This window comes from Chenopodium album, chromosome 10, assembly GCF_948465745.1.
Source record: "Chenopodium album chromosome 10, dcCheAlbu1.1, whole genome shotgun sequence".
NCBI lineage: Eukaryota > Viridiplantae > Streptophyta > Magnoliopsida > Caryophyllales > Amaranthaceae > Chenopodium > Chenopodium album.
In genome coordinates this window covers 29,492,655-29,564,743 of record NC_137843.1, presented here as the reverse complement: position 1 = coordinate 29,564,743, position 72,089 = coordinate 29,492,655, and the positions used below count along the sequence as shown (strand labels likewise).

General features: G+C 35.8%; 2 protein-coding genes across 2 annotated transcripts; both read left to right on the top strand.

Annotated features, from left to right (window-relative positions):
• The first annotated feature begins 4,526 nt into the window (after positions 1-4,526).
• On the top strand, positions 4,527-5,147 carry LOC145565136 (uncharacterized). The gene has a single exon (XM_081625227.1). The coding sequence runs from the start codon at positions 4,527-4,529 to the stop codon at positions 5,145-5,147; it is 621 nt and encodes a 206-aa protein (XP_081481353.1).
• A 19,300-nt stretch (positions 5,148-24,447) lies between these two features.
• On the top strand, positions 24,448-47,972 carry LOC145563877 (chaperone protein dnaJ C76, chloroplastic-like). Its single transcript, XM_081624283.1, has 7 exons — positions 24,448-24,766; positions 26,887-26,967; positions 27,531-27,568; positions 28,337-28,416; positions 29,380-29,460; positions 29,587-29,701; positions 47,400-47,972. Exons 1-7 carry the CDS (start codon positions 24,461-24,463, stop codon positions 47,539-47,541), a joined length of 843 nt encoding a protein of 280 aa, XP_081480409.1. The 5' UTR covers positions 24,448-24,460; the 3' UTR covers positions 47,542-47,972.
• The last annotated feature ends 24,117 nt before the right edge of the window (positions 47,973-72,089 follow it).

Here is a 72,089-nt window from a genome sequence, read left to right as displayed (position 1 = left end):
AGTAGATCAAATTGGGTATAAGTAAACTTATGATTCGTGCTAAATATCCCTTGAACTCTACTTGGGAGAAAGGCATGAACGAGTTTTATGGGTTTTCCTAAAACTCATTGACGACTCTCTATCAGTTTCTTATAAAAAATTGTAATGATAAAATCAATTCTAACTCAAGGCCCCCCAAACAATCAGGAATTCAAATCCTAACACACCTAAAAAAATTGTAAAATCCTAGGCTTATAAAGGGTTGTGGCCATAGAGGTGTAGACACCAAATTTTGATCTTATTGTTGTGATTAATTATTATTATTATTATTATTATTATTGTTATTATTATTATTATTGTTATTATTATTATTATTATTTATAATACCATTAATATTATTCTTTATTATTTTTATCATTATAATTGTTTTTTTTTTTTTTTTGCAACAATCATCATTATTTTGCTTCTTATTTTTTTTTTATAATTATGTGGTAAGTATATGCTAAAATATTTTTATAACTTAATAACTTCTTTTTAAAAAAAAAATATTTAAAACGTAAAGAAACGAGTAATAATAATGATTTTATTTCATAATTTCAAAAATACGTGTTACAATTTGTACTTCTAAACTACTAACTACAAAACTTTGAAGTACAGCTAACACCACATGTATTTTTACCCTACTCCTCCGAAGTAATTTCGGGCTTCACTAGTGGATTAACAAGTAAATTAATGCAGCCATTAGGAGGATCACTAGCCCCACAATGTACATAAAAGTACACCCGTATCATCCTCATGTCTTCCTCGAAGGAGAAGACAAGCTGATCCTCTTGGTTGTCTTGAAACATGGTGGCCGAAATTAATGGTGGTTTTATTTGGTTTTTCGGGTAAGGAGGGAGATAGAAGAAGATAAGAAACAAGTGGTGAATGGAGATTCGGATAAGGGTAATCTTCTTTTTATAGTAAAAAGTGGGTATTTTATACCGTATTTTTTTGTATACGTATAACAATCGTATAGTATAAAAGTACAATAGTTTTTTGTCTCGCCAAAGAAATATGTCATTTCCTTTATAAACAAGTATTGTTTAACCATTTAGAGTATATAGTAATTATATTGGCATGTTCATTTAGAGTGTTAGAGTACTTTTTTTATTTTATCTAGTGATTTTTACGACTGGTGCAATACTCAATTATTTGATCAACTTACCTGTAAAAAGTCCACTACTCCAAAGACTCATGCCCAACCAAGGTAGGGAAATGACAAATATCCCTTTTCCTGCAATAAAGTTTGTCACACCTATAAAAGTATTACACGTCATAGTACTAAAGGGATCTCCTTTTTTATACACTTGTTTTACCGCAGACCAAAATAACATTGTCTTTTTGTCCCGCAGTTAATACTTGATCCGATAAGTACAAGTTCGAACCAAACACATCGATATTTATCTAAGGATAATTCAGTATTGTATGGACGAGAGTAAAAGAAAAATACTTGTGGGATGTATGAATACACGCGTAGAAGAATAGTAATAAGTATTTGGGAATAGTGAAATCGATGCTAAAATCGGATCTTGCGCCTGATCAGTTATATTTCGATGCTCTTTTATCATTGACTTTTCCTTATCTTTTTTCTTTTATCTTTGGTGGAAACTGTAACAAGAGGTTAGAGCACCAGCAGTGGCAAGGATTGTAATCTTTTTAGAGCCACTTTAGGATACTTTTTGGTATCCTTACCAATGTTGGTTTATCTAGGAGGATCCTTTTACACAAAGGAATACACTGTTTCTTTTCCATGGAAAGGATAACTTCCTCGGCCCAAGCGCAAGATTGAGCAAGTAAAGACAAAAAGTGGGTCCTGTATTTGACAAAAAGTGGAAGAATTTTACATTGCAACGGTAACTTAGCTGACATGCAAGGCATGTTAATTCATTGCATTGCAATGGTAAATTGAATTTGCTTCATGACACTTGTCATGATATTATTGCATTTGAATTTTTTTTGCTTCAATTTTGTATAACGGCTATAATATGTAAGCGGTAACTTATTTGGGAAAACTAAAAACACCAACGGTCATGAAATTTTTTTTTCTATAAAATGAGTATAATTTGTCCATATTTTCACAAACTTTCATTTTCAGTTAGAAATTACTTTCCATATTTCCAATTCATATTTTCAGTTCCATATCTCCAAGTCATTTTTTCTCCATAACACTTCTATTGCTAATTTCTTTTTTTGACCAACATATCACTTCCAATTTCAAATACCCTTCAATATAGATCGTAATAATTCAAATTACGGGAATAATATGAATTTTCCAAATAATCCAAACTATCAATATAATCAAAATAATCCTCCTTTTGACCCAAATTTATTGAGTAATCCTCATTTTCAAGCTGCTTTGCAATGGTTTAATAGTCAATCAAGACCAATAAATGTCAATAATATTCCACAATGTCAACCTTCTTTCCCTTTTCCTCAAAGTAGCTCGTCATCTCAACAATCTCTTGGTAATATGCCGGTTTTCCCATTTCAGAACATTTCACTCAGAACATGGATCAATCACTGGGAGGTTTTGGTGGTAGCAATGCAACTCCAATAGAGGAGAGTGGTGATGAACATGTGGAACAATTAGTGGGGGCGCAACATCTAGAAGACATTAACGATGTTGATGTCGAAATTATTCCCGAACAAAATGTCAACACCACCGGGCAAAGGAAAAACCAATCATGGAGCATAGCTGAAGACAAAGCACTTGTATCGGCCTACATAAACGCAAGGGGTGACGTAGTGAGAGGAACCAAGACAAAGAGAAGTGGGTTATGGGTTGACATCTATAACCGTTACGAACGTTCTAGAATAGCGAACCCTGATGAAATAAAGGTAAGAAACATTAAATCTATGCAAAATCAATGGTATCATATCAATTTACATTGTAGTAAATGGGTAGATGCATATGGGTATCATTATCGAACCAAGGGTAGTGGTGAGTCCGAGCAAAATTTGGAGAAATTTGCTCACAAAGATTATTATGCAACTAATAACAAGATGTTTTGTTTATTGCACTATTTTGAGGAATTGAGAAAATATCTGAAATGGGATTCATCTTTGGCCAAAGATCAATCGAATATGTTACCCGGTGGCCAACAAACGTCAACCGAAAGTGGGGAAAGCAGTAAAAGATCACAACCTGATTCACCATTCGAGGTTAGAGGAAGAGGTAAAAGACCTGCTGGCATAAAACAAACAAAGATGAAAGGTAAAGCATCTACTACTTCATCTTCAAGTATAAATCTTGAAGCATTAAACACAAATTTTAACGAAGTTGGTGATAAGTTGAATGATTTGGGTGGGCGACTTCTGGATCAGTTGAAGGAAAGAGATGAACTTAAAAAAGCACAAGTTGAAGAAAAGAAAAGGAAAAAGGACGAGGCCATGAAGTTTAGAATGTTAATGCAGAAGCCCGTTCTGGATGAAGTTGAATTAGAAATGTATAAGAAACTTAGAGATGAATTTAGTAGTAGATTTTCGATTTGATTTAATTTACCTGATTGTACCGAGTAATCATGATTTGTTATTAAGATTATGAGTTGTATGTTTTATTATTATTGTAACTTTGCAGAATTATTGTCAATGTACCATTTTAATATGAATGTAATTTCTATGTATTAATATGGACTTTATTTTTTCTAAATTGAGTTCAAGTCTGTTAATGTTACTTTATATTATTGTGATAATGTATAAGATTGCTACCCATGACATTTCATCTAACCAAAATCCTATCTTCTGACATCCTTTGTTTTATGACCACATATCATAATCTGAAATCTTATCTTCTGACTAACCTTATTGTTTTTTTGTCTAGATAATTTATTAGATTGCTCCCATGAAATTTCATCTAACCATAATCTTATCTACTGACATCCTTTGTTTTATGACCACATATCCTTATCAGAAATCTTATCTTCTGACTAACCTTATCCTATTTTTATCTATAAAATTCATAATATTACTCCCAATAACATTACATCTATTAATATCAACCTTATATTCCCTTTAGCATTTTAAAATAAAAAATAAAAAAAACCCAAAACCTTCTATTTCAAATATTGTTTGGTAATAAACATAATATGAATTTCGATTCAAACTCTTCAAGTTCTTCTTCGTCTTCAAGTTCAACTGATGAAATCTATGATCAAATGGTCATGAATTTTATCTACAAGATTCATTGATTACAAGTAATGAAAAATGCAGTACTTGTATCTGTAAACAATTTAGTACAGCAAAATGAACAAAAACGTCAAAGAAAACGAAGAATAACTGTGCCGAGAAATCATGAAGCAGCTCACGACAATTTAGTTTCAGATTACTTTAGTGACCAACCAGTATACGATGAAACCACATTTCGAAGGAGGTTTCGTATGCGAAGGCCCCTTTTCCTTCGCATTGTCAACACATTAAGTGCAACTAACCGTTACTTCCAACAACACCCAGATGCTACCATGCGTATTGGTGCTTCACCCCTTTAGAAATGCACAGCAGCCATACGTATGTTAGCTTATGGTTGTTCTGCTGATCAAGTAGATGAGTATCAGAAGCTCGGTGCTGCTAGAGAATGTCTTGCACAGTTTGTCGACGGAGTAATTGCTCAATTTGCAACTAAGTACCTTCGTAAGCCAACATTGGAAGATATCCAACACCTCCTTAGAGAAGGGGAGGATAGAGGTTTTCCTGGCATGTTGGGCAGCATTGATTGCATGCATTGGGTTTGGAAAAATTGTCCAGCTCGATGGAAAGGAATGTATCAAGGAAGATCTAAAATGGCGACTATTATTTTAAAAGCGATTGCTTCCAGGGATTTATGGATTTGGCACGCCTTCTTTGGGACGTCTGAATCCTGCAACGACATTAATGTACTTCAACGTTCTCCGGTGTTTGATGATATAATAAATAATCGTGCTCCACAAGTTCTGTTCACTGTTAACGGAAATAATTACAACAAAGGATATTATCTCACAGATGGGATTTATCCAAAATGGTCGACATTCATAGACGTTATTGCAGCCCCACAAACCTTAAAGGATAAATTGTTCACTACACGTCAAGAGAGTGCTAGAAAGGATGTTGAGCGTGCATTTTGGTGTGTTACAAGCTCGGTTTGCAATAATTAGGAAGTCTGCTTTGGCATGGAGTGTAAAGTTGATGTGGAAAATCATGATGACTTGCATCATCATCCACAACATGATAGTTGAAGACGAGCGTGATACATATTTAAACTATAAATATCCACTTGCATTCGCCCAAGAACAGCCTGAAAATATGCCAGGGTCGTCCTCAACTAGAAATGCAACAACATTTACCGTAACTCCTAGGCAGTATGATCCTGATAATTTAAGTAGATTGATAGCTTCAAGAGGGGAGATTCGCGATAGACAAGTTCATGAGGCATTAAAGAACGACTTGGTTGAGCATTTATGGGCAAGGTCAAGGAGCTCGGTTGAAAATTAGCATTTCAATAATTTTAAATTATGTGTGTTATTTTCGTTGCTTATATTTCATCAGTGCATTTCATATTTTTAATTTACGTCTTTTAATTCATGTATTTCGTATTTTACTTATTTTGTATATTAATGTGAAAATGTATTAGTTGACGTATTTTTGTTCGATTAATAATAATAATAATAATAATAATAATATTTTACAAACTTTAATAATAATTAAGTGAGTAAATAGGAGAGAGAATATAAGGTGGGGTATATGTAAGTAGGAGAGAGAAAATGGGAAAGGATACTCATTGATGTTGGAAATATTTAAGAAAGAGGATAAGTAAAAGGATGGAGATAGTGGGAAGTGATGTGGAACAAAGAGAGTGTGATGTGTCAAGTGGGAGGAAAGGAGAGAGAAATTGGGGCTTTCTCTTGAATGTTGGTGCTTTTATGGGTTCTACCTTCTGGCATTCCTTTTTTTTTCCTTTTTTGTTTTGTTTCGTTTTTCCTTTCCCTTTTCTTTTCCATTTTTTTTATCTTATTTTTTTTTATGTCTTGCTTATTTCGGTTTAGTTTTTGTATCCTTTCGTCAATTTTGATGAACAATTGTCAATAGTGAAATAATGCTACCTTTTTTTTTATCCCCCATGGTTAATATTGTATCCAATTAATTTCAATTTGGACCAACTATATTAAAAATTATCTGACGGTAATTGAAACAGCTGAATTTCGTACGCATCACATATTGCATATTACTATTCAAACACTATTTGACACTATTTAAATTACTATTCACCATTATGATTAGTTATGTCGCTGACATGAACTTAGATCTCTGTTTTATTCGCTTTTCTGTTGTTTTGATCTAGTTTTGTATCTTTTTTATCAATCTTTCGCCAAGTGAAATAATACGACCGTGATAAGTGTAAATTTGTGTTTAAATAAGGTAAGATAGTTTAAAAGTTTATACTTTTATACTTTTCAAGGTTGCCCGGTTAAGGGAATAATTTTTACTCTTAACCATGTCAACTTTATATGGTATAGTTTCACATAGTATGATTTTGCTTTAACCACATCAATTTTATGACTTTATAGAATTTACCTAACTTTTTTTTTAGTAAGGGTCATTGTTTATAATGCTCATGCATATAAGATTTTATCGTATGGTTAGATGTTATTTTGTAAATTTATATGTACTGCTAATGAGGGCAAAGATTAATTTATATTTTTATATATAAGCTCTGAAAATATTTTGTCTGACCCTACAAGTATGTAACCTTATGTCTTTGAGTAACTTTCAGAACTGACATCTTAGGGAGATTTTTATTTTACAAGTCTTGTTTTCGTATCTTGGTGAGTATAATGAATTGAGATATTCATGAATGATCACTTAATAGTTTTAGGTATTCTGTCATGAGTATTTTTTTGAGTTTTGACATCATTTGGCTATATATTTTCCTTTTGTAATACCATGGCATTTTAGAACATTTTTTTTATATCATTATTAGTCTGATTTAGTTACGGTTTTCTTTATTTTATTAGTTTAAGTGTTGTAGAACAGATTAAGTAGTTTGTTACATATAAACCAAAAGAATTTAATATCAAGATTTTCATTATTACCAAAATCTTGATATTTACCATTTGAATCCTTGAATTACCTTTTATTTATTTTATTTTATTTACAAATTAACCCCTTTATTTTCCTATAAATAGCCCACTAATTTTCTCATTTTAACACACCAAAAAAATATTATTAATTCTCTCTCTAAAATTTCTCTCTAAAAAATTTTCCTAATCTTTTGTTTTAGTTAAAATCTCTCAAATCTAGCTTTATTAGCTTATAAAAAGCATCATCTAGTTAAGTGGTTGTTTTTACTTTTATTAAGTATTATTATTTCTCTAATTCCTATAAAAAAAACCACAAAAAAAAATTTAAGTTCAAGTATTATTGTTATTTATCATCTTTGTTAAAAAAAATAGTTTACTTGCTTAAGTGTTCCTAGCCTATATTTAAAAAAAAAATAAATAAAAAAAAGTTTATTTCTCAATATCTAGTTTTATTAAATCAAGTTTATTTTCTTTAATCAAAAATAAAAAAAATAAAAAGGTTTATTAGCTTTATTTTCACTAGCTTCTCTTAATATCTCAAAAATTCCAAAAAAAATATCATTTAGCCTCTCTTATTTCATGTTAATTAAGGAAGACTCATCTTTTATTCCTTGGTAAGCAAAATGGGTCATCTAAAAAATAGTTACATCTAGCTCAAGGTATTATTTTCTACTTTTCTCAATTTCTTTAATTATTATTATGCTAACTAATATGTTTGTTCCCATGTGATGTTACCAATAGGAGTAATGACGATATTAGGTGCTAAATTAGCCTTAAATGTTTCAGTACTCTATATTAGAAAGCCAAATCTACTGGTGAGGTGATAGGTTATAAAAAAAGGGAGTTAATTGCATTTTGCATTTCATTTCTTTTTTTATGTTTGTCTAAGATATATATTAAGAATAATTTTCTTTTTAAGTGAGTCTAAAGACCTAAGGAAGTAAAAGTTTATGTAAAGGATGTTTAAGGATTAAGTGTAACTTACCACATCCTAAAGATGGTCTATGCAACAGCCCTTACGCCCAGAAACTGTTCTATTTCTTTATCTCAAGTGATAGAATTTTATTTTCAAGAGCTTTCCAACCATATCTCACAATAATTTTTTCGATTTTTGTATGATTTTTAATGATTTTTTCTCGTTCAAGATATCTAAAATGAGAAAAAGGCACGTTTTTCTTAATTACCTTTTCAAAAAAAATTGAATTAATTTGTTTTTAAGAAACTAATGGAAGGAAACCTATATTACACTATAGTATGTAATTTTAACTTATGGAACCTTAATTTTTTTATTATTATTATTATTAGGATGTCTTAATTTAATCTAAAGATGACTTCGAAATAAAAGAGTTTTAAGGAACTTTAATCTAGAGATGACTTTAGAAATAAGAGTTTTAATGAACTTTAATTTTTGTTCTTAAATGATTGTTTTTGAGGAAACTTAATCTTATATTAAGACGACTTCGGAAATAAATGATATTTTAAGAAACTTTAACTTTATTTTAAGACAATTTTAGAAATAAAAACTTTTATAATTTTATTAACTTTTTTATCTCAAACCCTTTTCATAACACAAGAATGAATAATAACTTTGCATACTTGTTTTTAATAATTTACTAGTTTCTGGGCCCGAGCGATGTCCCAGATTATTACATGGAACTAATAAGTAATATATGTTGTAATTTATGATTCAATTTTCTTGTAATTAAATTTGTTGTTCAAATTGTCATTTGTTACATATTAGTATTTTGTATTCAAAAGATCACATAAAAAGTTACATAGCTTGGTGGTAAGACAATTAATTCTAGAGTTAGAGGTTGTGAGTTCAAATCTTGTGGTGAAATTTTTTTTTTAACTAGCCTTCTGGCCCGTGCAATGCACGGCTTGTCCATAGAAAATTGCATTGAGTGATGAGTGAGGAAATACCAATAAATAATTATGAGTGTAATATGTAACTGAAAACATAATTAAAGAAATAAAAATTTTGGGACTTTAATTTAAAATGAGACTTAATAGAAAGAAGATGGAGGGACTAAAATCAAAGAGAGAAAAAAAAAAGGTTGAATTAAAGAGGGGAGATGAAGATAAAGTGTTTAATGAAAGAGTTAAGAAGAATTGTATAATTAAAAATATAAAATATAAAACGACATGTGGCACATTGAGTTGAAGAAGATGATAAGGAAGTGTAATAGAAAGATGACATATGTCTTTTTTGGTTTGCTTTTTTAAATACTAAGTATAGATTATTATACATGCATGACATGAAAACAAATGGAAGGGAGAGCCACGTGGCGTTATGAATAGTTGCATGGGTGACGTGGCGTAGTGAGGAGAGTCTACGTGACACGTGGACGTTGTTAGAAACGCCTTTTAATATATTAGTATAGATGATAGTTAATATAAGGTTATGGCCTCATTTCCAAACATGAGGTTAAGATTAATTATTTAGTTGTATAAGATTATAACAATTGTCCATCTCCATAAAAATAAGCCCGGATCCCATTATAATTACCCGATGGATTAATTGACAATCGGATATGATTAAATAGTTTATTGTTTCCTTTTATTTGGAAGTAAGGCCTTGACATGTGTCGTGTTTTATTTGGCCAATTCCATTAAGTCTAAACACATAACCCTTAAAACCTTGCAAAAATTACCCTTGATGAGTGATTTTTAACCCAAAGTGAGATTACATAGTGAACCCTTACAGTTTCACTCCAAAAAATACCTTGACCCACTAAAAAGTCGTCAATTAGGACACATTTGTTGAATTGTCTTGTTTAAAAGACATTTTTGGTAATTACTAATCGAGGTGATTTTCCTCAACCAAGGTGGTTCATTTTACTTTTATCAGTGAATCTGTCAAAGATCACTGAAATCCCACTTACAAAAATGACATTTATGTCAACTGCCCAAATTAAAAACCCAATGGAATTGGTTATTTAAAACACGACATCAGTCCGAACTACGAAGGTTTTGATTCGTGAGTGGATTCAAATCCCGTTATGATCGGTACGTAGTGCAACTTTGGTGCTCAAACCTACCTTATATTAATTATTATATCATTTTATGTGACCAAATGCCTTAAAACTTGACTTTAAACAACGCATTAGTAAGAGCCCGTTCTTTATAACAGAAGAGAAGACGAGTTCCAAACGTTCGATTCTCTTAACCTAAATCCCGAACCCAAGACTGTGCCTTAAATTTTCTTTTTATGGAGTTAGCAGTTAGTTTTAAGTATTATTTCTCAAAATTGTCTGTTTTACAATCCATCCTTATCCGGGTAAAAATAAGGTGGCGACTCTAAATTTTTAATTATAAGTCTTATCAGACATTTAAGTGGAACCTCTATAGACTAATTTGTCCACTAAAAACTAGGTACCGCAAGAGGAAGAGGGATCCCCAACGACGAGCTATCCTCCTCACAATTATAATGTTGTTATTCATTTTTATATCGTTGTTTTATAAGATGTATATTGCAACCCAGCGACACTGTAATACCCCGTATTTCTATATGTATTTTATTTTAAATAAGTATTTTGTGGGGTATTTAAATAATTTGAAATAAATTATTTATGGCATTTTTATTATTTATTTTAAATATGTTTGGAAATATTTTATAAAAGGAAAGTTTTATTTAATTAATTATTTTATTAAGTTGAAATTTAATTTAGGAAAGTTTTATTTTAGTAAAGTTTTATTAGGAAAGATTAAAAAAGGGAAAGTTTAGGTAAGAAGGGTTTCTAGAGAAAAGGGTATAAATATTCAACACTTGGGCAAATTAAACTTTGCCTAGAGTGGAGAATACCCAAGGTAAGCTTTCTCTCCCTTCTCCTTTATTTTCTTTTTCTTTTTCTTTCTTTTTCTCCTTCCCCTTTTTCGGCACTCACCACCGCCGGCCACCAGCAGCAGCAGCCGGCAGCAGAGGCGGCGCCACCAGCAGCACGGCAGCAGCCGGCTGTGGTGTCGTGGCTGTTGTCCGGCCACCCCTTTTCAAAAAAAAAATATTTTTTTATTTTATTTTGTTTAATATTAGATCTAATTATAAATTATTTGTTTTGTGATGGTTTTATGATGATTGATATTAAGGGCCTGTTCTCATTGACTGAACTCAGCTGAACTGAACTAAACTGAACTAAACTGAACTGAACTGAACTGAGCTGAACTGAACTGAATTGACCTGAATTGAACTGAGCTGAGCTGAGCTGAATTGAAGTGAACTGAACTAAACTGAACTGAATTGAACTGAACTGAATTTATTAATTAGTGATTTTTAACTACGGATTAGTGATCTTTGATATATGTGTATATACAAATATACATATTAAAATATTTAAGAAAAATATACTATATAATTAAAATATTTATGGATAATATATTAAAAACATGAAACCCCAAAATATTTTTAAAACATATACTATATAATTAAAAAAAATAAAATATTATTATGACAAAAGAACACAAAACACTTTGTAAAAAATTATCACAGTTAAAAAAATAAATAAAAAGGAAAAAAAGGAAAAAGCTGGAATGAAATTAAACAGAGCCAACCCCCCCAACTGTATACCACTCTCTTTATTATTCTAATTAGTACAATGTTATTATTAATTATTATTATTATTAATTTATTATTATTATTATTATTATTATTATTATTATTATTGTAGTTGTTGTAATAAGAGCTTAAAAGAATGAAATTTGGCTTTATATCTTTAGCAATATCATTAGACATAAACTGAACTGAACTGAACTAAAACTGAACTGATTAGAGCTGAACTGAACTAAACTAAACTGAACTGCACTAAACTGATTAGAGTTGAACCGAACTGAAGTGAACTGAAAATAAACGTATGAGAACAGGCCCTAAGTATGATGTGAATTAATTTACAGATTTTAAATTTAATTAAAAAGCCCCAATTTTTTAAACCCTAGATTTATAAATAATTGATTATTGAAGGAATATGATATAGGGTGGTTTAAACCTTTAATTTAAGGGTTTTAAAGTATAATTATAGCAAGTTTTCATTAATTAATATTACTGGAATTTTTGTTAGTATGCTAAAAATTGAGTTTCTTGAAGGAATTTTGACTACCCATTAATTGGGATTAAAGTATGAGGTTTAAATTAATTTTTAGTTTGTTTTAATTAAATTATGAGTGGTTTAATAAGAGTATATATTGCTGAAAATTTTGTGTGGAGTAGATTTTAATGCCATAATATGATTTTGGTTTGTAGGAAACTTTGAAGTAAGCGATTTCTATTAGCTGTGGTGATTTTAATATCGTATACGAGGTACATTCGCGTAATTAGCATATTTTTGATGATGTAGTAACATGCTAGGCGTGATTATTTAATTCTAAGTAGCATCATGCTAGATTTTGATATTGGTGATTGAATTATGAAGCCTGATTTATTTGTGATGGATTATTGAATGGAAATAATTATTTTGGGCATGTTATATATGAATCACACTTTTATTATTGGTATGATAAAGAGCATGTTTAATTAAACTACATGTTTAATTTGGTTTGGAATATTAAAAAGGAATTTTATTTTGGTTCATATAATTTTTATTGATGCTATAAGCATGAGGAAAGAGCTATTTAAGTGTCCATGTACACGAGAAATAAATTATATGTTAGTGCCTTAGTGCACTTAAGGTGTTTCTAACACCAAGGGATAGGAATTTTGGCGCATTACGCGTTTAAGGTGTCTTTGAACCGAGGTAGATTTAAAAGGGGTTTAACATTAAATATTATGTGGTCACTAATTATTCAAGAATTAAATTGGAATGTTTAATTGTTTGGATGATTGAAATGTTTGATTTTGTTATGGTTTGAGAGTCATTGTCAAGTTTAATAATATGTAAATAACGTAAATTGAAAGAGATTACGCACCAAAACTCTTGGAACGTATATACCTTGAGTATGAACATATGGGGGGAGTTACGGGGTTTTATATTTAACCATAACTTCTACTGGGAGTACAGGACGCTGCATTTTCCTTTTATTATTATGCGCAGGAATTCCGCCACTTACGAGTGGTTATTTTATACTGGCACGGTTAGCTCCCGTGTTAGTACCCCTTTATTGGGGCAAGTTAGGGGGGAAACCCGTGCGATGCGTAATCAATACTAAATAAATTATTTAGTTACTTAGCTGAGAAGTCTTGTTGTATGTTGTGTGCTTGTAAACAGGTGCAACGAGGTAAGTTGTGTGTTGATAGGTGAAAGCATGTTAGTGTGTTTAACTAAGCTTATGTACTCAGCTTTGCTGATTGTGTGTTTGTGTGTTTGTTGGCCTTGTCTTTACCTTGGCCCTATGATGACCCATTTTTAATGGAGAGTAGTGGAAACAAGTAGAGAGAAGCTTTTCACGTGATGAAACATATTCATGATGGGCATGAGTGAAGAGCGAATCATACTAGTTTCCATAAGTCCATGATGTGTTTATTGCTTTCATTATTTTATTATATTATGTTTGTGAGACTAACACAAAGGTTGTGAATTGGTACAGTTTTGTTAAGGGCCTACAATGGTTCCAAGTTGTAGGTTGATTTTGTTTTACTTTGGTTTGACTTTACTTTCGTTGGTTGACTTTTAAGTTGAGTCATTTTGAATGTTTTTAAAGATAGTCTTCCGTTGTGTGTCTTTGATAGTTGCCTTAGCCGTTTTCATGGTGGCAGTAATGTCTTATAGATTTCCTATTTTGAGTTTTAAACAGAGCAAAATAGGTATTTTAAAAGAAAGGAATTTCTAGAGTGTTACAGACACAATGTACTTGATGAAGACGAAGATGATGATGGTGATTTTCTCTCTACTCTTACTTAAAGGTTTTCTAATTGGTTTTTCGGTGAGAATTCCGGTCGAATTACAAACTTTACGACCACTAGAGTTGTCAAAAGCTGACCCGACCGATTAATTTACCTGAATGCGATTATTAACCGACCCGTTTGAACCCAGAAAAATGGTGACCCGAACCCAGTATAACCCAACCTGAAGACAACCCTAGACCCGAGTTAACCCGAGGATTTGAGATCTGAACCCGAACATGAACCGACCTAGGGATGACCCAACTTGAATATAACCAGTAAATTATTAACCTGAACCGAACCTAACCTGGACCGAGATTGACACAAACCCGTTTTAACCCCTTAAAACCCGAATTTAACCCGACCTGTTACTAACCCGACTCGAATTCAACCCGACTTGTCATTAACCCGACCTAAATTTAACCGACCTAGAGATGACCCAACCTGAATATAATCATAAATTATTGACCTGAACCGAACGCGACCTGAACCGAGATTGACCCAAACCCGTTTTAACCCGTCCAAACCCAAATTTAACCCGATCTCTTACTAACCCGACTTGTCAGTAACCGACCCAAATTTAACCCGGCCTGTTACTAACTCGACCCAAAATTCAACCTGATCTGTTCCTAACCTCACCCGAAATCAATACAACTTGTTATTAACCCGAGTAAAATTCAACCTGAATTGTTCCTAACCCATTTCGAACTCAACCTAACTTGTCATTGACCAGACCCGATTTCAAATCACCTTAAATTCAATTTAGACGACCTTATCAATATATAGTTGTATATTTATGTACTCATTTCTAAATTATTTCTCCTAAGAATATGATGTTCGCCACGCAAATAAGAATATTAGATTATATTATATGAAATCAATGACATCTTGTGTGTGTCATTTGTGTAGTTGTGTGCTTGTGCAAACGAGTTACTATGAGAAGTTCAATAGTTCCTTACATAGACTAATTATATCTATTTGCTTATTTCTAAGTGTTAAAATATATTTATCATATATTCTTTAATTATTGTATATATCTTTATTATTGTAGATATTGACAACATAAATAAAGATATATAAAATAATTTGAGAATATATGCTAAATATATTCTAAGTTACTCATGAAGTCTTAACTTCGTATGGCTAAAACTACTCTATGTACCCGAACTCGATATGACCCAACCTGAAATCAACCCAAAGACCCAAATTAACCCAATATTTAAGACCCGAACCCAAACATGACCCAAGTTGGAAATGGCCCGACCTGATTATAACCCACAAATTATTGACTTGAACTGAACCCAACACAAACCCGATAATGACCCGACTTGATTATAACCCGCAAATTATTGACTTGAACCGAACCTGGCTCAAACCCGAAAATGACCCTAACTCGTTGTAACAAACCCGAATTAATCCTTACCCATTATTCACTCAAATTGCATAATTTTGGGATGATTTTAGTTGCTCTAATAGCTTTCTTTATGCTTTTTTCCTTAGTTTTAGTCTTTTATTCTCTAGTTGGTCTCATTCTAGTATTTTCTACCTTTTTCTTGTATTTTCGTGCATTTTATCATCTTTTCCCTTTTACTTGTTCCTTTCTTTATTTTCCAAGACTAAGGTGAAGTCCAAGGCCCTTCATGGTGATTCCTTGGGTTGGAAATGCTCAAAGTGCAAGGTGGAAGCTCTTATATAGCTTACAAAGCAAGGGATTACATACTCCAAGACTTGATGCTTGTGCCCTCATGCTACGCTTACATGAAAATATGGTTTGAACCCATTGTCAACTCATTTGGGGACTGCCATACCCAATGTTGATCAAGAGGAGCACACCACTTGCATTGAAGAATGCACGGAGGAGATCCCCTACTCCAGTGGTGCGGGCGCGCAACCTCCGCGTGCGAGCGCGCCACTTGAGCCTCTTGTTCTGTACCCTGATCTTCGCGGCCACGCATTCTAGAGAGAGGCCGCTGATGAGTCTATTTTATATGTATATTTATTCCTCGTCCCGTGGTCATATTAATGTTTATTTGAGCTCTGCGAAGCTATTTTTACTACTAATATACATTTTCTAGTGTTTTTGTAGAGTTGGTATTATTTTGTAAGAATTTGCAGATTTATGACAATTCCCGACTTATTGAACCACTACAAAGATATTGGATTACATTTTGTATTTTATGGCCATATATTAGAAATCCGAGATAGAGCTAAAGGAATTTAATTCGGTGATTAGTAGCTTGTGTAGTGAAGAAATCCGAACTTTTACAAGTTATTATGGATCAAGTAATGAATATGCAAGTTGGGTCGTCAAAGCTAGAAGCCCAATCACAAATCCACGCCCCAACAATAAGCTGTGACTTTATAACAACTGATCGGGCCCGATCGGGCGCTGATTTTCGCTGATTGAGGTCGTCGGTTGATGGGAAATTATAAATACCCAATTAGTGGGTTGTTAGAGGGGCTAGGCAAGCTTTTATTATTAGTTTTATCATGCTTTTAGCTTAGTTTTTTTAGGAGCAGCTTTCGTTGTTTTGAGTGGACTTAGTTTTAGTTTTAGTTTTAGTTTTAGTTTTAGTTGTTTATGAGCTTTTGGATTTCATTAATTATATACTTCGTATTACGCTACTTCTCATTAGTTAGTTCTTGAGTTCTCTAATTGAAGCTTTTCTTTAATTATGATACTTTTAGATTTTATTAGTTATTAGCTTTATAATTATTTTCCTTCAGCTTCGTAATTTTGTAGTCTCACTGCTATTACTTTTATCAATACCTTTGTTTTTACTTTTGTTAAATTTTATTGTTTCGTTATTAATGTTTTAATTATGTTTAATTTAATTGTTTTGAGTAGTTTAGTTTAATTATGCACGAGTAGTTTATTTCTAAGGTTCTTTGGGATCCATAAATAATATGAAGGGGTAATTGATTAGGCCTGGTTTAATTGTATGAGTTATTCAATATTGATTCGAGATTCGAGAGATGAGAATTAATGTTTAGGCTTAGTTTCAACAGGTAGGTTAATTTATAAATGGTTGAGTTAAGATTCGAGATATGCTATTTAATATCGGTAGATTAATTCTGTGATTGTAATACGTAGCAAAAGCCCTTTATGATCTGATTAATTGATGCATTGATGGTTGATTATTGTGTTCACCCTGGAATATTATTTATTGGTGAACCTATGCCCTAGGTTTTTATTATTTGATTTCTCCCTACTTTAATTTCCTTAGTTTAATTCTTTTTACAAAAACAATTTGGTTACTTAATAATTTAGATTATTTTAATTAATTAAGGAATAAATTGACTTGTTTCCCTATGGTTCGACCCTACTTCCCTATCTGCTTTAGCTAGAGATTTAGGAATTAATTTTGATAAGGTGATACGACTTTAGCCTGTCAGGCGCGCTTGTACGGGTTTCTTTTGGACGTCCATTTTATTTCTACTTAGTTAGTTATACACTTATACTATATATATGTTCTCCTTCTATTTTTAAATGAGAATTTATTTGAGGAATTTTTTAGAAGCTAGAGGGAGAAGTTTTAGAGTTAGTTTTTAGTCCTTAGATTCTAGAGAGAGAAACTTGAGAGAACTTGGGGATTTCTACATTTGATTTCCTTCTACTTTGAATGCAAGCACAATTCCTTTGATTTGATCAAAGTTTGTAAGAATCTTCTTCTATTTAATTCAATCTTTTGCATTTTATTTTGATTAAATGTTGCAATTTCAATCTTGTTGATTGGTTTGATTCTTAATAGTTTGTTTGCAATGATGATGATGATTTTGATGATTAGTTTAGCTTTGTTCTTCAATCTCAATATGCTAAGTGAGTAGATTCCTTGCTAGGGAAATGGTGAAGCATGCATGAATGATGGATCACTGCTAATTGATAGATTTTGATTGATTGAATATTGTGATTAAGTTGGTTGATAGAATTGTGCATGTGATTGAATTGATAAGGAGTAGCTAACCTTGATTTTTAAGCTAGATTGCATTGTGATCTCTACTGAAATGAACCCTTGATTTAGGGATTGCATTTATTGATTGAATTTGATTTGTGATTCTTCCAGCTAGTCATTCATAGAGGAAACCTAGTTTGAATTCTAGGAGATAACCTTTTAAATTCTCTTGATTGCAATTACTATCCTTCCCTTACAACGTTTGGTTGATCAATTTCCCCCTTAATTAGCGTTTCTATCATGAATGTGTGTAGATCTTAAATCCTTAGTGCTTGTGATATTGAATTTCTATATTGTTTAGTTGTTGAGACCCTATTTATACTTCCAACTCCTTCTTATTCTTCGAAATAGCTTGACCTTAGGCTATCTTTCCCACCCATTTCTCGTGGTTCAACTCGGACTTGCCCCTATACTAGAAGTAGGTTTGGTTATAAAATTTTGTTTGACCTAGGAGGATTAGCCCAACGACCTAGTCAGCCTCGCGTCACCCGCCATGAATATAACCTGACCTTTTATTGACCCGACCTAAACCCGACCCATACCTGATAAGATGTATGACTTGACCTGACCCAACTCAAGCATGACCCAACCCGAACCCGACCCACATAGGTATGACATTAACCTGAATTGACCCGACCTGAGTTTACTCGACCCATACTAACCTGACCCGTTTACCTGAATTAACTGGTCTAACGACCACCACCAATAACATATTTAACCTACAAGAATGAACCAAAAGGGTTTTCCAGTAAGAATTCCGATGGAGAAAGAGGAGAGGGAGAGAAAGAGGAGAGATATTTTTTACAGCCCAATTTACTATCTAAACATTTATGTAAAAGAACACTTTTACCCCTAGGTATGGTTGGACCAAGGGAGTCCACATACTTGGTAGTGGTCCATCAGGCTGCATATAATCACAACTTCATAGCAATGGTACAACTTTATGACCGATGAATATGGTTGTCAAGTGGTTATTAATCAATGAGTAGAAAATTTAAATAACATAAATGTTTTTTTTTTCTTTTCATAAGAGTTAATAAATCTATAATAAGTATTGTGGTTTTACAAAAATTAATGGTATTTCGACGTCAAAATATCCTAAATCAATATAGATATACACCACTAACTATCTCACATAGATATATTTTTAAAATAGGCATATAGATAAAGTGTTTATCTTATTAATAAATAACCCGAGCATCGCCTACGGCACAAAAATAATACTATTATTTCAAGGTTTTTTTGACTCTTACCACAAAAAAAAAAAAAAAAAAAAAAAAAAAAAAAAAAAAAAAAAAATCAAGAAATTGTTTTTACCATCAAAACTTCACAAAGTTTATTTTACAACCAAAACATTTTAAAAAATTGTTTTTCACCGAATGCCGTCAAGAAAGCCGTTAAATCTAACGGTTAAAAAAATCTTTTATTTTCTTGTCAAAAATATGTTCTCTAATCTCTAGAGGTTTTGGGAGGTCTTTTTGGTTCTTTAATCCGAATTGAGGTCAGAATTGACAAAAAAATATTATAAATGCCTCGTTTTGTGTGTTTCACGCAATAGAGATATTTTTTATTAGCCAAAACGAGGCATTTATGACAAGTTTTTTATCAATTCTAAACTCAATTTGGATTCAAATGGAAAAAATGACCCCCAAAACCTGTAGTGAACATGTTTTTGGCACGATAGAATTTTCAAAATTTCGTTAGCTTAAATGTTTTTTTTTTCACCAAATACCATTGAGTTTTAACATAATTCACCAAATACCACCAGCATTTTTCAAATTCACCATATAACATCACGTTTTATGAAAATGTCATGACATGCCACAAATGACTAACGTCAGCTTGCAACTGGCTGGTGGGCTGGTCCAGTGCTCGCGAGCACGCTAGCATGCTGCTAGCTGCGCTGCTGCTTGCCTATGCTACTAGTGCAAGCTCGCTAGCGGGCTTGCACTAGCAGCACTGCCAGCCTCCGCAAGCATGCTCGCACAAGCGTGCCTCGCATGGCCAGCATGCCTAGCATGCTTGGCTGGCTGCTAGGCCATGCGAAGGGCCAACATGCACAGCCCCGCATCACTCGGCTTGCATGTTGCTCGGCGTGTGCGAGGGATTGTGCGGCCATAGCACGCCCAACCCCACATGCCCCTGCCAGCACCATGTTATGCCTTTGCGAGGGCTGGGGTCGCGGTTTGTCTTTACCTCCACTGGAGTGGTGCGGCAAAGCCTTGTGTTAGCCTAATATGTCGTGTCGTTTGATTATTTTACGTCTCATCGATTTTTAGAATCGTCTTGACGATAGACGCTCGCTTTCGACGCTCTAAGCTCGGAATCCAACGTCTTTGTTCGTAATAACTCTATTGACTCATTTAATCATTCGGATAAATTCATCGTCTCGGATCGGTTACTCGATTGGGTGTTACCCGAAGGGTTCAGTCTAGATAAAGCTGTAATATTACTTATGCATTAATATTACTGATCGAAAGCGGCCTCCATCTAGGCATTCCGATCACTTGACCTCACTGAATAATTAACTTTCTAATAATTCCAAACCCTCTATCGTAATAATACACTTGTTCGAAGGACACCATTCCTTTCACCCGCTCCCACACCTCCACTAATCAGCAACCCCTTCTCCCACTCTGTCGACCAGCCACATGAGCGTTACACCGCTGGCTGACCCACTCTTGCTTACCTCCGGCCATCCCCCTTCCCTCGTTGCACCACATACCTAGCCAAACCCTAACCTACAAATCTCCACCACAAAACAACCCAATTTCATCTACTTCTCACTCCTTCGATTGGAATTGATTCTTCTTGTCATCTTCTTCTCATTGTCACTGTACCACAACTACATCCGTTGTTCATCATTGTCATATCTAAAATTGGGAAGGGTGGTTAGGTTTCGGGGGTTGTGGGTGTGTTTTCGGCAAGATGGGCGGCGGTGACGTGTAAGAGAGGGTTTGGGTTGCCGGCGAAGGTGGTGGCCGCAGATTTTTGAAGGGAGAGCAAAATTCGCAGGTGATGCTGGGGAATCAGCTAAGGTGTGGTGGCTGGGGAATTCGCAGGTGATGTTGGGGAATCAACTGAGCTGAACTAAATTGAGATGAAATGAATATTTTATGAGAGAAGAAAATTAGGACTTGAATTGAACTGAAATTTAGCTGAAGAGAACAGGCCCTAAGACTTTGAAAATTTTTGGTGGTAAAAAACAATTCATGATTTTATAACGATAAAACACAAAATTTCTTTATTTTAAAGGAGGTAGAAAATAAAATAGTGAAAAAACGAAGTTAGATGACTCTATGGCTTACATAGTAAGAGGAGCTGCAACTCCAACTCCCATCTTCTCCCCTTTTCTGAAATCCATCCCAAACAATTTTAACTGTCATAACTACTTTCTACAACCAAATTACGCGCCAATTTTGTCACCTCTTCAATCCAAACCTTATAGTCTTTCTTCATCGTTGTCATCTAGACTCAACTGTGGAGTTAGAGACCAATTCTGGTATGATAATGATTCTCCCACCACCACTGCTGCTGCTTACGACATTCTCGGTGTCGAACCCCACTGCTCTGCTGCCCAACTCAAGGCTGCTTTCAGAGCTAAAGTAAGTGTTCATTACTTCTGTCTTTTAATTGAAATGATATAATGTTTTAATTGATTAATTAGTTAAATTTGATTTTTTTTTTTTTTTTTTTTGGTTACAAATTATTTGAATAATTTATATTTTAGATGATATTTTGGGTCGGATTTATTAGCTACAAAAAATGGTCATATTTATTGAATTGTAAGTTCTTGCTTGTCAAATTTTGTTGGGGTTTGGTAGAAAGGGTTTAATTAGGGTATATATTGAGAATTGGGGGGTTGGGTTTGAGTACATGGATGTGGGTTTTGGAAATGGGTTCGAGATCTTGTGAGTTATTGATCACTTGGCTGGCTGCTAGGCCATGCGAAGGGTAAAGGTTACACCCCTTCACGATCCATGAGATCGCTAACTCCATAGTGGTCTGTAACCATGACTGGATATTCGGGGATGAAGGTACAAATCCAATCTAAAAGAGATTGAACCTGCCCTAAATAGGCCTCTACTTTATTCTTCTCGTATTCATGTGCGCTTTCTGACTAACATGCAATCAATTTATTAACCTTAAACCCGTTTAATCTATGTTGGTTGAATATTAATGCACAAACAAATCTATTATTGGCGATCACTTGAATTAAAATCATATTAGCCTAAATAAAATTATTAATTATCTTATTAAGTGTGATTTCAAGTACAAATTCCCTTTAAACCTGTAAGAGAGGGCGTGATCAAGCAATAACAATACTATCAAGCAACATAATATTGATATAACAAATCATCATAATAATAATTTCAATAAAGCATAATAATACTAGCAAGATCTTAGGCATGTTACTAACATGATTAATAACAAATCTTAGCATGTCACTAAGCAATAAAAATCAAAGCTTTAACCCTAACATGATACTAACATGATAGAAGAAATAGGAAGTAACCTAAGCATGATACTAGGAATTAAAATAATATAAGCATAATTTCTATAAATGTATAGCGAAAAAACAACTTACTTTGTTGACTCGTATCTCTTTCTATCAAAACAATACACACGTTAGTAACTTCAAGGAAAATATTAAATCAAACAATTAATTTAAATAATTGAAATAGAGATTTGAGACCAAACCCTCAGAAATTATCAACCTTTTACATCTAGAGCAAAGCAATTTCGAGCTTGGCTAGGTGTGTCTAAGTCTCGTGATGGAGGAATAGTGTTTTGAAAAGGGAAGGCTTAGAAAGAGGGGGAAAGAACAAGCTTCTAGCTCAAAGAGAGAAAAAAAGAGTAGAATAGATGATTGTTGATGATTGAAAACGGGAAAATAACGCCCCTATTTATAGAGAAAATATCCAAAATGCTTAGAAAAGGGTCAGAATTCGACTCGAAGTTAAATAGACCCCATCGCGACGCGACAGACCCTATCGCGATGGCCGTGATAGGCTCTCCGCAGCGCGATGGCTTGATTAGGATAAAAATCCTTTACGGAGTCCTTTTCCTAATATAATTAGGTAATTAGACTCTGTAATTATCTTAGTTAAAATCAGTTTTATCTTTTAAAACACTTGTTTTATTCCAAATTAAATTCTTTATCTATTCTAAATAATATAAAACTATAATTATTAATCCTAACTCTATTAGAATTTAAAATAACCTTCTAAATTATTCTAGAAAATTAAAGTAATTCCTAATAACCTTAGGAAAGATAACTAATGGGCCCTTCACTTGATCATTGGGCCATATAAAACCATTTTGGGCCCAATTTAGTATTTTGGCCATAACTTGGCTGGCTGCTAGGCCATGCGAAGGGCCAACATGCACAGCCCCGCATCACTCGGCTTGCATGTTGCTCGGCGTGTGCGAGGGATTGTGCGGCCATAGCACGCCCAACCCCACATGCCCCTGCCAGCACCATGTTATGCCTTTGCGAGGGCTGGGGTCGCGGTTTGTCTTTACCTCCACTGGAGTGGTGCGGCAAAGCCTTGTGTTAGCCTAATATGTCGTGTCGTTTGATTATTTTACGTCTCATCGATTTTTAGAATCGTCTTGACGATAGACGCTCGCTTTCGACGCTCTAAGCTCGGAATCCAACGTCTTTGTTCGTAATAACTCTATTGACTCATTTAATCATTCGGATAAATTCATCGTCTCGGATCGGTTACTCGATTGGGTGTTACCCGAAGGGTTCAGTCTAGATAAAGCTGTAATATTACTTATGCATTAATATTACTGATCGAAAGCGGCCTCCATCTAGGCATTCCGATCACTTGACCTCACTGAATAATTAACTTTCTAATAATTCCAAACCCTCTATCGTAATAATACACTTGTTCGAAGGACACCATTCCTTTCACCCGCTCCCACACCTCCACTAATCAGCAACCCCTTCTCCCACTCTGTCGACCAGCCACATGAGCGTTACACCGCTGGCTGACCCACTCTTGCTTACCTCCGGCCATCCCCCTTCCCTCGTTGCACCACATACCTAGCCAAACCCTAACCTACAAATCTCCACCACAAAACAACCCAATTTCATCTACTTCTCACTCCTTCGATTGGAATTGATTCTTCTTGTCATCTTCTTCTCATTGTCACTGTACCACAACTACATCCGTTGTTCATCATTGTCATATCTAAAATTGGGAAGGGTGGTTAGGTTTCGGGGGTTGTGGGTGTGTTTTCGGCAAGATGGGCGGCGGTGACGTGTAAGAGAGGGTTTGGGCTGCCGGCGAAGGTGGTGGCCGCAGATTTTTGAAGGGAGAGCAAAATTCGCAGGTGATGCTGGGGAATCAGCTAAGGTGTGGTGGCTGGGGAATTCGCAGGTGATGTTGGGGAATCAACTGAACTGAACTAAATGGAGATGAAATGAATATTTTATGAGAGAAGAAAATTAGGACCTGAATTGAACTGAAATTTAGCTGAAGAGAACAGGCCCTAAGACTTTGAAAATTTTTGGTGGTAAAAAACAATTCATGATTTTATAACGATAAAACACAAAATTTCTTTATTTTAAAGGAGGTAGAAAATAAAATAGAGAAAAAACGAAGTTAGATGACTCTATGGCTTACATAGTAAGAGGAGCTGCAATTCCAACTCCCATCTTCTCCCCTTTTCTGAAATCCATCCCAAACAATTTTAACTGTCATAACTACTTTCTACAACCAAATTACGCGCCAATTTTGTCACCTCTTCAATCCAAACCTTATAGTCTTTCTTCATCGTTGTCATCTAGACTCAACTGTGGAGTTAGAGACCAATTCTGGTATGATAATGATTCTCCCACCACCACTGCTGCTGCTTACGACATTCTCGGTGTCGAACCCCACTGCTCTGCTGCCCAACTCAAGGCTGCTTTCAGAGCTAAAGTAAGTGTTCATTACTTCTGTCTTTTAATTGAAATGATATAATGTTTTAATTGATTAATTAGTTAAATTTGATTTTTTTTTTTTTTTTTTTTTTTTTTGGTTACAAATTATTTGAATAATTTATATTTTAGATGATTTTTTGGGTCGGATTTATTAGCTACAAAAAATGGTCATATTTATTGAATTGTAAGTTCTTGCTTGTCAAATTTTGTTGGGGTTTGGTAGAAAGGGTTTAATTAGGGTATATATTGAAAATTGGGGGGTTGGGTTTGAGTACATGGATGTGGGTTTTGGAAATGGGTTCGAGATCTTGTGAGTTATTGTTGGAAGTTCTTGAGTGAAACACAAATAAAGGTGAGGAAATAATAGAGAGAGTCCCACTTTGATAATTTACCAAAACTCCATGTCATTTATTCTTTGGAGTAGTTTTGCACTATTTGATTGAGAAGCGGTAATCGGGTTATGGGCTATTGTTATTGGAATATTTTGTATCTATTACAATATTCATGGTCTATTCGTTTGAATTAAGTTGTTGAGAATGCCATTCATAATTCGGGGGTTACGCTCATTCATGATCTTATTAATGCCTAGCCGTTACCTCCTTGATTACCCATTTTATTAGTTGGTCAATGGCACATGATACTCCTCTTTATAAAAGCTGGCAGTTTCCCTTTGTAATAGATGTTGGCCGTTGCTTTCTTCTCTGATCTATGCACATCCTTGGCTTCCACAAGATACACACAAAATTCAGAAATATTATCTTCTCTTCATAAAATTATCCCTTCGATTTTTGGGCAAGTATTCTGGTTCCAGTCGGGTTTGTGAGTGCACATAAACTCCGGCGCCGTGCTTATCCTGGAGGGCGACCGCTTTTAGTCTACTGCACCGGGAGGTAGCGCGGAATCGTCTTTTAGGTCAGTGGTTCTCCACGACGCGGCAATTATCAATTTGGTCTACACAACGTTGAGATAAGTATTAATCGTATTATATTTGCTTATTTACTAACAGTTATTAGGTATTAAGGTGGTTAAGAAGGCTGGCAAGCTGGGTAGTGGCGGGGTGGCTTGACTTGGGATTGGGAGCGGAGTGGCTGCACAAGGGAGGAGGGGGGAGGAGAGACTAGGTAGAGGTTGGAAAAGAACTGGCCAATTAGAGATTGAAACTTAGGGGGTGTTTGGTTCGCAATTTTTTCTGGTATGGGGTATGGGTTTGGTCGTTTGGAATGAGTACAATCCAAATCTAGTGTTTGTTTAAGAAAATTTCAAGACACCTCAGATGCACTAAGTATGGGAGGTGGGTATGACTCATATCAACCTATCAGGGAGTGTTTGTTTCGGTAGGTGATATTAATTTGGAATTAGAATTGAAACCAAAGTGTTGTAGGACTGGAATTTGATTCGTAATGCCATGTGTTTGGTTTTGTTTGGAAATTGACATTTTGAATGTATGGTATAAGTCATACCCACCTCCCCCTTGGATTTTAGACCCCATACTTTGATGGTTTGAGGTACGGGTTTAGAAATTGAAATTTTCATAAACAAACAAGTGGTATGGGTTTCATTCATTGTAAAACCATAATTCATTCAAAAAGTATGCAAACCAATCACCCCCCTCCCTAAAGAAATCAAATAAAAGACAAAATTCATTTCCAAACTACAACCAAATAAGAAGTTTCAATCCCAACTCACTGTGGTTTCATTTTTGATTGCGAACCCATACCACTCTGTAAACCAAAGCTTCTTTCCCCATTCATGCTTCTAAATCAGTTGCTTTAAGTCACTGAAAGGGAAGTTGAAGTAATCGTAAGCAAATCAGCTATAGTTGGAGTTATTCTTGCCAATATTATAGGAAAATTGACATGAATAATCCCAAGTGTCACCCATCAAATTGAGAATGTTTTGGAATTGATAATACAAGTGTAAATACTGTAAGATAATTGTATTATAGTGGATTATTTGGATATTCAAAAACCATGTAAACAGCAACATGAGCTCAAAGATCAAGCAAGTAAAGTAAGACATGTCAATAAAATACTAGTCTGTAGTAATTCTCTTCTTTTCTTTTAATAATTCATAGTAATACCTTTTATAAATTTGAGGGTCAATTAATATCTGGAACAGGTGAAGGAATTTCACCCTGATGTGAGGAGCAATCAACACAATTCTGATTTGATGATTCGCCGTGTGATTCAAGCATATGAGGTAATCCAACTTATATTTATTTAGTGAGCTTTTATTATGTTCAAACAAGAGAGAATAATAGAAAAAATAGTGTTAAATTGGGAATTAAGTTTGCTTCCTTTTTGTTCACCTTGTGAACTACTACCTTTGTTTGTGAAGGTCTTTAATTATTTACGCTTTTCTATTTTAGTTTCCTAAGAGCACTTTAATTTGCTTTATTTTATTTATGACAAACCCCAATTACTACCTTACTCCACTTACCCCACAATATCTACACATTTGCACACTTTTTTTCTTAATCCTCCCACCCTTTTTTACACTCACTCACCACATCTACACTCTCTCTCCATTTAGCTTAATTTGTATGTAAACAGTAGTAACTATCAAGAACTTTTGGGAACAGAAGAAAAAATAGTTTTGCATCAGGCATGTATGAGAATATTATAAAGGTTGCATATACATGGTTTTTGGAGTCAACTTGCTGCGCCAATGTTTATATATATTGTTCAATCTAATTCTGCATCGTTTCTTGCTTGCTCGGATACTATTTAACTGCTGACGATTAAAACTTTATAATGATGCAGATTCTCTCAAATATCAGCAGGTCAGATATAATTGAAAGGTAGAATCTTCTTGTATAATCTTATGTATGGATATACCATATTGCCATATTGGTCTCTACCGTTGTGTTGTTGCATCTAAATTTTCCCATCGCCTACAAAATTCTTAGGTTTTCATTTGTCTTTATTGTGTTCACTTTCACACGCTTTCTTGTTACATTGTCAAATCTCTAAAATTATTTTCTGATATTGCGGTCTCCAAAGTGTTTGGACTAGGAATTTTATTGTTTTCAGTACTTGTTCCTTTCTTGCCTTCTCTGAGCTGGTGATTTTCACCAACGAAGAAAACCTTTGCTCAGAAAGATAATATCCTGATTTAGCAGTGTTCTAAACAGAAAATCTTCCTTACTTGATTGCATCAACATACTGAGTCCTCGATCTGAACAAATTGAGGGTTTATTGGCTTATCCTGTTTGAAAAGAATCCTGGGATTTGTTTTCAGTGCTAAAAGACTATAAGTTTTGCAGGAGTTCTTATATCTTGTATGATCTTTGACAGATTTCTCTTCATTTGGTAGTTAATTATTCCTATAAGTTTAGCTACTTATAGTACATACTATTGCAGAAATTTTAATTTTAACATCATATTTGTGAAAATTTCGTATATATATATATATATATATATATATATATATATATATATATATATATATATATATATATATATATATATATATATATTATTATTATTCTACGAGTCCTGTATTTCGCTTAATTATTTGTTTCCTAAAGATTTTACTGCATGCTTATTACTTGCACTCGTGTTTGCAGCGAATGTTTAGATCCTTTTGACAATCCAGAATGTGAAGCATTCAATATTTTTGTCAATGAAGTTGTGTGTGCTGGCAAAGGTACTAAAATCTTCTCTATCTCCTTGTAAACTCCAATATGAAGTAGAGTTCAACATGATTAATTCTTGGTGGAACAAAATTCAGTACCTGTTTAATTAATATCTTAGGCATCATTGGTAGTTTAAATGCTCATTGAATTAGGGAGCCTCAACCGGTGCATAACTTTCAATTGTATATATTTTCAATTATGTATGTATTTGTAAAAAACTATACATATTAGATTTTAATAAAGAAGACATTGAGACGAATCTAATAAGGTCACATCTGACTATATTTTTCATTAAGAATAAATGAAAAAAAAAAAAGCAATTTAAGCTGAGTATGTAAATAGTAAACAGATAAACACTATTAAAATGTTGTGACTTGTGAGTAAATAAAAACGGAAAAAGTATACTTTTGCCAAATTTTCATTGGAAATATTTAATTCACTATTATATTTCTGTACTTTTTTGCCATTATGTTTCTTTGATATTCCACTTGGTCAAATATGTTATAAATTAATAAACGAAGGGGAATTGAATCAAAACTAAGCTAAAATTGTTGTATAATTGCGACTCATCACATATCCAGTGCACTTTCTGATGTTTCCCCTCCCACCCAAAATTGATCTATTCCACCTGCATGTTACCCGAAAAGGAAACCTGGATTCACTTTTTTGCTATCCATGCATTTATATTGTGTAAATAATTCCAGATTTATTTTATCTTTAGGTAACAGGTTTCAATCTGAACTAAATTTAATATTGTCTAAGTGATGTGTTTCCTTTTTATTTGTCATTAAGCACCTTCGTTGTGTTTTTAATCTGCAATCAAATATGCACAGCTTCTCTCATTGGGAGAGACAAAGGCTATTGAAACCAGAACTTTAGACCCTCCACAGGTGGAAACCTTCAGGCAGCTAGCTGTGAAATGAATTGTATAAAAATTGGCTTTCACTTGTCTGAACAAGTTGAAGTATTTGCAGGATGCCCATATTCATGTGTCAAACAGGCCCCTCATGCGTTTTTCTTTTCTTCACTGGGAACTGCCCGTGCAACTTATCAAGGTTTGTGAATCAGCTCAGTAAATGCCATTTATTATCAGAAATATTGTACAGAGGATCAGAAGACAAATCAGGAGAGTTAGTTGGATATTTGAGTTTTGATATGAAACTATAATTGCTATTGGACAGGCACAGGATATGGTGAAGATTACAGAGTCCAGATAGCTGTGGGTCAGTGCCCTAGAAATTGCATTCACTATGTTACACCTTCACAGAGAATCATACTAGAGGAACTTCTTGATTGGTAATCCACATTTGTTGTTTGTATGTTTCTTGCTATATTCCATTCTCCTTGCACAGGTTATGACGCATAAAACATATTTCAAAGTGAACAGATTTCTCATTGAGCAAATCCACTAAATATTTTCGCAATATACTACACTCGCAAGAACTAATAACACAAAAATTAAGGAAGACAATTGTTGGATTGATTGTAATAAAAGTAACCAAAAGGTTAACAAGTCATAAATAATGGCTTTAGGCCATAATACTCCAAGTTTTTCCAATATAATTTTCTGAATAATTATCTGCTACTACTCCACTGCTATTTATATTACTCTACTACCAACATGATGTGGCATCAAGCCTTAATTGTTACCATTGTTAGTTGTTGTCTTCTTCCTATAGGTACTAAAAAAGTCAGCTAATAAGCTGAACTCTCTTCTACAGCTTTAGTGCACTGTTCCTTGTGGTTGTTGTGGTGTGTTAGTGCCATTGCCTTGTCCCCCCTGCCCTGTCGCCTCCTGCTGTATGTCCAGACAATGGGTGGTGATGATTGGTGCTTAGAAATTTTGGGTGAATTTTCATGAGATAACACTTTAGATTGATTGTTAATGAGGTACCCTTAGTTACAAAACATGCAAAAGTGAACATATTCACCCGCTACCAGAAAAAGTAATTCACTCTACCCTTTTTTTTTCTCCAAACCCCTCTTACCTGTTACTTTGGGTTGAAATAAATTAATTATTAAAGGTACATAAACTTCTTATTTCTTAATTTAAATTTAATTTGTTAATTACTACCTAAAAAAAAAGGCTTTGGTGAATTACTACCCCTAAAAAAAGTTATTAATTACTGTCCCTAAAACTGATTAATTCTAATAACTACTACCTTTTTTCCTAATCATCCTACTTAAACTCTTAATGACATCATTATTCGTCTAAATTATAATTAATAGCTTTTAAACCTTAATTAATTAGATAAAAACCTTGCACCACCTACCCACCACCATTGCACCACCTCCGGTAACCCCTGTACCACCTCTCTCATCGTGAAATCCACTTCCCGCACTCGATCCCCCACCATGAAACCTACCCCTCCTGTTCCCCCAACACAAAATCCACCTCCTCCCGTTCCCCCACCATGATTCCCACACCCTCTTGCTTCCCCGACACAATTCCCACCCCTTCCCCTATGCCCACCACGAAACCCATTCTCTTCCCGTTCTCCACAACGAACGAAACACAACCCCATCATAGGAGGGGCGGAAATTGAGGTTGGGGAAAGGGGAGGGAATAAATTTTAAGGGTTGGAAAACGCGTGGTGGGGGAACGAGTTGGGGTGAGTTTCGTGGTGGATGATGAAGGGGGGGGGGGGGCAGATTTCGTGGTGGGGAGTTACCGGAGGTGGTAAAGGGGGGCTACCAGAGGTGGTGGGTAGGTGGTGCAAGGGTTTATCTAATTAATTAAGGTTTAAAAGTTATTAATTACAATTTAGACGAAAAATAATGTCATTAAGAGTTTAAGTAGGGTGATTAGAAAAAAGGTAGTAGTTACTAGAATTAATCAGTTTTAGGGATAGTAATTAACAACTATTTTTTTTTAGGGGTAGTAATTCACTAAGGCCTTCTTTTTGAGGTATTAATTAACAAATTTTCCTTAAATTTAAGTGAGAGATTTTATATTTTAGGGAGTTGAGTAACCTTAGGGGTAGATAGTGCATTTTTAAAACTATGTACTTCTCAAAATTTTGGAAATCACTAGGCTATTTTATGAAAATAGTCACTTAGTATGTCTCACACACTCTTTGTATGCACATCATTATGTGGAAGCCATACTCAGTGAACTTGATTAACTTAAAAACTCATTTTGTTGAAATGCACTATGTGGGCTTCTTTTATAGTTTTTGAACGGGATGCAATGAGCCAATGTCATGAATTGTGATAGGCTTCTCTCCAAATGTACTTTTCCAATTTTACTAATGAGAGTTGTATCTTCATCCTTGATGTGGAGTTAACATGTGGTTATTTAACTTTTCTTTGCCGATGAGGTATATATTGTGGATTAACTTTTTTTTTTCATTAGTTAGGGGCCTTAGAGGTTCCCGTGATGGCGTCACATCTAGATGACACACAAAGTATAAACGACACTATAGGGAATATTTCAAGCATCCCACACTTGAGCCCCACTGTGATCATACACTTAAGCATGGTGACATCCAAAGGGAAGGAAGGTAGAGCAAAAGAGTCGCCAACAAGTTTTAGGAACTTGTAAACCGTTCACAGGGTAAAGGTTACACCCCTTCACGATCCATGAGATCGCTAACTCCATAGTGGTCTGTAACCATGATTGGATATTCGGGGATGAAGGTACAAATCCAATCTAAAAGAGATTGAACCTGCCCTAAATAGGCCTCTACTTTATTCTTCTCGTATTCATGTGCGCTTTCTGACTAACATGCAATCAATATATTAACCTTAAACCCGTTTAATCTATGTTGGTTGAATATTAATGCACAAACAAATCTATTATTGGCGATCACTTGAATTAAAATCATATTAGCCTAAATAAAATTATTAATTATCTTATTAAGTGTGATTTCAAGTACAAATTCCCTTTAAACCTGTAAGAGAGGGCGTGATCAAGCAATAACAATACTATCAAGCAACATAATATTGATACAACAAATCATCATAAGAATAATTTCAATAAAGCATAATAATACTAGCAAGATCTTAGGCATGTTACTAACATGATTAATAACAAATCTTAGCATGTCACTAAGCAATAAAAATCAAAGCTTTAACCCTAACATGATACTAACATGATAGAATAAATAGGAAGTAACCTAAGCATGATACTAGGAATTAAAATAATATAAGCATAATTTCTATAAATGTATAGCGAAAAAACAACTTACTTTGTTGACTCGTATCTCTTTCTATCAAAACAATACACACGTTAGTAACTTCAAGGAAAATATTAAATCAAACAATTAATTTAAATAATTGAAATAGAGATTTGAGACCAAACCCTCAGAAATTATTAACCTTTTACATCTAGAGCAAAGCAATTTCGAGCTTGGCTAGGTGTGTCTAAGTCTCGTGATGGAGGAATAGTGTTTTGAAAAGGGAAGGCTTAGAAAGAGGGGGAAAGAACAAGCTTCTAGCTCAAAGAGAGAAAAAAAGAGTAGAATAGATGATTGTTGATGATTGAAAACGGGAAAATAACGCCCCTATTTATAGAGAAAATATCCAAAATGCTTAGAAAAGGGTCAGAATTCGACTCGAAGTTAAATAGACCCCATCGCGACGCGACAGACCCTATCGCGATGGCCGTGATAGGCTCTCCGCAGCGCGATGGCTTGATCAGGATAAAAATCCTTTACGGAGTCCTTTTCCTAATATAATTAGGTAATTAGACTCTGTAATTATCTTAGTTAAAATCAGTTTTATCTTTTAAAACACTTGTTTTATTCCAAATTAAATTCTTTATCTATTCTAAATAATATAAAACTATAATTATTAATCCTAACTCTATTAGAATTTAAAATAACCTTCTAAATTATTCTAGAAAATTAAAGTAATTCCTAATAACCTTAGGAAAGATAACTAATGGGCCCTTCACTTGATCATTGGGCCATATAAAACCATTTTGGGCCCAATTTAGTATTTTGGCCATAACTTCCTCATTATTCATCGAAATTGGGCTTATAATATATTGTTGGAAAGCTCTTTTCAAGCCCCATCCAACTACACTATTATTGGACCCATATCATAGACCAAACTAAATTGGACTGGACGTTTTCCATAAATAAAGTACGAAAAGAAATATTTTCGAAAACAGAATGAAGTATTTTTATTAAAAACAGACGTATCACGAGACTCTTTCACATTTCACCTCGTTCGATAATCAATGACGTGAAAGGTATTCATCGCTGGGTTTGGTTTTTGGAGAGACACAATCAGGTGTCTACAGACACACAAGTAATACTCAAAGTATAAACGACACACAAGTAAGATAAGCACACAAGCACAAGTAAGAATAAGAACACTTTTATTAATTCGTGGCTCACAAATACAACCAGGAGTTTCTCTCTCTAGAGCTCTAAGAATTCTCTCTCCCCAGCCAATAAATGCCGATGGGCTATTTATAGGTGCCGACAACAACCGAGTCAGTTAGGATAACTTTCCATTACACCCACAATCTAAGTAATTTCCCACTACTTTTATAACAGCTTGGATAGCCTTGTCTACGTACAAGGAGGAAGCTATCCACGTTTTGCTTGACCAAGTAACTATCGCACCACACTATGCCATGGTCCTACTTTATCAGAGTCATGCGTCAGTAGTGTTTATGTGGCATCCAATTGCCCAACCAATCCCGCTTCCCCTTAGTGTTCCTACTTTCTTGGAACAACTAAGTTAGTGGCATAACTTCAAGGTGGTGTGGCATCCTATATTACATGGACTCTTCATTTCACCTCAAGTACTCATGTCAGACTTTAAGACATTGGTATGTCACTTGGACACTTCACTTTTGGTTTAAAACCATGGTTTTTTTTCACCAAATAGCCGAGTTGGACACTTGGACATATACTCGTGTTGGACATGGCTACCGGAGTCCATGTAACATACGTGGCATCATTCTCTTAGAAAAACTGGCCACGTCCAAGAAAATGCTCCACTAACTTGGTGCTTCTATTTTATAGGAACTACCTTGTTAGTGGCATAACCACTTTACCGTTTGGCTTCCAGTGAACATAATTGTTAGTCAACCCACTAACATCTTGGTCATATTGTACAGGATAGCTCCTCACCGGGCTCTCGGCTTCACTCTCGAGGTGCGCAGTCGCGCTGGAGGAGCGCCTAGAGGGGCTCACCAACCCGACAGTAATCAGCCCGTAGGCTAAGCTAGTGGGACTCCACCTAAAGGAGACCACACGCCTATAAATATGGGATAAAGTACAACTGAAAAGAGCTTAGACGCACATTCTATTACATCATCTATCTCTCTAAGTACACTTTCTCTCTCTAAACACATTCTAACTTAGGCATCGGAGGGGGGTTCCTCGAGCCACCCTCAAGGGCAGTTTACGTGTGTTGCCTTGCGCAGGTCGTCAACTGGACCCAGCTCGTGCCAGCTTGAACCCTTGGATCCGCACCCCGGATCAATTGGCGCTACAAGGAGGGGAAGGATCACATGAGGTTCGCTGGCTGAGCAAGGGACTAGTTGGTAGACCGCCATGGCCGGAGAGGAAGCTATACAAACACCAGTCTCCAAGGCTATCGACACCATTCAAACACCACAAAAACAGCGTCACTAACCATCGATCCTAAAGGATCAACCGAAAAACCCAAATCTGGTATCTCTTAGAAAACTAACCTCATTGGGTCGACGTCGGCTGCGATCAAAGCGGCGGCGAAACCAGTAGATCCGGTAGGATCTAGTTCTTCCTTTAAGTTCGGAATGCCAGTGATAGCCACAAACCATGAACCCATTATCCAAACACCAATAACCCAGAAACCGCAGCTTGTCAACATGCCACCATTCTGCAGAACCTCTCTAGTGTAGCAAGGAGCAGTTGGTAGCCATGACAGCAGTCCTTACCAATTTTGGTAAAGGAACGAGCTCCTCACCAGTAGCTGCAGCTACAGATTTAGCCACGAAGAAGGTGTTACTGTGACTTTCACCCCGGAGCAGAAAGAGCTAGTCCAGCCGAGAAAGAAGGTGCTGGAACTGGAAGCTTAAAATCTAAATCGAGAATGAAGTGTGGAGGAGGCAGCCAGGATAAGGGCATCCCGGAGATTCGAGTCGCCCGTAGCAAATCACCGACCTTTGAGCGGGGACTAAGTCTAGGTGATTCTATATGATTCCCCATTTTGCAGGGAGATTTTGGAAGAGCCAATGGAGAAAATCAAGATGCCCAGTTGCAAGTACAACGGTACCACAACACCTAAGAATCATGTCTTAGCATTTGAGAACCATATGGTATTATACACTATGACATACTCAGTCTGGTGTAAAGCATTTCCACCGACCTTAGAGGGACTGGCTGCCGAATGGTATGGGGCCATCCTAAAGGGATCCGTTTATTCTTAAAATTAGCTAAAGAGAATGTTCATGGAACACTTCGTCACGCTGGTAGATCGTACAAAAATTACCACCGAGCTGATGTCATTGGTTCAAGGAAAAGATGAGCCCCTACAGGAGTTCATTATCAGATTCAACAAAGAAGCAACCACCATCGCAAATATGAGTCAGGAAGTAGCGCTGTTAGCAATGGGGCCATCAATGCAGAGCGACCTACTGCCGGGCTCACCATTCAGAGCGTACACGGGGCGAAAGAGCCTCAGAACATTGGCTGAAGCGCTAGGTAAAGCGCATGAGTTCATAAAAGCAGACGAGACTAACAGAGCCATGCTGAATAGAAAAGCACCAAGTGACCCAGTCAAGCGGGCTGAAATCACCCGGGTAAAAAATATAGCCAGGGTGGATCGGACCAGCAGAGCTGACAAAGGTCGTAGGGATGCAGAGAGGGCAGTGGGAGTAAGAAGATCACACCAGAAGCGCGGAGCCAGGGATGGAAGGTTCGATCAGTATACTCCGCTTACTCATTCGAGGTCCTATATTTTCAGCGTAAACAAAGCTGATGACAAATGGTAGATGCCACTCAAGATGGTGAATAGAAACCGTGACCCTAGCAAGTGGTGTGACTTTCACAAGGACCACGGACATACCACAGATGAGTGTACACACTTGAAAGACAATATAGAGGACTTGGTGTGGAGAGGGTATTTGAACCAGTTTAGGCAGTATGCTGACTCCTCCCAGCGGAAGGAAGAGGATAGGTCTGGTCACGACTGCAGAGGAGGTCATAGAGGCCCAGCTGAGGGCAGAGATCGGGATAGTAAGCTAGAGGGTAGGGTGTATGTAATCAATGGTGGACTTGTACACAAGGGAACCGTGAACAGAGCAAGTGCTGACTTACGAGGAATGATCCATTAGATAGGCTACAATGAAAGGCGTAGATGGCCACCACTTCCCTCGCAGCCATAAGCCACATTTCATGAGTACGACCAGAAAGGCATAATTTACCCGCATGACGACCCTCTGGTACTTACAATGAGAATTGCGAACTGGGAGGTGGATAGAGTATTAATTGACGGTGGCAGCTCAGCCAACATCATATACATCAGCGCGTTCAAAGAGCTGAAGCTGGATAAGAGAGACTTGAAAAGGGTGAGCTATGAAGTCACCAGGTTCAATGGGTCAGGACCGGTCTCTGAGGGCATAATAGAGCTGTCAGTTCGTGTCAGAGAGGGATCAAGACGGCGCGATGTCCGAGCTGAATTCTTAGTAATATACTCCCCATCACCCTACAATGTAATTGTGGGAAGGCCACTCATCCATAAAGTAGGTGGGGTGGTCTCCACTTATCACCTTGCCATAGCATATACAGCCAATGATGGAAGATCCGCAAAGTTTTGAGGAAATCAAAAGACAGCGCAACAATGCTATATCACAGCCTTGAAGCAACCAGCAGTCTGGTTCAGAGCCAGGGTTTGAGGATCAGGGTGAAAAGAAATCAAGAAAAAGGAAGCGAGAAGAGTACCATAGGGAGAAGGACAAGTAGAAGCTAGCAATGGAGAACTTTGAGCCCGCAAAAGAAGAGGTACCCAGGCCATTACCCAGCGGAGAGCATGTTACAGTCTAACTCACAGAGGGTGATAGCACAAGGACAGTAAAAATTGGAAAAGATATTGACCTTAGAGTGGAAGTGCACCTCATAGAGCTGCTCAGAGCAAACAAGGACATCTTCGCATTTTCAGCGGACGAAATGCCAGGAATTGACCCCGAGGTTATGGTCCAAAGGTTTAATGTGAAAGAAGACCAGTCAAGCAGAAAAAGTGAAGCTTCTCCACGGAGAAAAATCAGGCCATTCAAGAAGAGGTGGACAAGTTGCTGGAAGCTAAGTTCATTGAGCCTTGCTATTATCCAGAGTGGTTAGCCAACGTGGTCATGGTCAAGAAAGCAAATGGTCAGTGGAGGATGTACGTTGACTTCATAGACCTCAACAAAGCATGTCCAAGAGATTGCTACCCGCTGCCACGGATAGATTAGTTGGTAGACTCAACCAGCGGTCATGCCTTGCTGAGCTTCATAGATGCCTTCTCAGGGTATCACCAAATCAGCCTACACAAGCCTGACAGAAGACTGCGTTCATCACCGAAGGGGAAGTGTACAATTACATAACTATGCCCTTTGGACCGAAGAATGTAGGGGCTACATTCCAAAAAACAATGGACAGAGTGTTCATGCACCAGAAGGGGCGAAATGTCGAGGTGTATGTTGATGACTCTATTGTCAAAAGCGTCACACATGCAGGGCACACTCTAGACTTGGCGGAGACATTTGCTACATTGAATAAATATTATATCAAACTCAACCCAAAGAAATGCATTGTCAGGGTGAGAGGGGAATTGATATTATGCGGTTAACGGGGAGAATGACAACACTAACTCGGTTCATCACCAAGTTAGCTGACAAAGCTTTGCCATTCTATCAGTTGTTGAAAGGAAACAGAGAATTTAAGTGGGGGGAAGCAGAAAAAGAAGCTTTTGAGGGGATCAAGGAGCACTTAACTAAGCTCCCAACCATGATCAGCCGGCGAAAAGCTCCAGTTGTACATTTCCGCCTCAGTGCAGACAATTGGTCAGTTCTCCTAGTTGAAAGGCAGAAACAACAATAACCAGTGTACTTTGTAAGTCCCGTGCTCATAGATGCTGAATAGAGATACCCACTGGTAGAGAAGTTGGCCTTCGCAGTGGTGACAACAGGAAGAAAGTTAAAACCCTACTTCAATGCGCACACAATTTAGATCCTTAAACATCACCCATTGGAAAAAGCCCTGCAGAAAACGGACGCTTCGGGTTGGCTCCCAAAATGGGCGATAGAACTCTCCGAGTACGAATTCGAGGTCAAGCCTAGAGCCGCCATTAAAGCTCAAGCTCTAGCTTACTTCATAGTGGAAGCCTTTTACGAAGAGAAGGAGGGTGAAATTGGAGTATGGAAGGTGGCAGTAGATAGATCTTCGGCTTAAACAGGAAGCGGAGTAGGAATAATAATAACATCGCCACAAGGCAATGTATTCGAGTATGCTATTAAGTTCAAGTTCAAAGCATCGAACAACGAGGCAGAATACGAAGCAACTCTAGCACCCTAAGGATGAGTATCGCAGCAGGAGCCAAGAAGGTGCATCTGCAGACTATGAGGCTAGAGAGCCTGCTGAAGTACACAACCAAGGTGAAGGAGCTAGTAGCCAAACTAATGCATTTTCAGATAGATTTGGGGATTTAGTCCCCTGAAAATTCTCAAGTTGATGCATTATCAAAGTTGGCTAGTTCCACTTTCCAAAGCCTCACAAGGACTGTCATGGTGGAAGTCCTGAAGGAAAGCAGCATTGCAGAAAGCAAACAGGTGAATTGTACCAGGCAGCAGCGAGCATGGTTCTCTGACATATTGGCCTATAAGGTACATGGCTCGCTGCCTAGTGACGAGGCACAAGCTAAGAAAGTAAAAAAGGATGTCAATTGGTACGTGGTGATAAATGGCGAGCTAAACAAAAAGGGCTTCTCTAAGCCACTTCTGAGGTGTATTCCAGAGTGGGAGCAAGAAAGAATTATGGAAGAAGCGCACTCAAGAATCTGCGCCAACCATATCGGCGAAAAGCCCTAGGAGTTGAAGTACTTCGAAGAGAAGCATACTGGCCAACCTTGACACAAGATGCTTTAGCATACGTTAAAAATTGCAAAAAGTGCCAAAAGTATGCTCCAGTTATAAATCAATTAGCGAATGATCAGACCCCGATTCTTAGCCCGATTCCGTTTGCCTAGTGGGGAATGGACATATTAGGACCTTTCACCACTGGGTCAGCGGGCCAAAAATATCTCATAGTAGCAGTGGATTATTTCACCAAGTGGATTGAAGTTGAGCCCACAAAGTACATAAATGCTTCCCAAGTAAGGACATTCATATGGAGGAACATCATAACCAGATTCGGGGTGCCGCAATGCATAGTCTTTGACCATGGATGTCAAATCGACTCTCAGCCATCAAGGATTACCTACCTGGAAGAGATGGGTACCAAATATGCGGAGCGATGGCCAAGCAGAGGCAACAAACAAGCTGATCCTAATAGCCTTGCAAAGAAAATTAGAAGAGCATAAGGGCCTCTGGGCTGACCTGGTCCCAGAGGTATTGTGGGTAAACAGGACAACAGAGAAGGAATCTATCGGGAAAAGTCTGTGTGGCTTATGGAGCAGACGCAGTGGTTCGAGTGGAGGTGTAAATACCCACCCTGAGAATCCAGCACCATGAGCAGCAAGGGAATGAGAAGCGCCTGCTGGAAGAGCTAGACTTCCTTCCAGAGATGCGACTAAAAGCAGCCCGGAAGAGCCGAATCTCAAAAGCCTTCAACAAAAGAGTCTTGAAATGCTACCTGGAGACTTGGTTCTCAGAAGGACCGCAGCAGTAGGAAGAGGAAACCAGCATGGAAAGCTATCAACAAATTGGGAACGCCCTTTTCTCATCCATGAGCAAGTAGGGTCAGGTGCTTTCCTCCTCGCAGATCAAGAAGGTCAGGTCTTAAGGAATAGTTTCAAAGCAGATGTGTTAAAGAAATATTTTGTTTAAAGGGCATGTGTGGCTAAGTAGAAACTAAAAAACTTTGTTTAAAGTTATGCAAAACTCTGTTTATGTTATGTTGTGTTAATCAAGGCATTTTAAGCCATTTAAATTCAATGAAATACGAGCCTCTATGTAAGGAGTATACTGTATAAGTTCGCCTAAACATGTTTATTTGTTAAGCTATGCTTTTGCATCATGCACTAACATGCAAAAAACATCATAACATGCGTAAAAGTCAAAGCAAAAAGCATCAAAATAGGATGCAGCAAGACATCGTTAAACTTGTGAAGATCACATTTCCCTATGTTTGACCTACCTGCTCAAAGTAAAACAGGGCGCCACCTTGGGGACGGCTGCCTGAGGAGGAGGCTTAGCACGTTCAACTTGAATAGGGAGGAGTGAACGAAAGGCAAAAGAGCGGGCTGAGCGGGTAACACCAAGGCTCTCTTGATCTCACCCAACGCAACTCTTTTGTGGGAAGAGAAGAGGTAGATCAACAACAAGCCCTAACGAGAGATAAGTATGGAGCATGAGCGATAAGTCACAGCCAAACAAGCTGTATGACATACGCATAAGTCGCAGCCAAACAAGCTGTATGACATATGAATAAGTTGCAGCCAAACAAGCTGAATGACATATGCATAAGTCATAGCCAAGTAAGCTGTATGGCATACGAATAAGCCTTCGTCGCAAAAATTTGAGTGGCATACGCTTAAGAGTTCCTACCCAGTGAAGTGAAAGGCAAAAAATAGTGAAGTCCTATACAACCACGATAGGGAGCAATAAAAGCAGACGCAATAGAAAAACACAACCTGCGAGGTTTTACCTAGTATAATGAAAGGGCTGCTGAGTCAAGGTTTAGGTACCGCTTTACCATGACTCAGCAGCAAGCAAGTATATTGGCAACAAAATAAACAATAAGCAAAGTAACAGAAAAGTTATTAATGCATACACTACAGGCTCACTGTCCACCGAGAAAACATTCACAAAGTCACAACATTCACAAAGGTGAACCCTCATCCACCACGTCACAACATTCACAAAGCTGAACCCTCATCCACCAAGATGAAGGAACATTCAGCAAAAACAGTCAGAAAAGAAAAAGAATTCAAGTTAAGTTGGACAAACCCAGCAGGTAGAAATATAAAGTGTTAAGTAGAAATATACAGAAAATACAATCTTTGGCGGCTATACACCCCAAAGACAACAACAAGCATTACCTAGTAACAATAGTAACTACAGATCTTGGTGAGGGAAACTTCGATGAATTGCTGGAGGAAGGGGGAGACAGCAGCCAAAACCTTTATTGCTCATTAGCCAGAGTCTCCACTCCAATGGCAGCAGCAACATCAACACAAAGAGGCAATTCCAAAATCAGCACTACGTGATTAGGGACTTTGTAGTTAGCAACGCGAGGGTGGTCAGCAGGTAGATTATAGTATTCAGCTTCACCATCAGCATTAACCTTAGCCCAAAAGGCGTTGAAGCGAGCCTGACATTCCACACTCTCCGCAGAGAGGCCACTCATTTAACGAGCTGCAGCCTCCCAGCCCCCGTCATGACGATCAGCAAGCAATTTAGCAAAGGCTGGGGAAAGCGCAAAGGACTTAAGTGCCTCCTTCTTAGCAGCTTTAATCTCATTTTCCCTCCTATCTTGCGGCCTTCTCAACCTCCAGCCCTTGCACCTTGGTTTGAGACGCTTCCAGTTACCCCTCATAGTCTGCTAGCTTAGTCTTGATGAGCTGGAACTCCCTAGCTGAAGTTGCAGGGCATCTGCTCTCTCTTAAGGGAACCACCTCGCCGGCCATTGCATCCCTCTCAGAGCGAGCCAACTGAACATCCTTGTCCTTCTGAATAAGGGCTGCACTCTGATTTTGGTACTCCTTCTCCACTATAAGCAAGACATTAGCCAAGTCGCCACCAGACTTGGTGAGCTGCAAACAAGCAAAACAATAAAAATAAGCTAAGGCAAAAACAAGAGTAGAAGGAGAAAAAGAAAGCTAAAGCAAATAAGAAAATTAGAGATACAAAACCTAACCTTCTTCAAGTCATGACACGGAGTGGTGCCTGCTGACTAAACCGCCGGTAGAATCAGCAGGAAGACGAATACCCTGAGTAAGACAATACCCTAAAGTAACACCTTGTTGCGGGTTATCCACAAACAGAGATTCGTCAGCCCGAACATTCATCAAAGGGCGAAAAGGGGCATTCTCAGCCCCAACAGGACACAAGGGACGAAGAGAGGCATCAATAGGCACCTCCCCAAACTCTATGGGTTCGGTAGGGCGGAAAGTACCTCCAACCGAGATTGAGGTTGTAGAAGAAGGATTCTCAAACGCATCACTTAAGAACTGGTGAACGCAGTGATTAAGTTCACTGGAATTATGAGTGCCAGTTTCCTTAACAGCGTTCTCATCAGGAAACCCAGTGTTGGCGGAATGAGAAGCAAAGGGATTAAGCGCAGAAGAAGTACGAGCCCTTTTGGCAAAAGGTTGGTTAGAGTGTCACCTGAGGGAGAGATCACAGGATCATCCTCTAAGTCAATAACTGGGTGATCCTGCTTGTGTGAATCCCGGTGTACCCTCCCCTGCTAGTACTTTGCAGACGGCCTCGAAGCCCAATAGAACGGGGTGTGATCTTGGGAAGCTCCATGGCAGACTCATAGCAGATAGCTGTGCATTACCCACAATGTACAAGGAATTGGGCAGCCAGAACTTGGGAAACTTGGAATCACCTGTGCCCCCTCCTTGTAATGCATCAAAAGCGTCTGTTTCTCGTGCAGACTCAGAAGGAGAAACAGTAACTCCAGCCATGTTAGTACAAATCTGTCGTAAATTACGGAGCACAGCAAAGGAGGAAGGCACAACAACCCAGAAAAATTTGCCACCCAGTCCTTGAAGCGGCCAAGCTTGGGATAAGACAAAACCCTACCCTCTTTAGGGGCTATGTAGTACTAGCCAGACTCAGAAGAACCACCACATGATGACCTCTTCAAGCTCATCAAAGACTTGAATAGGTGTAGCGACTCGAGGTACCGCCGAAATCGCAGAAACCACAACAAGCATATCAAGGTGTGCAGAGAGACAGGTGCAGCAGGGCAATACAAAGGTTAAAAGCACGAAAAACCTTATCTAAAGTAGGGTCTAAGGGAAACCGCAAGCCCAAGTCATGGTGAGAAGCAAATACAACAACGTGACCAGCAGGGGGAGCATATAGCTTTTAGTCAGTTGGTAGCCCGAGCTAAACCCGTAAACTGTTGACTAACGATGGCCAGATCTAACATCTCAGCGTCCTTACGCCAGATGGAATCCAGCACGCAATTTTTAGGACCATGGCACCTCTCATCAAAGAAGAAATCAGGATCACCCTCTTCCACGGGCTCCATAACGTAAGTGGGCTGACATTCATGGAAAGCACTCTCACCAGGAGATCCAGCCACCCCACTCATATTCGTAGTTGGAGGAGGAGATGGTGAAGAAGTTGCAGAACGTCCACCCTGCACTACATAATGATCAAATCGATTCATATCAGCTATATCATCAAGCCAGGCAAAACTGTTTAAATGCTGAACATAGGGAATGAGGCTAATAAAAGACACATCAGGAGGATTAGCCTTAACTTGGTCAGTTAATTGTTTATGGCGCATAGCGCGCATCCTTAAACGGAGAAGATGAGGCATGTGAACCCCATCATGGGTAAGCACCCGTTCACAATAAGGGTCAAAGAAATCAGGACGGAGCCTAGACCGAAAAGGGCGAAAAGCGCTGCCATCAGCAGGGCGACTATTGCCCGACCCTGACGCAACAGTACTCGGCCTCCCCTCAGCAGGAGCGAAATCGCTCGACATAACTACTTGCAAGGGAATAGGGAGAGAAGCAGGAGAAGTAAAGGAAGCGCACGCAGAGCGCTCACTTGAGTGAGACGACTCAAGAGAAGAATCTGACTTAGCACCCACAAGAGGGTCACTCACATTTTGGCTGTGAGTAGCATAAGTCATCTTAAGATCTACAAAGGCAAAAAAGCCCCCCCAAGGAAGACGAAAAAAATGGGGTGCCAGAAAATAAAAAATCAGTCAAATCCCAAAGAGTAAACGAAGAAAAACAGCGCAAGAATTGGATAAAAAGAATTATGAGTATATATAGAACAACAAAAAGGGGAAGAATTGGACATAAACAATCAAATTCAATAAAAATACGTCATTTTGCGAAGAAAAAACGCAAAAAGAAATTAATTGGCACTCAAGTACTAGAAAAGGTACAAAGAAAGTACCTTTATGACAAAAGCTGCAGACGCAAGACAGCACAACAACAATGGAGACACCAGGAAGCCAAGCGAAGAACAGGGTTTCGAACTACAGTCAAAAGAGCAAAGAATCTCAAGGTACAACGAAGAGCGGGAGAAAATAAACAAGCAAAACAACAAAGCAAAACAAAGACAATAACAAAAAGAACGAAATAGAAAGAAACTTACAACAACAATGCGGGAGCAACGAGCGTCTGCGAGGAAGATGAAAGGCAGGAAATTTGAAAAATGAAGAAATAAAAAAGAGGGGGGGGGGACAGTGAATTAAATGACAAAGTAAACGGGTGGTTAGATAGGTAATAAAGCCAAACCGCCATGTCACTTCAGTAAAAATAAACTAACCCACAAATGGCCGACACGTGTCCCATTCATGCAAAACATTATTCCTGCCTAAAACAAAAAACCAGAGAGACTTCAGTGGAAGTGATCGAAATTCCTCCCTGCAAACTCCGTCATTTCTCAAGCTTCAGCGGGAGTGATCGAAATTCCTCCATGCGAGCTAGTCATTTTTTAAACATCAGCGAGAGTGATCGAAATTCCTCCCTGCGAGTTCGTCATTTCTCAGACTTCAGCGGGAGTAAGGGAAACTCCCTTAAGCAAAGTCAAGCATCGTCATCGCACGGAAACACACTCCAACTCCGCACTTTAAACATCACCTTAAGCCTCAAAATTGTGTGACCAATCTTGAGACTTGAGGGGCTAGAGGTATGTAGGAAGACTCAGTCAGACGACCTATAGAGCAGTGACAGAAGTGTACGTTTAAAACAGCTGACATAAGTAACCTCAAACCACCTCTTGAGGGGCTAGTTGTATGGGATAACTCCTGCTGAGCTATTCCCTCTCAGCTGAAACTGTTTTGAGATAAGAGTCGGCATGAATAACCTCATACCACCTCTTGAGGGGCTAATTGTACGGGATAGCTCCTGTTGAGCTATCACCAGGCTCCTGGCTTCACTCTCGAGGTGCGCAGACACCGCTGGAGGAGGGCCTAGAGGGGCTCACCAGCCGACAGTAATCAGCCCGTAGGCTAAGCTAGTGGGACTCCACCTAAAGGAGACCACACGCCTATAAATATGGGATAAAGTACAACTGAAAAGAGGTTAGACACACATTCTATTACATCATCTATCTCTCTAAGTACACTTTCTCTCTCTAAACACATTCTAACTTAGACATCGGAGGGGGGTTCCTCGAGCCACCCTCAAGGACAGTTTACGTGTGTTGCCTTGCGCAGGTCGTCAACCGGACCCAGCTTGTGCTCCTAAACCCTTGGATCCGCACCCCGGAACACCTATATTTTAAGATCCATACTTAGTCACGTGCCCACTGAAACCGTTCTGCCATTTTTGGAAGAGTGGGGCAACGTGGGTGGTTACCATAACCGCCCACAATCCCACTACTCACCCCATCCTAAAGTCAAGGCAACCGCATATGCTTCCCACAATGACTAAGTTAACTGTCAAGGAATTCCTATTACTATGGTCCTCTTAAGGTAGTCATTGCTAGACCATCCCAAGGTCCTTCCAAAGCAACCATCCCATGGCCACAGGTGTCCATGGTACCCACCAATGTAGGATCCATAGCCGGTGTTGACTAAGCCAAGTTCGTCCTTTATGTCTTCTTTGTTGCTGAGGTTGATTTTAGACCCAACATCAATTTATAATTTTGTAGCCCGTTTTTTAGATCACCTCTTATACTTGAATTATTGCAAAGGTGAATGAAGTGAGAGAGAGAGAGAGAGAGAGAGAGAGAGGGGGGGGGGGGGGAGGGGGAGGCCTGATGTGGAGGTGTCCCAAGCCTTCTTCAAGATCCTTGTATGGTTGATCTAATGCTAGATCTTGGCTTCCATTGTGATTCATAATACGAACCAGGTTTTCTGTGATTTTTTACTCCTTTTACTTTTTAAGAGTCTGTGTTTTACCAAAACTTCCATTAACACCCTATATATCATGCCCAGACCAATAGTATATGATAGCTAATACTACCGCACAACTCCAAGACTCCAAGTGTTTACTAAATCAACCATATAAAATGTCATATGTGACATAGATTTGCAGTCAACCCAGTAGCTTGATCCCATATTAATGATCTTAAGAAATTCCTATTATAGTTTAGGGAAAGTTCCATATATTTGTCCTAGGACCATATATGACTGGAAATATTTCTGGCTAGCTTGAGTGCTAAGGGTCTACGTTTTCTAATTGCAGGCAATGATACCTAATGTAAAGTATAATTGACCCAATTGGTATTGTAAACAAACTTTAAATTTCATACAATTTTATTACAAAGAGGACAATTATAAGTATAAAAAACACTGTACTAATTGTTTTGAGATACTCACAATGTTGTGGAACTCGCATTTAGTTAGCGTGATTGTTTAACGCACAAGTCACTCCATTGAATTTCACTGCATGAGCTCTTATAGTATTGGTTACAAGCAACACAAGAAGCCAATAGCAAGCTACTATTATCACTGTGAAATGAAACTAATCTCTCTATACTTCCAGCATCGTATTTTCTACATGGAAAAATTGTTGCTTCCAACTTTGGAGTGCATCATCTAGAATGCGGAGAGAAAGCAGGATAATCTGTTAACAGTATCATATGCCTGTTATGCACACCAAAGTTTTTTCTATCATAGTTATGCCTAATAGGCAACTTGATTTAATATTTCAGACACTGATGTATGACTCTGACATCCACGTACTCATCTTGTTTGTTTCGTTTTGTCAGTATTCTGAATACTCCATACGATACCTCTGCCGAAGCTGACTTGCTTTATTCTCTTATTATAAAAGCTAAGTTTGAGAATAACAGATACCAAAAACCAAAGAAGCAGCCTAAAACATCTACTGAGCATGTAGACTGGTTTTGAATGGGCTCTCAGAAGTAATACCTAAATAGCGGCTGATAAATAGGACATCTACCAGAATACTTTTTTTTATGTATTTACAGCTCTGAGGATTGGAGTACAAGCTCAATGATGTTCTGGTCTATCCAGTTGTTAATGTACTGAAGATGCCGAAGACCAAATTGGTGGCAAGAATAGACGGAATGTAGCAGGTCATATGTCTCATATATATTCATGTCTGTACAAAGGTCATAAGCATTGTCACCAGTGTAACAAATTTGTGTAAATTTTTCATATATCAATGGCTGGTACTGGTGGATATGTCTCATAAAATTTGTGTAAATTTTATGAATATGTACAGCTGAATGTTTTTCATCTCTTTCAGCCTGTCATGTATACATACATTGCTCATCTCGTGTGGAGGTACATTTCAATAAATTTTCTGTTCATTGATCTTTTTGAGGAGATTCAACAAATTTAGTGTGAATGAAAAATAGGCTGGCTGGCTGAGATTCAACAAATTCATATCACTTTGATTACTAGTATAATATAACTTGCTCATCTGGTGTGGTTGTACAGTTCAGAACAAACAAAACAATTGTTCTTGCCTTGTTTTGCCAAATTTTCGTATTTTGATTTGCACTAACTCTATATATAGTCAGTATTCTAGACTTAAGTAACTTTCCTTCACTATGATCTATATACTAAGGGGCGTAAATGGAATGGAAAGGATTTAAATAAATAGAGGAAAGGGTAATGATAAACATTACATTTATTATATGTTTGGTATGCTAATGGAATAGAAACAATTTGAGGGGTGTTTGATTTATACACATCGTAAACGGAATGGAAAGGATTTAAATAAATACGGCAAAGGGAAATGATAAATGTTACCTTTACTATAAGTTTAGTATGCTAATGGAATGAAAACAATCACAAATTATTGTACTCACACGTGCATCCAGTTCAATCTCATTGTTATTACTAATTTTTTTTATTTTTTTATAAATTGGATACGCTTTGAAGTTTAAGTAATGAAAGTTGAAAATAGGTTAATTAAACTATTTAATATTCGTATTAATTTTAAATCAATCACATATCTCAATACAGAGTAGCTTGTGTACCATTGATAAAGACAAGAACCAAGATTTAATTAATCCAAGAGACTAATGATATATTTGCTTCACCCGATAGACTAATATAAGTATGATGTAATTTTTTATTTTTATGTTTTTTGGGAGTGATTTCCAAATTTGATAAACTATGGGAAATTTTTAATATGTAATTGAACTTTCTAACAAATATAGTCCTTAAATTATAAGAAAGAAGAAAAAATCGAATTCAAACCATTTACTGCTTTTTATACGGGGGAGAAAAAAAAAAAATTACTACTTTTAGAAATATATCTTGTATATAAAAAGAGAAGAATCACTAAGTTTTTTTTTTAAAAAAATGACAAAATTGAATAAATCACCTAATCAAAGACTACATTATATTTTGATATACGAGTAAATTCCAATATTACCAAAGAATATGCCTAACAGTCAACTATAAAGGTTGAGTGATACTTCCATTGATGATTCAAGTTGGTTGGAAATAACCAACTACCAGGCTAACAACAATATAGGAAAACACTCTAGTTAAGCTCCACATATGAACAAGGATTTGAAAAATCAAAGTTGCTCAACACCTAAAATCACATATGATCAAAGTGTAGATCGTAATTACAATGAAATAACTATAGGAAATACGAGTCTATCTAACTGGTGCACATATGAATTCTGTTGGCTAGATAGCTAGGGTTATAAAAAAAAAAAACAATTTCACTTGTATCCTGTGATTATCTAGGACTTATATGTGTAATACCCACCATTTGAAGAGCTTAAGAATACTCTAGAGAGTAATGTTGCAAGTTGTATGGAGCACTATAAATACGAAGTCTCCCTCTTAGTTTTATATCATCTAAGCAAATTTGTAAACACTCGCTCAAGCAATACAAAGTTTTCTTATTAACCATACTCACTTATTTATCCATCTCAGTCTCAAAATTATTACTTAAATATGTATGCTTTAGAGTTAATAAATGGGAATTGAAAAGAGGTTAATTAAAATATTTAATATTCGTATTATATTCAATTCACTGGATAGGTTAAAATAAGTATTAATTTTTTTTTAATTTATTTATTTTTTTTTTTTTTGCTTGATTTGATTTCCAAATTTGATAAACTTTATCAACATCTATACACTAATCCTATTAAAAATTTTCCAGTGAGTTGTCATTATATTCTAACATTTTTAGTAGGGGTGTTCCAAAATACCCGACCCGTTGACCAGTTCATTTTAGCTGGGCATTAATTTTTCCATTTTGAGAAATAAACAGTTCAAGTATCCAACCGGATAAAACTTTCTGAAATCAGGTTGGTCATGGGCCACCCCTTATGCTTGACACGTACCAAATGACTCGTGAGTTTTTTTTTTTTTTTTTTTCCTAACTTTACTTATCAATTTATCATCATGGGCCATAGGCCACTTGCCAATGATAGTCATTATCTCAAAGGCGAGCCATTCTATATTGATAGGTTCAAAATGGAAAGATCTACAGCAGCAGCAACAACAACGAAGAAAAAAAAAAACCGAATTGGCGAAGTATTTAAGCACATTCAGGATCATATTCAAAATACAGATGAAGGATACATAAATTCATGTACAAGAGATTAGTCCTACTTAATCAATTAATTAAATATATAAGAGCATCTCCAATGGTTCAATTATAAGGACTTGCTTGCAATTTAAATAAAGTTGCTAGCTACATGCTTACCATTGGAGAATAAAAAATTGAGCAACATGCTAGCAATTGTAGCCCAACCAAGCTACATGCTTGATTGAAAAAGAGACAAATAATCTCCATTCATATTGGAACATGTGTATAATTATCTATTTTTTTTTAAAACTTTATTTTTCTGCAAACTACAATATGTTGTGGCTTACCATTAAAACAAGTTGTTGCTTAAAAAGTGTTGTAGCTTAGAAATTTATGTGGAAAAGCAAGCTACAAAGCATTGTAGCTTGCCATTGGAGATGCTCTAATATTAAGTTTTGTCTATATTTTAGCTCTGATGAGTATTATTACTAATTTACTCGGGATAATTTCAAATTTTTTTGTTTATTCAAGTGTTTTTGATGATTAATTGTGAGTTTTATTCAAAGCCATCTTATAGTTGATTAACTTTATTCATGATTGGAGTTGCGCTATGCTTTTTATTTTTTTTAAAGAAAGCCATCTTATAGTTCTTTGATTAGGGTTTTTACTTGCAGCAGATATCTAGCCAAAAGTAGGCTATACACTAAATGCTCACTTGTCCGGAAGGACAAGTGGGAGATTGATAGGAATGGTGTCCTTCGAACAAGTGTATTATTCCTATAGAGGGTTCGGATTTATTAGAAAGCTAATTATTCAGTGAGGTCAAGTGATCGGAATGCCTAGGTGGAGGCCCCTTCCGATCAGTAATATCAATGTATAATTAGTATTGCTGCTTAATCTTGACTGAACCCTTTGGGTCACACCCAAGCAACAAACGGACCGACCCGACGAAAATTTTATAAACAGTTAACCAGTAATTGATATTCAAATAAACCAATTTGCTTCATATTCTTCCCAGAGTTTAATATGTAACGGTAAAATTAAACATGAATTAACTCAACACTTACCGAATCATCTTCCAGGTTAACATCATCAACAACATCATCGTCCATTACACGCCTCCTTTTACCCAGATGACTGAGACCCATTAAGAATCAATAATCTGAGAAATAAATTATTGGAAGCCACATCAATGCCGACTATACTGATACAATATGTACTTAACTAAATTGAATTCCCATACCTTACGATAATGATAACAATTTTTGCGGCCGCTTATGGGAGCGAAGGTAATGGACGAAGCTGAGCTGAGCTAACCCTAGGCGTGGCAAATCATTTATATTGACTATGATTTACATTCAATGGATGAAGTTTATTGACGGAGTCGACCGGCGTTAATTGTCTGCCAATTTCCGTCTAATGACTTGTACCTGTGATTGGGCAGTGACATGGCAAATTGAGCTTGTCATCATGATAAATTGACGATGTGGTCCCCATATTAAATGAGTGAAAACCCAGAATTACCCTTAGATTGACAAACTTTTTCAATCAAAGAGATAAACTAGAAATTGGCGGATTTTATGTGATAATTCGTTAACATGTGCAATACAGAAACATTATGCAGCTACTAACTTAATATGTTTAGAACTTAGGCTTGAATGATAACTATACAAGACTTGGAAAAAAAGATGAGTTTTACTAGGCTTGGAAGTAGAATTTAATTATGGCATAAGCTAATTACACCATGCCTTTATTTTTGAGCTATGGACCAAAAAGATGAGTTTTATGAGTATTTTAAGTAAGAAATATAAAAGTCGGTAGAAATTTGAAAGAACTTGGATAAAAATAAAGAAGAAGTGGGACTTGGGGTTCTGAATACAAGGCTATTCATGTCAATACCATATAGAATTCCAGTACTAAATGTTATGTTCAAGGTAACTTTTTGGAAGATATTCCTTTGAAATGAAATACTCCGTATTGTTTTGTACTTTCTAATAGCTAGCTTATGCCACAATTAAATTCCCCAATCTCCACGTATTGTGGTACTTTAGTAATTGCCGGAAGGTGTCATACAGATTTTCCCTTATCATGAGATATGCTCTGCTGTAGACTGAAACAGGTATGAGACATGTTTCTGCCATTTAATCATGTTAGATGAACTTAGCTCGTGCTGATGTGATTGCCTTTACCTCTATGCTTCGATTTTATAGACCCTTTGTGCCTAAATGTGCCTCACTCCTTACAAGTCTACCAGGAATCCTGCTTGACTATCTCATTTTTTTGAGGCTTGTTGATCCTTTAGCTTGCATATTTACTCTGTTGCTTTAATGACTTAATTCCTGCAGTGGAGTTAATAGGTCTTTATTATCCGCAGATCTAATGCTCTCTGAATAATTGGGCCTCACAGATTATACACTCCCTAGTTGACAGAGTTATGGAAATAGTTGGCACTCCTTTTGTTGCAGAAGGGGATAAATCTGGCTACTACATAAAGCGTGCAGATGTAAGATTTTGTGGCACTGCAATTGAATTTTACCTAGTGTTAATTTTTTATTTTTTATGTTTTGATTGTTTGCTTTTTTGTTGAAGAACCCTGAGTTTCTTCCAGGAAGACAAGCCAACATCATGCACAAAGGGAGGTACTTAGGCTCCTTTGGCATTGTGCATCATGAGGTATGTCTAGATTATTTTCATGTTATATAGCTAATTGAGTTTCTATGTTGTTTCAGTCTTTATCCTTAAGTTTTTGATTTCATGTCATGGTTTCATCTGTACTTACATAGCAACTTGGGAGTACAAATGTACAATTTAGGAGACATACCCCCCCCCCCCCCCCCCAAAAAAAAAAAAAAAAAAAAAAAAAAAAAAAAAAAAAAAAAAAACTTGACTATCATAAAGCTGCACCTGCTTTTGAATGTTAAAAATCTATTCATAGCTCATAAGATCTTGCAAATGTGTTGGCTGCTATTTACAAACATGGTTAGGGATTGTAATTAATGTGTATTAATGGTTGGTTTACATGCATGAAAAATCACACGATACATGTGAAACTCTACTTACCTTTTCATGGTTGGTTCTTGTAGAGTTTGATTTTTTGTTACCCTAATTTCCAGTTAACAAAAATCATGTGCACCATTTAGATAGACTTGTATTTTCAGTATTTAGGTGTTACTTTGTAATTGTGATCTATACTTTTATAATCCTTGTAACATGTGGTTTCAGGTTTTGAGCAACTTTGATATCTCAGATCCTTGTTCATATGTGGAGCTTAATATAGAGTGCTTCTTATAACGTTGTGAAATTGATAATTGGTTATTGGTTATTTCCAGCCAACTTGAATTATTGATGGAAGCATCACTCAACCTTTGTAGTCTTATTTTAAATAAGTGATTTATCCAATTTTGTCAATTTTTAAAACTTTGTGATTCTTCTCTTTAGAATAAAAGTCTCTAAAAGCAGTAAATTGTGTGTTGTTTTAAAAAAAAAATTATTTATTTAGAAAAAACAGTAATTGTTTGAATTTGATTTTTTTTTGTTTGTTTGTTTTGTTTAAGATAGGGAAATTCTCACTGGTAATCACAAACTTATATTTTTTTTTCAATGGTAAAGTCTAAATTTTTTTATTATCAATAAAAATCACAAATTAACGTAACTAAGCCAATAGTAACTTAAGTTAAACAATTTGTTAATTCCTTAACCATGGTTTAGCTATTGAACTACAAAAAGACACAATTACCCCCTACCAATTCTTTCTTCTTCCTTTCTTCTTCCTTTCTCTTTCCTCCTTCCCGCTGCACTTCTAGCCACCAACCACCGCATCCCCCGTCCCAACAGACCTCCTCCCCCACCTATCCAAACCACCAGCCACCTCCTCCCCTGTCGGCGTTCAGCCTCCCGCACCTTCGGACGACCAACCCAGCAAAACCGTACCCCAGCTAATTCAACATCGAAGCCCCGACCAATTCAACCCAAAATGAACAAATCAACCCCAAAATCAACATAATTCGACCACCAACCGAAAACCCCAGCAAATCTAAGCCAAAACCCCCTAATATTCGAGCAAATTCGAACCAAAACCCCCTATTTTCGAGCAAAAATTGACCCAAAACCTCCTATAATACCTGAATTGGGCAAATAACGATTGGAAATAACTGATAATTTCGCCCCCGAAACCTATTTCAACCAAAAAATCGGGGAAGGAGAGGAAAACAAGGAAGGAGATGGAATCGGGGAATTGAAGGAGAGGGAATCGAGGAGGAGATAAGAGGGAATCGGGCAAGCTGGGGACTGATTCCGGCGTCCTCGAGAAGTGGTTTTGGTGGTGATGAAAGGAGAGAAGGTGGGTCAGGAACAGGGGGAGGGGGTGTTTGTTTTGGGATTGGGATGTTGGTGGTGGGGTCTCCGGCGAGGGAAGGGATGGATTGAGACTGGTGACAGGGGAGGGGGGCTGGCGGTTGTGGTGGCATGGGAGGGGTTGGATTTTTTTTGTTTTTTCTTTAAGAAATTTTAAGGGTATTAATGTAAATTCATTGTTACTTAACCAATAATTAACTCTGGTTAAACATTAAATGATGTTTTAATATCATTAAGGTTACCATTTGTTTAATCTTATTAATTAGTGATTACCTTTAATAATTAAAATTTTCAGACGTTACCACTGAGAAAAAATAAAAGTTTGTGATTATCAGTGAGAATTTCCCTTTTTTATATATTTTTTTTATTTTTTATGTTGTCTTACTAAGAATTAGGAATGTTTAGATCTAGGTACCTGGGTTTTCGAGTATCCGGATTCTCAGGTAGACCCGACTCGGTAAAGGGTACATGATTTCACCGGGTCGGGTCCTAAGCAATTAACCAATCCAATTTATGTGCTATTAAACTAGTATCTGAAAATGTCTGTTTTCCAAAAGTGGAAATAAATATGTTTGCTCGTAATTCATGCTTAGACGACTTGCTCGTGTTAATGCAGATAGGACCACCTCAAAATGGAGTAGTCCACAAAACAATTGTTTTACATTCAGGAATTTTTAAGGTGATGATGTTTTTTATGTTAATGGGTGTTATCCATATGTCTAATGTAAAGAACTGTTCGGCCTGACACTGTAGATGATTTTAAATTATAGGATAACTCGCTAAGTATGGGTGGTTATGTGAAAGCAAATGGGCAAGTGATTCGTGAATATTTAGCTACAATTCGCAGAGTGAGTAACATGCCTTGATTGTACAGACATGGTTGTGTTGGTTGTTATTATATTTTTAATTAAACTCCCAATCTGTTAAAATATCAATGATGTTATTATGTGACAGCCCCCAAATATGAACTGTCGAGTAGAATCCTTTGGTAGAATATGCCAGCAATTTGATGAAAGGCGAGCAAGATGGGTATGTAAGATGGGATTTGGGGGACTACTTCATTTTGCTTCCCATATGCATCTACCACGTCAATTAGCATATTGGATCATGACGCGTATTGATCTCATTTGTAGGACCTTGTGTGGTACAAACGGTCGTTCATTCAAATTATCTAAGAACTAGGTTCATTGGATTTTAGGAATTCCTAGCGGGTTTAAACCAGTTCCAACAAACAAACAAATGTCAGGGGAAGTTCGTGTTAAAGTGCAAGACGTAATAATGAAATATGGAAGGACATGGGAGACGAAACCTAAAGAAGAATATGGTCGGACATACACTTCATTGGGCATACTTGTAACAACAAAGATGATGGATAGATTGGAGGGGCATTTTGATGCACACGAGGAAGAGGAGTTCAAAATTTTATTCCTAATTGTTGCTTTACAGATGATATTATGTCCAACTCAGTCACCTAGATTGGCATCTGATTTGTTATCGGCTGTTAGTTGTGCCATGGATTGCACATCATACGATTGGTGTGAGTTGGTTTTGTCTAAATTCATAGATAGTGTGTCAACCTTTGCAAGGCGGTTTTATGCTAATGGATATGCTGGTGGATGTGGCGGATGTGCAATATTTGGTGTGGTGAGTAAATTATCTTTTGCCTTATTATCTATGTAGAGGCTGCTCCAGTTTTACACAAGCACTAATATCGTGTTGCAGATATTGTACCTTGACCGACTAAATTTGGATCCCAACGACTAGGATATATTTCCCCGAGTTAAGGCATGGAGCATAAAGAGGATAAGCATTGCAGGGAAGCTCGACCGCACCACTTTTGGTGATTATGGAAAATTAGGGGTAAGGTATAGATTTCAAACTAGTATTTGATGAGTGACATTGAGTAGTTAAGATAAGTCTAATGGACATTAATTTGTTTTACAGTTAATGGATGTGGCGTATGGTGAAAGACACCCTAGGGTAGTTAGGGATACCTTTGGACCCCCGGACTTTCCAACGTATGATGTATGTTATTAAGGGAATAAAAATTTTCGAACATGTACAAGTTGTTTGATTCTGAATTTCTAGTATAATGTCGAATGTGTGTGCATAATTGTAGGATGTTTCAAAGCTTCTCGTTGCAAATACTAAAGATAGGCGTAAACGTGCCGATTTATGTGCCCTCCTTGGTTATACGAATCGTACACATTCTGCATCCACCTCCCATGAGGATGAATTGTCGTATAAGTCCGATGGTTTGTTTCAAAATTAGAAATGTAGTTCAAAAAAATAATGATCTTCATGTGGGGTTCTAAAATTATACAAAACATGTAATGGAAATTCATGTATTTCGTCTGATTATTACTTGAGGATAATCGTAGTTTAATTGTAATATCAGGGCTGTTGAGGCTACTTCTGTGTAAATTGGATTCGTTGATAAGTAAGCAAATCCTAAGGTAGTATTTATGGGTTATTTAATTCATTAATCAGTATATTTTGTTTTTTTTAAAGAAAGGTTAATAATGTTACACACAAGTTTTTTTAATTAACTTTCACAGTTTTTATCACTGTTTTTGGCCCAGATTACAAGTTCAAGTATATAATTTGTAAACAAGAATTGTTTAATCTTATCAACATTTTTTATGCCCAATTTATAAAAATAAAACACTCATCTTATAATAGCACTACTTGTTTAAATGAATTTACTAGAAGTCCAAGTATATTAGAAGTCCAAATATATTTCAAGTCTAAGTAAATTAGAAGCCCAAGTTTTTTAGGAGTCCAAGTATATTAGAAGCCTAATTAAATTTGAAGCCCAATTTTATTAGGAGTCCAAATATTCATTGCATCATGCACAATTGTTAGTCCAAGTATATTAGGAGTCCAAATGTTCAATGCAGCACGGACAAGTGTTATGTATTTTTATTCCCATGCTATTTTATCACAATTGTTATGTTTTACAAGTGAATATATTGGTTAATGTTAATTATTTTCATCGACTGGGCTTACGACGAATCTTATAAAATTGTATAGTTTATACTCGTTTAAGGGAAGTCGTTTGAGGGCACACCCTGCTATATACAAGAACCTATGTTCTCGTCAAAAAGAAAAAAAATAAAAAAAAAACCTATGTTGGCATGCATGGTAGAATCGAGGATTGAGCTTTCATGTGTCATATATCATTATCAATTCACCCTCTTCCTTAGATCACACCCCCATCATAAGGAAGAAAGTCAGAAACTAGTAAAGACACTAAAATAAAGCCATAGTTTATGTTTACATAATTACATTACCCAAAATCAAGTAATTAACTACCAAAGACACTAAAAGATAGCCATAGTCTTCATTACCCAAAATAAACATAGTCTACATTCATCATAGGCAGGAGGGTGGATAACTACGATATACCAATCTTACTTTGCTTTGGTTGACACCCTAAATGCCAGGGGAGCCGTTCTGAGCAACTGGACAATGACTCTCTGCCCAACCTTGATTTTTGATCAAGCACCATTTCTTTGACCCCCCGTTTTATGTTGCATAGGGTAATTTGGTTTTTGGAGCCTCGTTTTATGAAAAGAGTTGCGTTCCATTTTTTTTGGTTGTTGACCCATAGATCAGCAGGTTTGGTGGCACCAAATCGATTGAAGTGACGTCTAGCAAAGTGAAGTGGTACATTCTGCACACATTTGACATAAGCATAAGCGTCATGGTGATGTTAAGATAACACTATAGTTTGAAATCTAGAAATAAGCATAACAAACACATCATACCATCCTACCAACTGCACTGTAAGCCTTTGTGAAAGTGACTTCAAACGTAGGTACTGGTTGGCTATGAAACTTCTTTTCAGCATTATTGTCACTTAAGTCACTCCCATCCGAAGAATCTGATGATATCACAATAGAGTTACGAGTGGTGATATCAATGCCATCACGCCAAATGAGTATCTTGAATAACCTATCACCCAGATACAACAAGTCCAGTACATCACCAATCTCTATGCCATTGTCCTTGACGAATTCATGCCATCCCTTCTCAAAGTATACATCTAACCTTGATTTATCTCTAACCTCTATCCACTTAACTTTGTAAATCCTTGTACAATTGCCTCTTCGTACTTTTAACAACTTTACTACTTTTACGAAAGAGTTTACTTATTCGATGTGGAACAAACTGGTAGGAATTTTTTAAAGTAAATGTGAATTTTATTATTATAATAAGACTTTGTCAGTATATATACAAAAACACTAAATATAATTAAATTGCTCACCAAAATATCCTTCTTCTCATCATCAATCCTCACGGTGAACCATGTTTGACCACGATCAAGCATACCTCTCCCTCAATATATGTAAATAAAAATAATTAGAATAATTGTTTCACCTAACATGAAATTAGTCCTTTTAATATTACGTTTATAATTCAATCAATACACAAACCATATTTTATCAAACTTAATTAATAGATTTAAATAAGTAGGGAGCATAATGATGTAGTGATGTGACCACTCAGCATCAACAGTTGGTAAAATGTGTAATAAATAAATAAAGGTAACCGATATGAATATTTATATAACGTCAAAAAATGGACATAATTCTTTTAAGGAAAAAAAAACGTATACATAATTTGAAAATAATTTATAAGCAATATAATATTGTGAATAATTTTAATTTATAAATAAAAATATATAGTTTTTTATTTAAAAAATATTAGAGACAAAAATTAAATTACAGAATATTTTACATGGTCATTCTAATTTCAGACAAAATCAAAAACTCCTTACAAATTTATATAAATACGTTTTGCGATAAGTATTTATTTGAAGATACAACTTAATACTAAATTTTTTTTGGTTAAAAAAAAATAAAAATAAATAAAAGCAAATAACTTTAAAAAAAAAAAAACCTTTGAACCGGACATTAAAGGAGAAGAGCTACACAGATAAACATCAAAAATTATATCCAAAATTAACCACGCCATATGTGTGGTGAGCAGATCTACATACATATGTTTGAAGAATTGCATAAATCTAGTATATGCAACATCCAATTTCAAGCATCCCAAGTACTACATACAAATTCAAACAATCCGGATCTTTAATCACAAGTTGTACAACCACCTCGTTTCAATTGTAGATAGGTCTATGGAAATTAAAAACAAAATTGCAAAATAAGTTGTGTGTGGAAGTTACCGTACTTGGCGCAATATCCACTATATACGATCACTAACGAAGAGATAACGGGAAGGACTGGAAACCCGGGTCAACTTAAAGTTGATTTGGCCGGAGTTGATGGTGTTGTAGCCATTGTTGAGTTATTGAGGGTAAAATGAAGGGTAATTTGATGAGGGTTTTATATTTTGTAATAGTTTGAGGAAGTTCTCTTTGTCTTATGGAGAAAGAATTTGTATTTATATGGAATAAAATAGAATAAATTGTTTGTTTATTTTAATTGTTTTTTTAATTTGTTTTGAACGGCTAGGGTTTGATGTTAAAGAGACAATGACTAAGATGTTTAAGATCTGATACACAATTCAAAGAGGGATGGATAAGTTTACAAACAGTGTTATGTCCTTCTAAAGTCCTTTGTGAAAGTTTCGGTTAAAAAATTTAAAAACAAAATAAAATCTTTAAAAATAGATCTTTACAAAAAAAAAATTATAACAAGATAATAATTATTAAAATAGGTAAATAAAAATAAACATACTATAGTCTCCCTACTAGTAAAGATTAGAGTACTTTTTTTTTCAACGGTCACACTAGTGGTGATTCTAAATCAATTACAACAAGACCAATAACACATTGTATGTTAATAAAATGAAAATGGAGGAAATGAGCCAAAATTATTCCGGATATCATTTTAAACCACATACAAGTACAACTCAATTGCATGGTGAACATATACTGAAGTACGAGTTAAATATGACGTTACATACCAACCCATTCCAGCTGAGTGAATACAACAACCCCTATATAAGATCTATTTATTTGTGTATTTACACAAAAATACTACACATTAGACAAAACACGCGTTGTTGGTTTTAATCTTCTTTAATTTCATTTACTTTAAATATTTATATCTAATTTAGTCAATACGATGTCCCATCTAATAACTGTCTAATTTGAGGCCCTATTCAATAATTAAACCTCAACAAATTGATAGTCTTATGGGATTTTGATTCCATACCCTATATAAGCGATATTTGTATATATATTCACAAGATTATACTAAACAATAGACAAAACACGAGTTTTTGAATAATTATGTAATAATCATTCTTTCATTGGGTTTATACGTTTATCAATTACTTTAATGATTGTTATTTGTTTTCCTTTGTTCTTTCACTATTGTAACAATTAGGGAGTTTTATGAGTAATCAAGGTTGATCTTAGGTTTATACATTTATCAATTACTTTAATGATTGTTATTTGTTTTCCTTTGTTCTTTCATTATTATAACAATTAGGGAGTTTTATGAGTAATCAAGTTTCACCATGTGTTATAGTCAAATATTCTATAGAATATATAACCAAAGTTGATTATGTCCGATCATAAATAATTTAAAGTAAACAGAATGCACCCTCAACTATGGGGTGCTCGATAAATGTCAATGCATCATATATTATCATGTACTTGTATTATGATTAGTAAATAACTAACGAAGTAGAAAGATGTATAATGTATGGAACACCACTATAGAGTGGGGGATACACTAGTTTCTATTTGTAGCATTAAGTAGGTTTATAATTGGACGCCATTATAACCCTTATTTAAAGGTACAACGGCGCTGCCATATTTGCATGTTATCAACTTAATTTAAAGGCAACAACCCACTTGGTAGCTGACTTGGCAATTATCCTCCGTAGTTAACTGTAGTCTTTGTTACACTTTGGGATGATTTTTTTGCCTATATATATCTTCAATAATAATGTGTATCTTTTAAGAAACAAAAAGGTCAAAAATAATTAAATATGAGAAATGGAGTACCGTTTAATCGTTAATATCATCCCTTCATAATAAGTTACTAGTACATTCGATCGAAAATGATAATTGAATTAATGTATTATTTACAAGTTTACATCTATAAATTTTAATTATGGTGTTATCAATTATATTAAGACCACATTAAATTGTCAAGGGATTGAGGGGTTTTTTAATTAATAATTTCCCTCAATTTTGCAATATTGTATTCAAGTAAAATATTAAACATACATTATCGAATTTATTGTATTTATTTTTAAATAAATGGATTAGTTGAAGATTGAAAAGGAATAGATGAAATAATAAATATGGAGTATGAGGAATACAATAAAGTGTTCACTAATTAACAACTTGTTAATGTTTCAAATTTTAAAAACAAAAACAAAAATTTAGAACTTCTTAATGACAAACATTAAATTAATTAGAGGATCAAACTAAAATGTAGCTTATTAAATAAGTACTCCGTACGTTAGTAGGTACTACTATGAATAGTACAAATTTACAATAGATATTTATTGCATATTTTCTAGAGTGATTTAATCTTGCAGATTATTACCACAGGAATACAATCATAAAATAAACGAGTAATCCTAGGCACTACATACTATTTTTTATGAAAAACACAAGCATTTAAAAGTTAGATACTAATTAATTTAATTGTTATTTAAATCACATAATTAGCTATTAGACAAACTGACAATCTGATTATTTGAATATTAAACTATAAATCAACTCAATTTGGGTAATTGGATTGTTGATCCTAGGCACAAGGATACATGCAAAAGCTTATTGAAATACTAATACTCATTACTAAATTATTAAACTATAAAACAACTCAATTTGGGCAATTGTTATGTTATTGTTATAATAAATATATAAATAATTGAGCATATTACATGCTTTATAAAACTCAATAAAGGGCACTAACCAGTTTCTTAAGCTCCCCCTTAATTAAGCAAAGGAATTACACCTGTAGATATACACATGATTGATCCAAAATACGAACCATCATGTGCGTTGTTTAGATTATATATCAATCTCGCGCATCCTTTAAATAATTATATTCTTCTGCTAGATCAATTCATATATATGATTTCAATTAATAACATGATATGGAGTATTATATGAAACCTTATAGATGAATAAGATCATAAGAATTTTTTTTTCCCTTCTAGATGATATTTGTATGTTTTAACAAGGGAACAAATCATTGAATATATAAATTTTCGACACTTATAAAATATAAGTGCATTCAAAATAAACTCATAAGTACAAACTTATGAAGGGAATAGTTCTTTATTTTCAATGTTCATAAGATACCTCACATGTTTATTACATAAATATTCAACTAATCATACCTAATCACGCATAAATTGTTACAAAAGATAACATTTTTTGGTTTTAATCTTCTTTAATTTCATTTACTTTATATCTAATTTAGTCATTAAAATGTCACATGTAATAATTTTTCAATTTGAGCCCCTATTCAATGATTAAACATTAACAAATCTTTGTGATCTATGGGTTATAGATTCCATATCACAAAACTTTATGAGATTCTATACCAATGCATTCAAGCTTATTGAATCCAACCACCCCTATATAAGCGCTTTTTGAATTTTCACATGAACATACTAAATAATAAACAAAACACTTGTTCTTTGTTTTACTCTTCTTTATTTTCATTTACTTTATGTGTTTTACATTTCTTTCTCTCTATATGTCTCCTACCCAAATGCAATTTTTTTTTAATAATCTAACTATCGCACTTACCTCTTATTTAATGTAATTAAATTGAATACAACTATATGAGCGTCAACTAAAATCGTAACACTTATTCAAATAAGGATCATGCATGACACATGGGCTATAATTATCACATTTATCAAATTTTAATTTGAAAGATGAATTGAGAAGTGGAAATCAATTAGAGTTAATGGTAGTAATGGCCATAGTGAGGACACACATTCATGGACAATCAAATAAAAGGATTACTCCCTCCTTCTTTCAATAATTGTTTCACTTTCCACATCCAGCCGTGTTTTAGTAAGTGTAACACTTCCTTTTACAGCACAAAGCCACTTGTAAAATATTACATTCAAGTCATCTCATGGTCCCTACCCAACCTGACTACTTCTTTGTTTTTCCTTCCTCCGTTTATTTTTAGTTGCCACAATTTCCTATATTGGAAAATGGTAATTAGTTGCTACAACACTTTCTATGTTTTACTTTTTCTTTTTCTTTTTTTATTTTTATATTTTATAAAATAATGTTAATTACCAACCACCAGTCAACCTCTCCTTCCCCCACCGCCCACCCTAACCACCACCTCAATGCCCAGCCTTCCGCCCCTTTGACGCCGGCCAGCCGCTTGAAGCAACCTCCACCGCGTTGTCGTCTTCCTTCCTCCCCAAAACACCCGCCATTTCTCACGAAACCACCACCTCGAAAACCCGAATCCACCACCACCTGATACCCCAATTCCACCAACAAAACCCCTACTCACTACCCAAAAACCCCCAATCATTCCTCCCACCACCCGAATCCCTAACCAACTAGTGATTTCGACGGCGGGGATGAGTTTTTGGGAGTGGGAGTGGAGTTTTTGGGGGGTTATGAAGCAGCAATTTTCGAAATCAGAGTAGGGGAAAGGGAAGGGGAAACCGGCGAGTTGGTAGTGGGACCGATCCAGGGGGAGGAGGAAAGGGATACTTGCGCAGGGGGAGGGGAATTAGCGTCGCCGTTTAGGGTTAGACTGGTGGTTGTTGGGGTTGCCTGATGGTTTTTGGGGTTGCATGGTGGTTGGGATTTTTTGTTAGGTTTTGTTTTTATTATTTTTATCTTTTTTTATTTAAAAATTGTGTTTATAAATTGTTTTAGCTAATTCAGTTTTAACATGTTTCACTTTAAATTTTTTTTTAAAAAAATAACCCATTCAACCGGTCACCGGTTTTTGGGAATGAATGATAGCATTCTATTTTGTATGATTATAGAGTGGTTTTTAACGTTGAATGTGTGAGGAATTGATGCCTTATTTCGTCATTCACTCTATTTTTATGCATTTTTGTGTATTACGTGCTTCACTGGGGTTGTTATTGTTTTTGATGACATTTTAGGTCCAATGAACGCACTACGAAGCATCCCGGGAAGTATGTCAAGGAATTTTGAGCAATGAGGAAATGGAGTGAAGCAAATTCGAAGAAGAAAGAAGCAAGGTCGATGAAAGAAAAGAAATCAAGGCCAAGAAGATCCTGCACGGCCGTGCTAACTCTTGCACGACCGTGCAGGGGTGTTCCAGAATGTGGAAACCTTCTTATTGATTCTTTGGTTTGGTTGGTGTTGAATCCCGTTTCCCTTAGCGTTCCTCTATATAGAATTTAACTAATCAAAAACCCAAATTGTGACTGAATTAGCTTACAACCGTTTCATACTCTTGTTGTTCTTTACACATTCCCTGTGGATACGATCCTCTACTTACCCTATACTTGTCTTAGGTTGGTTTAGGTAGAAATATTGTTTGGTTTAGGGTGATTGTCCAACGACCGATTATTCCTCTACCAATGAAGAAAAAAGAAGACCCCCCAAAGTTCAGATTATTACAGAATATCAAAGTTTTGATTATTGTAGCAAAATTGATAAAAGTTGGGATTATTATTTCTAATTTTTCCATAATGTTAAAGTAATTGGTGTAAGTTTTTTTCTTTAATCAGAGGATGTGACGTTGTCCATCACCTAATCTAACCTAGTATAGCATATTATTATATCGGGTAGGTCCATTTTGAGCGCATGCATACCCCCTAAAGTTGGGAATTTTTCATACGTAATCTAATTTTGGGATTATTTTGAAGGAACCGGCCAAACTTGGGATTATGGAAAATAGACATAATGTTTCTCTATTTTTGTATATTTAAGAAGTTGTATCATGTTAAACTATTAATGTTATACGTTTGTTTACTAAGGGTTTTAATTATTATTATTTATTATTTATGTTATTTGTTTTATATTATTTAAATTTGAGTTTTGTTTGTTGGTTAATATTTTTTTATATGTCTTCGAAAGATAGGTTTGTCGTACCTAATTGAGTTCGGCCTTTTGTTATTTATTTTTCAAAAGTGTTACCTAGTCCTATCATTCGTTAATAAAAAAGCATAGTATTTAGTGTAGTCTGGTATTTTAAACTTCTTATCCGTTTCAAGACAACATAGTAAAATGTACTAACAGATAAATCTGTAATGTTGTTTTTTTGTACTTTTATTTTTTTTGATGCACAATTTGTAATGTTGTTGAAAGTTTGTGTTATCAATTATTTCTTTGTATAGTAAATAGTAAGTGGAAAATGTGTACATTTGAAATAGTAAATGTTATTTTTTAGAGCAAAGTGGGCTTTAATTTAAATTCGCCTTCGATTAAAATACTACATGTAATCCAATAATATGCCAAAATTAAAACCAAATTCAAGTAAGTGGATATCTGAAAGGTCATTGTTTCTTCCCTTAACCAAAAAAAAAAAAAAAAAAAAAAAAAGGCTCAGTCTCTCTCTACTAAAAAATGGTAAACCGTAAACGCCCAAATTGATTGCTCGAATTTTCTTCAGCAATACTTTCTTTCTCGAATCATCTGCCCGTTTCAACTTCTCGAATTTGAGGGTCGCATCATTTTCTCGGATCGAATCTGCTCGAATATCACATAAATCGGAAGTTTCAGGTATTGTCTCGATGAATGTTACATTAGTGATTATTCGTATTTTATGAGTTGTTTATCGAATCAATTGCTTAATTTCTTAATTGTATGAGGTATTGATTACCGTGAATTGTGATAATTGTAATTTATTTTGGTTTGTTTGTATGAGCTATCGATTCGTTGTTGGACTATTGATTACTGTGAAGCAAGTTAGGAATGAATGTAGTTTTTGTTATGCTTTTGATGATTGAGTACTTGCTCTAATTAAAGTACCCATACTAGCTAATGATGAATGACTTTGTTGAATTTATATATGTATGTGGCTGAAGTTTCTGTTTTAGTTATTCTTACACATCATACGTCAAAGTATGATATCTGGTTGAATTTCTACATGTGTTTGAAATTGGACCTAGTTCATTGTATGATTAATTGAAGGGTAATAGAGATGGTTGCGTTATGCTAAATTTTTTCAATTACGGCTTCAGTGATGCTGGGGAAATCAATGAAAAAAAAGGTATGTAGCTTATTAAATAAGTACTCCGTACATTAGTAGGTACTACTATGAACAGTACAAATTTACAATAGATATTTATTGCATATTTTCTAGAACGATTTAATCTTGCAGATTATTACCACAGGAATACAATCATAAAATAAACGAGTAATCCTAGGCACTACATACTATTTTTTTATGAAAAGCACAAGGATTTAAAAGTTAGGGACTGATTAATTTAATTGTTATTTAAATCACATAATTAGCTATTAGACAAACTGACAATCTTATTATTTGAATATTAAACTATAAATCAACTTAATTTGGGTAATTGGATTGTTGATCCTAGGCACAAGGATACATGAAAAAGCTTATTGAAATACTAATACTCATTACTAAATTATTAAACTATAAATCAACTCAATTTGGCAATTGTTATGTTATTGTTATAATAAATATATAAATAATTGAGCACATTACATGTTTTATAAAACTCAATAGAGGGCACTAATCAGTTTCTTAAGCTCCCCCTTAATTAAGGAAAGGAATTACACCTGTGGATATACACATGATTGATCCAAAATATGAACCATCATGTGCGTTGTTTAGATTATATATTAATCTCGCGCATCCTTTAAATAATTATATTCTTCTACTAGATCAATTCATATTTATGATTTCAGTTAATAACATGATATGGAGTATTATATGAAACCTTATAGATGAATAAGATCATAAGAATTTTTTTTTTTCCTTTCTAGATGATATTTGTATGTTTTGACAAGGGAACAAAATCATTGAATATATAAATTTTGGACTATTTGATTTGATAAAATAGGGGGAAAAATTTAGTATGCTCTTTCAATATGAAAGGATGAAGCCGATAGGGCGACTTGTGGGCGATTTTAAAAGCGTCCTCTTTGCCTAATAGGGTGAAATTTGAATTTCAGAGGGCGATTTAAACCACCCCCTGTATTATAATATCTTATGCTTATCACTTAGTTGTTACTGTATTTAAGGCAATTAAATTGTTATGTGACAGTAAGACCAAGTATTCAACCCTTTTAATTATGAAAGTAAAGGATATGAAATATGAATTTGATATCATTTTTTCAAATGGACCTTGGACCGAAGTGTTTTGGGCCATCAATTAAATCCTAGAAGCCCACGACATAATTGCTTGTCTAGTTGTATGTTTGATTGTTACCTACATAGACGTTTCCCTAGCAAAAGCACGCCCATTGTATCTTTGTGAGACACATAAAAATAAAAAATGGCAGCAAAATCCAATAATACCTACAGTAATATACGAATATCACCTAGAAGTTTGACACGGCACAGCCCTGTTTTTCGTTTATCAGACAACCACCGAGATCTGGTCATCGCATTTTGCCAATGATAGTGGTGGCTAAGTTTATTGATGAAAGGAGCTTTTTAATGAGAAGAGTATAGGAATGGATTAATTCGAGATGGCGAACTCATGGAAAAATTGTTATAGAGAAAGTTAGGTTAGTGTTCATGCTTCATTGCTCTAACATTAGAGATAGGGATAATTTAGTTGACCAAGAGACTGCGGCGTTAAACGGAGCCTTATTTGTGATGACACCGTGGTTCCCTCAGGCATCTGTTCAGGCATTCAAGTTCAAAGAGTCTTGCCTGTTGGTCCGTGTTGAGGGCCTTCCGCTCACTGCAGCTACACCAGCATTTGCAAAGCCCATGCTGAATGAAATAGGGAGAGTACTCTATTTTGATGATGAATCGATGGAGCCCGGAATCATGGAATTTCTAAGAGTTAAAATGAGAGTGCCTTTGGAACTCTCTCTATTTCTGGGGTTTTATTTCAAAGCAATTCTAGGGGAGTTTGTGTGGGTTTTCCTTCGATATGAACATCTAGTTGTGTTTTGCAAAGTTTGTGGGAGAATTGGACATAAGGAAGGTGGATGTAAGGTGTATGTGAGTGATATGCAGAAAATCCTTGGTAGAAGAATGGGGATGGTGGCCAAAAGCCAAGACAATGTGAGGTACGAAGATAATCACACTACCATGTTCTCATAAAAGCTCATTGGGCTTAAACGGTCTAGGATGTATAAAAATTCCTGTATCAATTTGGTCAATTACAAGAGATGGAGACCCGAGAGAGTGATTAAAAGGAAAAAACAAAATTGCGAGAGCAGTGATTCAAGTAGTAGCTCTGAAGACTCCCCTGTTGTGGGTGAACTAGGGAAACGTAGGCGAAAGAAGAAAGTCAGGACAATTTATTGTGATACACTACAGTCCAATTTTTAGGAAGAGACTGGGGATGTCGCTGAGTTAAACACCAATGAAAACACTAATAAGGTCAGGGTTCCCCTTGGTAGTCATAGAGGTTTAAAGAGTCTAGCACCAATTTGTCCTCGGAAGAGGCTATGGGAAGATCTAGGTTCGGAGTGGGGTACGGAGATCAACAAGGCTTGTAAAGATGATGAAGTCGATGACCAGAAGGAGGGAAATGGATCACATTCATTCTAACTTGAAAAATGTAGAATTCAGTTGCTAATGATGCGTTGTATTATTCTCTAAATTTTATCACAACAGCGTTGTGTATGGTGTACTCAAATATGTTTGTTTGTCACAATTGATAATATTTTACGAATTTATTTGTACTACGTTAGGATGTTTGTCAGATTTTTATCATTTTATAAAAATATAAGGAAATGGAAAAGGTTGCATAGTTGCATGTTGTGGGGTTTGATCCCGCGTGGCGGTGATCATGTAGGGGGGGAAGTACCACTGCTTATACTAAGTTATACCGTAGATTTTACCGCATATTGTATATTTGAAATATATATGTATATGTATTTACGTGGGTGGGCCCCCTTGTTCCGGGCTGGCTTAGCCCTTGATTGAAGTGTTATAGTTCTAGTCGATTCTAGATAGAAATTTTTTGCATATCTTAGGGTAAGTATAAATAAAAGAACTATATATTTTGGTTATAGGCCTAAGGAATTCACTATTGTGTCAAGATGAATCTATTGGTTAACAGGTTCGATTCGCACTACATATTATTTTTTAAAGACCTCCAGATTTTTGGTGTCGAATTGGGATATAGTTTTTTGTTTACGATTTTGAGTTAAGATTATTTCGAGCTGGAACCGAATCAAAACCAAAATTATCAAAACCTAAATTTTACTACGTAAAACTTTACGGTCTAGTATATCCTATTCTTTAAAAAAATAGTGTTAGATGACTTAGTTGATGGGCCTAGGCCATCTAATTGTAATGCCAAACCAGAAGCCTAGTAGCCCAGTAGTTATATTAGGACTTTTTTTTTGTTGTTGTTATTTTCATAACGTTTTTGTCATATTTCTATGTTAAAACTGAACTATGGTAATGAAAATAACAAAACATAATTATACCCAAAAAATACCTTCCTTTGTCTTTGTAGGTGAGAAGGCGAAACATCGGTGAAACAATCACCGACATACAAATCAGGGTTCAATTGTTCCGGTACTCCCGGCGGCCTGACCTCATAGAACCTTAGCAATTCGGCGTGATACAAAGAGGTGAGTAAATCTAATTGCATATGTATTCAATTGATTGTTCAGTATATATGTTTCAAAGTTTTGAATTGATATTAAGGATTTTCCCAAATGCAATGCTGCGTGTGAAATGCAAATCTATTTTAGCTAAAGTAATGATGGTTTAGTACTAGTTGTTAGTTAATGGTGGTTTCGTGATTGCTATTTCGCTAATTTCAGCCGTCTGAGGCATGTTTCGAAAATAGTCAGATTTGTGGGAATGAGTAGCTTTTGAATTAGGTGTATTAATTTTTGATGTGGTAATGTGTTGATTTGTGATCTAATGTTTGAAAGAATTCGTAGTTTTGGTTCGATATGTGTTTTGTGGGTTGATTTGTAATTTGAAATGTGGTGTAAATGTAAAGTCGTAAATAGTTGAATTTTTTTGGTAATCTGAGTTGATTAAGACCACATACGAACTTAGATAATGAAAAATTAAGGGTTGATTTAACCTAGAAATGTGTAGGCCGTAATGTTAGCTACCGTAATTTGGGGGCTTGTGATTATATACTAAAAGTATTAAACACAACCGCGTCTCTGCTTTCTCTCTCTTTCTCCCCCTTATTTTTTTGTCTCTCTAGGGTTTCTAAGCCGTCGTAGGTGGGGGTTTTTATCTGTCTTGCGGTCGGTGACTGATTACTCACTGTCACTTTGTCTCTCCTCAAACCTCTTGCAATTTCAGGTAATTTTAAGACTTAATTTCATTTTGTAATGTTCACTTTGATTTTCTGCATTTTGGTGAATGTTTTGATTGATCGGTTTGATTGTTGAATTTCAATTTTGCTTGTTTAATTGATCAGATTAAATTGTTGTTTACTTAGATCGATTGATTTGTTTGATTAATGATGCGATCTATGAATATTGTTTTAATTTTACAATATTTGTTAATTAGGGGACATGTGGCATATTAATACACGATGTGCGTTCACCCTCGACCGTAGGAGGAAACATTATCTGGTTAGCATTCTAAACTAATAAATTCTTTGAATTTTCATAGAAATAGTAAGTACAATAGTTATAAGTACGTGTGTGTATAACAGCCTATATCAAAGCGGATGGCTAAGCAGATCAAAGATCTACTAGAAAAGAAAGGCGGTGATAGCTTACTCAAACTTCACCGAGGCACAGAAGAGAAGATATATGTAGTTCATATGCATGAAGTGAGAACGAAGACAGGGGTTGAAACACGTATCACGGAAGGTTGGAGTGAGTTTGTGAGGTCTAGTAGCCTTGTAATTGGTGACTATATTGAGGTTGAAATAGAGGATTGGCAGGAGTGGTTATTTAGGGTTAGAATTTGGCGGAATGACCACGCAATAACAATAGTTGACCCACATGTGATCATTGAGAATGATGGGACGAGAAGTGATGCAGACAGTACGAAATTCGTCCCAATGGAAGTCCTTGGAGACGGATTCCATGAGTTCAAAGCAACATTCACAAAACACCACATAAAATGTGGTAGGATGGTATGTGTTTTATAAAAAATATGTGATTTACGTGTATAATGTTTGAGTTCATTGTCAATTGATGGTTTTGTTTAATTGCAATATGTACCAGTAGAATTTGCACGAAATCACTTCACCGGGCTTGATGACACAACATCAGTTGAAGTTTGCACGGACAAAGTATGGACGGCTAAAATGCGCATCGCATATGACAAAGGGGGGAAAATTGTTTCGTGCATTATTAAGGATGGAATTGACAAAATGATTCAGGCCGAAGGAATTCAACCAGGAGAAACAATATTCATTACCTTGGTATACAACAACCCCCTAGAATTTAACATTACATTTCCTAGGTGCCTTATTAAGGATGGAATTATGTGATTGTTTTACATGCTAAGTAATTCTGTTAACAACCATGACA

What these genes read in the sequence shown, in the direction of transcription:
- LOC145565136 (XM_081625227.1), top strand. Translation starts at nt 4,527, where the DNA reads ATGTTAGCTTATGGTTGTTCTGCTGATCAAGTAGATGAGTATCAGAAG.
- LOC145563877 (XM_081624283.1), top strand. Translation starts at nt 24,461, where the DNA reads ATGGCTTACATAGTAAGAGGAGCTGCAATTCCAACTCCCATCTTCTCC. An exon ending in GTGTGATTCAAGCATATGAG is followed by an intron (nt 26,968 to 27,530) that starts GTAATCCAACTT and finishes ATAATGATGCAG; the next exon opens with ATTCTCTCAAATATCAGCAG. An exon ending in AGTTGTGTGTGCTGGCAAAG is followed by an intron (nt 28,417 to 29,379) that starts GTACTAAAATCT and finishes AAGTATTTGCAG; the next exon opens with GATGCCCATATTCATGTGTC.